Source organism: Onychostruthus taczanowskii, unplaced genomic scaffold (genome assembly GCF_017590055.1).
Source record: "Onychostruthus taczanowskii isolate IOZ18803 unplaced genomic scaffold, ASM1759005v1 scaffold81, whole genome shotgun sequence".
In the NCBI taxonomy this organism is placed as follows: domain Eukaryota; kingdom Metazoa; phylum Chordata; class Aves; order Passeriformes; family Passeridae; genus Onychostruthus; species Onychostruthus taczanowskii.
Window position 1 is genome coordinate 608,489 of NW_024506002.1, and position 66,462 is coordinate 674,950.

At 55.5% G+C, this 66,462-nt stretch overlaps 5 protein-coding genes across 18 annotated transcripts in view; 2 read left to right on the forward strand and 3 right to left on the reverse strand.

The window, feature by feature from the left end:
* Positions 1 to 650: 650 nt before the first annotated feature.
* On the forward strand, positions 651 to 27,773 carry LOC121346426 (H(+)/Cl(-) exchange transporter 5). 10 transcript variants are annotated; one of them, XM_041424230.1, is made up of 14 exons: positions 651 to 900; positions 1,499 to 1,551; positions 10,097 to 10,249; positions 15,781 to 15,935; positions 16,956 to 17,055; positions 18,396 to 18,580; positions 19,039 to 19,161; positions 19,585 to 19,791; positions 20,078 to 20,158; positions 21,381 to 21,923; positions 22,520 to 22,706; positions 23,829 to 24,227; positions 25,682 to 25,898; positions 26,249 to 27,773. In XM_041424230.1, the coding sequence occupies exons 3-14, from the start codon at positions 10,117 to 10,119 to the stop codon at positions 26,337 to 26,339; spliced, it is 2,421 nt and encodes an 806-aa protein (XP_041280164.1). In that variant the 5' UTR covers positions 651 to 900; positions 1,499 to 1,551; positions 10,097 to 10,116; the 3' UTR covers positions 26,340 to 27,773. The 10 variants fall into 10 exon arrangements, with proteins under 10 accessions (XP_041280164.1, XP_041280162.1, XP_041280163.1 ...); XM_041424228.1 differs by having other exon boundaries at positions 10,100 to 10,249; XM_041424229.1 differs by having other exon boundaries at positions 1,502 to 1,551; positions 10,100 to 10,249.
* Positions 27,774 to 32,170: 4,397 nt separating this feature from the next.
* On the reverse strand, positions 32,171 to 37,065 carry LOC121346439 (tumor necrosis factor ligand superfamily member 10-like). Its single transcript, XM_041424257.1, has 5 exons — positions 36,740 to 37,065; positions 34,864 to 35,010; positions 34,561 to 34,597; positions 33,864 to 33,971; positions 32,171 to 33,635 (listed from the first exon to the last, which is right to left on the reverse strand). The coding sequence occupies exons 1-5, from the start codon at positions 37,013 to 37,015 to the stop codon at positions 33,202 to 33,204; spliced, it is 1,002 nt and encodes a 333-aa protein (XP_041280191.1). The 5' UTR covers positions 37,016 to 37,065; the 3' UTR covers positions 32,171 to 33,201.
* A 2,929-nt stretch (positions 37,066 to 39,994) lies between these two features.
* On the forward strand, positions 39,995 to 45,444 carry LOC121346467 (hemicentin-1-like). Its single transcript, XM_041424315.1, has 7 exons — positions 39,995 to 40,005; positions 40,716 to 40,768; positions 42,115 to 42,444; positions 42,534 to 42,803; positions 42,974 to 43,033; positions 43,396 to 43,444; positions 44,122 to 45,444. Exons 1-7 carry the CDS (start codon positions 39,995 to 39,997, stop codon positions 44,123 to 44,125), a joined length of 777 nt encoding a protein of 258 aa, XP_041280249.1. The 3' UTR covers positions 44,126 to 45,444.
* Positions 45,445 to 46,443: 999 nt separating this feature from the next.
* LOC121346443 lies at positions 46,444 to 49,220 on the reverse strand. Of its 2 annotated transcripts, XM_041424269.1 has the most exons (8): positions 49,185 to 49,220; positions 48,937 to 49,053; positions 48,641 to 48,742; positions 48,094 to 48,216; positions 47,817 to 47,909; positions 47,469 to 47,561; positions 47,113 to 47,185; positions 46,444 to 46,581 (listed from the first exon to the last, which is right to left on the reverse strand). In XM_041424269.1, the coding sequence occupies exons 2-8, from the start codon at positions 49,019 to 49,021 to the stop codon at positions 46,533 to 46,535; spliced, it is 618 nt and encodes a 205-aa protein (XP_041280203.1). In that variant the 5' UTR covers positions 49,022 to 49,053; positions 49,185 to 49,220; the 3' UTR covers positions 46,444 to 46,532. The 2 variants fall into 2 exon arrangements, with proteins under 2 accessions (XP_041280203.1, XP_041280202.1); XM_041424268.1 differs by lacking the exon at positions 49,185 to 49,220 and having other exon boundaries at positions 48,641 to 49,000.
* Positions 49,221 to 55,237: 6,017 nt separating this feature from the next.
* TMLHE (trimethyllysine hydroxylase, epsilon) overlaps positions 55,238 to 66,462 on the reverse strand; it is an 11,706-nt gene continuing 481 nt past the window's right edge. The window contains exons 1-9 of one of the 4 annotated variants that reach the window (XM_041424246.1): positions 66,404 to 66,462; positions 66,022 to 66,224; positions 62,321 to 62,493; positions 61,515 to 61,716; positions 60,574 to 60,853; positions 59,416 to 59,535; positions 58,838 to 59,074; positions 58,041 to 58,179; positions 55,238 to 56,991 (exon numbers count right to left, since the gene is read on the reverse strand). The exon at positions 66,404 to 66,462 is cut by the window's right edge and continues 481 nt beyond it. In XM_041424246.1, the coding sequence (XP_041280180.1) occupies positions 56,860 to 56,991; positions 58,041 to 58,179; positions 58,838 to 59,074; positions 59,416 to 59,535; positions 60,574 to 60,853; positions 61,515 to 61,716; positions 62,321 to 62,493; positions 66,022 to 66,224; positions 66,404 to 66,462 (1,545 nt within the window). In that variant the 3' untranslated portion in view covers positions 55,238 to 56,859. Of the gene's footprint in view, positions 56,992 to 58,040; positions 58,180 to 58,837; positions 59,075 to 59,415; positions 59,536 to 60,573; positions 60,854 to 61,514; positions 61,717 to 62,316; positions 62,494 to 66,021; positions 66,228 to 66,403 lie in introns of those variants that run through there. The other 3 variants (XM_041424245.1, XM_041424247.1, XM_041424248.1) reach the window with 3 other exon arrangements.

Genomic DNA, 66,462 nt, shown 5'->3' on the forward strand with positions numbered 1-66,462 from the left:
CCCAGGGCACTGTGGAGTGCCCATCCCCGAAAGGGTTAAACAGCCCTTCGGATGTGGCACGAGGGGACGTGGACTAGTGGTGGCCTCGGCAGTGCTGGCATCTTGGAGAGCTTTTCCAGCCCCCAGAATTCTATGGATCTGTGATCACTCCGGGGCTTCGTGCTCCTCCTCTGGGTGATCTCCCAGCAGGAACCGGCCGCGTTTCCGGACCCTTTTGAGGCAGCCGCGGGATAACGGGGCTCCGGGACGGGCGGCGCTGCCTCCGCTCCTGCCCGGGCCTGTGCCGCCCTCTAGTGACCCCGGCAAGGGACGGGACACGGCGGTGGCGCTGGGGACACGGCGGGCACAGCGCGGGCTCCGGGGGGGGACGGGGAGGGGACATCGCTGGTGGGGGTCTGTGCTGGGGAGGCCAGGGACGGGTCATAATGGGGGTCAGTGGTGGGTCAGTGATGGTGGTCGGTGGTGTTGGTCAGTGATGGTGGTCGGTGGTGTTGGTCAGTGATGGGGGGTCAGCAGCAATGTGTGGGTCAGTGATAGGAAGTCTCTCCTGGGGGACCGAGGCTGGGGCTGAACAGTGACGGGGATCCGAGGCTGGGGCTGAACGGTGACGGGGATCCGAGGCTGGTTGCGAGCGATGGGAAGGAGGGAGGGAGCGGGCGGGGCGGGGCCCTGTGCCGCTGTCCCTGCCGTGCAGAATGAGACGCTGCCGCTTTAAGAGCGCGGTGCCCTCACCCAAGATGGCGCCGGCGCGTTCCGCCCGTGCTTCGAATGCGCCTGCGGAGGGCGTGGCCTCGGCCCGCGGTTCGCCCCCGCCCCTTCCGCCCGCCCCGCCGGAGGAGCCGCCGGAGGGGCCGCGGGCGCCGGGCCCGGGACGGGCCAGGCCGGAGAGAGCCGGCCGAGGTACGGGAACGGGCCGGGGCAGAGCCAGGGGGAGCTCTGACGGCGGCAGCGCGTCCTCTTCCCCTCCCGGTGCGCGCGTCTGTGCCCTGGCGGGGAGGAAGGCGGCCGCCGCACCGGGAGCTCTGCAGAAGGCGGTGGTGGCAGCTCGGGGCAGTGACGGAATCCGGGGCTTGCGGATCCCCGCGTCCGGCAGGGACGTGCTCGTGACTGGCAGGAGTCAGTGACTTCCGACTGCCCGAGGGCAGGACTGGATGGGATATTGGGCAGGAATTGTTCCCTGGCAGGGTGGGCAGGCCCTGGCACAGGGTGCCCAGAGCAGCTGTGGCTGCCCCTGGATCCTGGCAGTGCCCAAGGCCAGGCTGGACACTGGGGCTGGAGCAGCCTGGGACAGGGGAGGTGTCCCTGCCCTGGCAGGGGTGGGAGATGAGCTCTGAGATCCCTCCCATCCCAAGCCCGTCTGTGACCCCGCGAGTCCCCTGTGTGAAGTGCAGCAGCCCCCCTGCACCAGGTGCAGGCTGGCTCTGCCCCCCGGTTCAGCCTGGGGAGGGCCCCGGGTCTTGGCTGGGCTTCCTTGCCTGAAACCCTCTTTTTCATCCAGCAGCTCCAGGAGGTGCCAGAGTGGCGGCAGGAGCAGCTGATCCTTGGCAGAAGGTACTGACACAACTTGTTGGATGGATAAATGGCCCTCTGAAATGGTTGCTGACCTCTCCGTGGGGGAATGCCAGTGCTGGGGGCAGAGAATGGGATGGGGCAGCCACAGGGATGGGATTCCCTCCTGACTGTCTCTGCTGCACTGCATGGAGTGCAGCTGGTGTCCCTCTGGGTCTGTTTGGGTGCTCAAGGAAAACTTCCTTCTGAAGAAACCTCCAGGAATAGAGAGGGTGAGAAACAGAGCAGCTGGAATTTGGGAATCTTGTGATACTGTGTTGCCAGCCTCTGGGTGCTCTGAGGTTTGGCTTGTCCAGGCTTTAAAGGCTTCCTTAATCTTGGATCTTGTTCCTCAGGTTTTTGCACCAGAATGAAATTAATTATTCAACTTTTTACATCTGTTCAGAGCAGGCATTTGTGGAATGCACACTTTGGAATTTGCCAGGTGTTGGTGATTCTGTTCCAGGCTCAGGGGTCCATGGGACAGGACTGGGAGCACCTGGGAGGCTGTGGGGACGTGGCTGGCACTACTGCTCTTCTGACTTCCTATATTCCCACAAGGACTCAAAAACAGGATTGCTTTTGTTTCCATGTGCTGCATGGGTGGAGCTTGTGTAGAATAGAGAATTGTTTTTAATTCTTTGGGATGCAGCAGCCAAATCATCTTCTGGCTGTGCTGAGCTGCCCCCTTGGGAACAGCCCCCACCCTGTGCACGGGGCAGGGAATGGTCTGGGGGGTGTGACCTCGCACTTGGCTGCACCAAAATGTCTTTTGAGATTTGGATTTGTGCTCCTGTACCTTGCATCTACCTTCACCCCCCCCTTCCCCAGATCCCAGATGATATCTTTCCCTCTGTCACAGTCCCTCATTTTCTTCTTCCCTTCTTGTTGTGCAAGGTGCCACCAGCTGTGTCTCAGCTGGATGTGGCTGCTAGTAAAGGAAGCCAAGTTGGCCCCCAAATTTCTCACCTGGAGCACGTTCCCACAGAGGTCACCCACGCAGTATCCCGCGTCCCTTGGGTGCTGTGGGGTTGGCCGGAGGTGTGCGGCCCCAGGCTGCCCAGGCAGGTGAGGGCTGCCACGGACTGACCTTGCCATGCTCTGTCACGGGCTCATCCAGCAGGTTTGTCCAGCAGCTTGGATTGGGGTGTGAGTGCAGAGGTGACAGCTTGGGTGGGAGTGGTTCTGTGCATCAGGCCTGTAATTGTTCCCTCTGGGATAACAACCCCCTCCTGCTGCTGCCGCACGGCCTCACAGCAGGTGTTTGTGAGGGACTGCGAGCCCTGGTTTTATAGGTCCTGGATGCTTTGGGTTGGAAGGGACCTTAAAGTCCATCCAGTCCCACCCCCTGCCAGGGACAGGGACTCCAGGATGCTCCAGTGTCTGGCTTTGGAACTTGCAGGGATCCAGGGGCAGCCCAGCTGCTCTGGGCACCTTGTGCCAGGGCCTGCCCACCCTCACAGGGAAGAATTCTCCCCAGTATCCCACATAGCCCTACCCTCTGGCAGTTTAAGCCACCATTCCTTGCTCTCCGTGGATGAGTACATGTTTTAGTTGGAGCAAGGATGCTTTGGTTGTCCCTGGAGTTTGGGGAGAGGAGCAAGCCTAGCTGAGCACTTTGGTCTGACGGAGCAACTGGTGGCATTTTGGGGTGGAATATTTCCATCATATCCCTGATTTTCTTCTTAGTAGTCCCTTTTCCTCTTCATGGCTTTTCCTCCAGAATACTTGGACCCAAAATGTCCCAGGTTGTGCTGTTGCCAGGTGGAAGGTGAGGTTGGAATGTGTGTCCTGCTTTGGGAGGAGGTTGGAACCATCCCTTGAAATTCAATGAGCCTGGAGAGTGGCTCCAGTGCTGCGCTGGCCCTGTGCTATTGTGCCAGCCTGTTCTGCCTCAGAGCAGTGGGGTTCAGAGCTGCTGGGCTGTGATCCAGCACTTCCAAAGAGCTGCCTGCCTTTATTCCTTCCTTCTTCAGGAGCTTCTGTTCGTTTCTTAACCCTCGGCAAGGAAGGAGAGTTTATAGTTCAGGTCAAGGAGGTGCCTGTGAGTGGAATGAGATCCTGTGGTTTGATAAAAATGTACAAAATCATCTCCATGTTGTGTGCTGAGCAGCTGGGATGGATTTTGTGGAGAGGGAAGGCTTGGAAAGGTCCCTGGTGTGCTCAGCTCTCGCTGTGTAATTCCCACTGCAGTTGCCAGCAGCTCCAGATGATCCATGTGGCTCCCCAGGTGCTCAGCAGCAGCCCCAGCCTGGGCTCTGGCTCTCTTCCCCTTACCCTTTCCCTCGCCTCAGGGAGGCTTTTCCAGCCTGTTCTCTCCTAGGATTTTGTGCAAGTTGGGTGTTTTGTGTTCTCTGTGTGCCTGAAAATCCTGTTAAACCTGTTGTAGCCCATATTTCGGTATTGTGGGGGTTTTCTGCCTTGCTGAGCAAGAGGCAGAGCTCTCATCAGAATGAGTCTGGACCTGGTTCCATGTGGTGCTGTTTGGATTTTGGGGTGTGCTGAGAAGTGTCTCCTAAAAAGAACACCGAAAGGGGAAGGTGTTCTGCTGGAAGAGATCCAGCTGGGTGTTTACAAAGCATGGAATGACAGGTTTCTGTCTGGGACTTGATGCAAGCGTGACTCTAAACTGGCCTATAAAATATAATTGAGAATATCTGTTGAAGTCTTGCTTTTGTAGCCATGGTAGTCCTTAAAACAATTAAAGAAGAAAGAAAAATGGGAAAAAAGAGGTGGTGATTGAGGCAAGATGGTATTTTATCAGTGATTATTTAGCTTTTTTTCTGTCTGGCACAGTTTTGGGCATCGCTTTCTCTGTTAGATCTGTAACAGCAGATCCTTTTTCCTTTTGAATTCCAGGAGAATAACTGAACATAGCAGATATGGCATGAATGGGATAAGTGCAAGGCCTGTGATCCAAAGGTGTGCATCCTCTGTGGTGGTGAATGGACAGCGTGTGACTCCAGCAGAGACATTTTTAATCTGGAAAGTGGAAATGAGCTTACAAAATACTACAGGACAAATTCACAAACCAGTAACTTACTTATTTGGGAAGTAGAGAATTCTCTTGTTTGTTGCACAGAGAAGCTGTGGCTGCCCCATCCCTGGAAGTGTCCAAGGCCAGGTTGGAGAGAGCTTGGAGCAACCGGGGATAATGGAAGGTGTCCCTGCCCATGGCAGGGAGATGAACTTTCAGGTCACTTCCCACCCCAATCATTCTGGAATTCCATGGTTCTAGGTATTAACATCTCACTTGCACCCAGGCCATTTTCCAGTTGCTTTTGTGGCAGACGTGCTGGGGCTGTTTCCACACTCTGCTGTGAGCTGGGATGGATCTGTGGGGCTGCACCCTTGGGACCCCGTCCCAGACGCTCCCTGGTGCAAACCAGCCCCGTCAGTTCGGGCTGTTCCCCTCTGGTCGCGCTGCTGCCCGGGGCTGGGCGTGCTGAGCCAGCCTGCCCACGCAGCCTGCTCCTCATCGCTTAGCAGCCACACGGCTGTGCTGGGCAAACAGGGTGACCCTCCCACACGGAGCTGGGACACCGTCCTGGATTCCCAAAGAGGCTAGGAACGGCAAAGAGGCTGTTAATGTGAGTATGGAAACTGCGGTAAACAACTGGATTTAGTCTGGAAAATACAGTTTAGAGTCCAGTAGCAGCCTCCCCTCAACTGGTCACAAACTACCTGTAAATTTGGTCTTGGACATTTTTATGTTGAGCTGCTTTTAGTCAAAACATTAAGCAAAAAGGAAAGGAAGCTAGCAGTAGTTGTGAGGGAACTCCTGGGTAGAGGTGGCTGAGCTGAGATTGTGGCTTTTTAAGTGAGAGCTAAAATGGTAATGATGGGAAATTTAGGAGGGAAAAAAAAGAGGTTTTGTGATGAAACTAATGGATGGGGCAGATAACTGTGAATGAGTAGTCAAGATGTGTCCCTGATTCTGAGTTGTGATGTACCAGTGCTCCCAGCTCAGCTGGATTTGTGTTAAACAGTGTTTATTTTGGCTTTTGGGGGATTGGTACTGGTTCTGAACAGGGCTGGCAGTGCCTTTAGGCACATCTGTGCACTCACTTCAGTCTGTACCTGCTGCTGAAGCAGTTGCTGGGGTGGTTTTGGGATGGGTGTGTTGCTGTTTGCCTCTGTTTGAGTATTCCAGTGTCCTGGGCTGAGGGGCAGAAGCTCTGTGGAATGGTGGATTGTTCCAGAAGAGGTGGTCCTGGTGTGGATGGAAGGATGAGGGCTGTGTGTGTCTGTGCATCCTGGGATGGCAGTGAACCCCGCAACACCCTGTGAGCCCGGGTGCCTGGGAAGCCCAAAGTGCCCCAGGATTCATGTGCTGCTCTCTGCTGTGACTGGTGGCGTTTGACAGCCCCTGTTACCCTGCTGGAGGGATGTCAGAGCAGAGCCTGCACTGTTGCCTCCCGGGCCCGTGTGGGTATACGTCAGAGAACAGCAAAAGAGCCCCAAACAAGCCCTAAAACAATGCAAGTCTTTGTGTTCAGCGTGTGTTGGTAGAATTCCCAGTTTCTCTCAAACACATTGTTCGGGCTGGTGTGGCCGGACTGCCCTGGCCCAACACAGGCAGCATTCCCAGGATGTGTTTGCCTGTGCTGGAGCAGCTGCCGAGGGCGAGAGGCTGCCTGGAGAGGTCAGCCTTGTGCCAGAGCCAGCTCTGTGCCCCTGGCCCGGGAGGGACAGCTTCTCCAGGATCCTGCTCCTGCACTGGGGCTGGGGCAGCACCGACGTCCTCTGTGGCCACCCTGGGAATGGAGCTGTCAGAATCCTGGAATGGGTTGGGCTGGAAGAAACCTTGAAGACCATCTATTGCCGTGGGCAGGGACACCTTCCACTATCCCAGGTTGCTACAAGCCCTGTTCAACCTGGCCTTGAATATTCCAGGGATGGAGCAGCCACAGCTTCTCTGGGCAGCCTGTGCCAGGGCCTCCCCAGTGCCAGGGAGGAATTCCTTCCCAATATCTAACCCCGTCTCTGCAGGGGTGAAACCATTCCCCCTTGTCCTGTCACTCCAGGCCCTTGGAAATTTGATGTCGTTTTCTCTCTACGAAATCTGGGGCTGTTTGTGGTCACTTCAGATAGAACAGGGAATTGGAGGAGAGTATGGCTTGGAAAAATGACATTGTCTTGGGAACTGCCTGTGGCAAATCATTGGCTCTTTTGTCACAGCATGGGGACACAGGGCTGGCCCCTCCCTGGGGTATTGATTTGGCAGCACAACTGTGCACGAGGCTTCTCAGCTCAACTCCTCCTGCATAGGATTCCATATCTCAAGGGTTGGAATACAACAAAAATCAGCTCTCTCTGTTCACACACAGGTGGAGTTTCACCCTCATGGAGTCCTTTCCTCTGTTTAGGATGGATAATGTCAGGATTTTTTAGTGTTGGTGGGAGTCTGTAGAGTGATGATGCTGCCCAGAGAGGTTGTGGACTCCCTGTCCCTGGAAGTGTCCAAGGCCAGGCTGGATGAATCTTGGAGCAACCAGGAATAGTGGAAGGTGTCCCTGCCCATGTCAGAGGTGGGATGAGCTTTAAGGTCCCTTCCAACCCAAGCCATTCCAGGACTTTGAAAGCCTGGCTCTGCTGGCTCCCAGCCAGGGACGAGGAGTGTTGACCCAACAGCCAAATGCTACATTATTTTCTCCTTTCTTTTTGTATTCAGCTAAAATTGACTTATTCTGCAGTTTTTTCCTAGTTTATACACCAGTAGTCTGATACTTGTGGGAAGGGATGTGCCTGAGAACCACATGGGGCTGGAGAGGAAGGAGAGCTCTGAGTTGTCAATCTAAGTTGATCAGCTTAGATTTGCTGATCTTTAAAGAAGCCCCAGTCTTGTGATCCAGGTTTTGGTTTCCCAGTGGAAGCAGCCACTAGGTGGTAAGCTGGCTCCTTCCCACAGCAGGAGTGGCTCCCCAGGTGGCTGGCTGGGATTGCTGCCTGCTCCTGGCAGAATGCTCCTGGTGTGATTTTTCATGTGGTGCTGCTGGAGCTGGGGTCGAGCCCCTCCTCTGACAGGGAGGAAAAAGTGCTGTGGGAGCTTCTTCCATGCTGTGACTGGGAAACCCTCGAGCCTGTGTGCTGGAAGGGCTGCTGTAAGCTCTGTGCTGGAGCTCTGGAGTGCCTGTCCCATCCCCTGCTGCCACGGTGGCACTGGCATGGGTGCTACAGCAAGACTGAGGGAGCCCATCTGCGTGACACCCAGCCTGGAGCTCGGAGAAAACCTTGGAATGCTTGGGTTTTGGATTGGAAATGGCAGGAGGCTCTGGCTTCCTGCTGCCAGCGCTGTCACTGAGTCACTGCCAGGCGGTGGCCTGGGGACCCTGCCAGGTTCTGCTTTGCTGCTTCCCTTTCTCTGACTGCCATGGGGAGCACCAGGACGGAGTAGAAGGGCAGAGGAGGTGGATGGGAGCAGCTGGAGGAGGATGGTGTCACACGGGCGCTGGGGACACCGGCAGTCCTGGGGTATGTACGAGTGCTCTGGGGGTCTGGCAGTGCCAGGGCCTGTGCAAAGAGGCAGCTGTTGCCCGATGGAGAACTGGGGAAATGAACAACCAGATAAGCATGAAAATTGTCTCTTTTTTATTTAATTTTATTCCTCGTGCCTGGGAAAGCATCTGTAGAAGGAGTGTTTTGGTAAGAAAAAGTGTCTTCAACCTCTTGTCTCGATCTGACAGGAGAAGTGAGCATGGAATTATCCTCCTGTGTGTCCTTCTTGTGCTGCCAAGCATTCCCTGGGCTCTGCTGTGGCTGGAAGGTGCTGTGCTTGCTGCCGTGCTTTTGGTTTTTAAAGCTGTCAATGAGAAGCAGCTCAGGGAGGGACTGAGGGGAGCAGGAGGTCTTGTTGCTCTGCCTGTGCTGCAGGAACTGCTGCTTTCTGTGCAAAGCAGAGAGCTTTAGATGGAATATTGGGGAGAAATTGTTCGCTGTGGGGGTGGGGAGACCCTGGCACAGGCTGCCCAGAGAAGCTGTGGCTACCTTTGGATCCCTGGAAGTGTCCAAGGCCAGGCTGGATGGGGCCTGGAGCAGCCTGGGACAGTGGAAGGTGTCCCTGTCCCTGGCAGAGGGTAGAACGGGATGGACTTCAAGATCCCTCCCACCCCAACTATTCTGGGATTCTACAAATACAGAGATATTTTAGCCCCATTTTGCACATATTTATACCCACTGAGTCGTATTGGAAAATACCTGTAAAACCATGTTAAGCTGCAAACGAGCACTGAGACACACCAGCACAGTTTCCTTAATTCTCTGCCAGGCTGACTGGGCCATCCCTGCCTCCCAGGCTGGGAGCTGGATCTTCTGTGCTCCCTGGAAGCAGTTTACTGGAAGAGCATCACAGCACTTCAATGCCATCGAATTGTTTTCATTGTTAGATGGCAAATAACTTTGAATTCCTGGGTTTCTCCTGCCCTTGGCTCTCTGGGCCACACTGTCTGTGTGCTCTCAGGGTGTGCAGCTGCTCGTGTGCCTTCCCAAGCACCCAGCTCCCCTTGTCTCCCTCCTTTCCAGGATCTTCTGTGGCAGTTTAGTGAGAAAACACGGTGTAAAAGTTAAGGAAAGTGGTGTTCCACAGTGTAGGGCTCAGCAGAGAGCACCCTGTGCAGTGCCAAGGCTTTTTGTGTGTGCTGTGATGGCTTCTTCTGTGTAATAGGAAGTGTTTTCTGCAGAGTGTGTAATTCAGAGTGTTGGGAAGGGCTGGCTAGCGTTTTCCCTTCCTGGAACAGGTCTGAGCTATGTAGTTGGTTTCTCTCTTAAATCTCTGGAAGCAAATCAGTATTTGCAAGAGCAAAGTGCACATGGCTGGCAGTGAGTCCAGGTAGGCAGCCTGGCCTGGATCAAGAACAGGGTGGCCAGTAGGACCAGGGCAGCCTCAAGCTGTGCCAGGAGAGGTTCAGATTGGACACCAGGAGGAATTTCTTCACAGGAAAGCTTACTAACATTAGAAGGGGCTGCCCAAGGAGGTTTGGGGTCCCCATCCCTGGAGGTGTCTAAAGAAGGCTTGGAGGTGGCACTCAGTACTCTGGGATGGGGACAAGGTGGGGATTTGGTGCAGTTTGGACTCGATGGTCTTGGAGGTCCTTTCCAACTGAAATCATTCTGTGGTTCTGTCTTCTCATGGAGATGCAAAGATTCCCATTTCCATGTGGCAAGAGCTGTTTCCAAAGCTCATATCTGACTTTCCCCCCCCATTCTGTTTATTATTATGTTTTCAGAGCTTGTGCTTTTGTAGTTCCTCTGCTCTCCTGGAAAGGAGGAGGAGAGACAATGGTCTCTTGTCATGGTGTGGCAAGATTGGTGGGGTCCAAAAAAAAAAAACCATTGCAAACCTTTTGAGAGCACGTGTGGAGATTATTTAATAAATACATTGGAGTGGCTCTTGCTCTGGCTAACACTGGAATTCCAGCCTGAACTTCAGGTGAAATCATGCCCATGGGAAGAGCAGTGCAGCCTCTGGGTCTCCAGGGTCAGGTGTCAGTCCAGTTGGGTGTGAAAATGAGTTTTCCTGCTTGTGCTGTAAAAAGCTTCCCTTTGCTGGCAGGTTTGGAAGCTCTGGCCATGGATCAGAAGGGCTGTCGTCGGGGGAGCTTCCAGAGTGGCACCAGTGATGAGGATATGCTGGAAATAGCTGGAGCATCCATGGATTTCTCCATGGCAGACGATGACCCGCCACTCGACAGGGAGATGGGAGGTAACACCCACGAGCTCTCCCCTTTCTGTTTTTCCTGATGGCTGTGGATAGGATTTAATGGGAATATTTGCTGTGTGGGTCCCGCTGGCCTCTGCCCAGGATGGGTCTCATGTTTCCTGGCACCAGAGTGAAGAGTTTGCAGGATTCTGTGCTGGATTGTGCCCCTATCTGTGTGGCTCCTGGGCTGTGACATGGAGCATATCCTCTGGCTTCAGGAGAGTCCTTCCTGGAGTTTTCCAAAGTAGCTGCTGTGGAGAAGAGCTGGCAGTGGTAGGGGGAAGGGATGTGGGTGCCATGAAATTGCAGCACTGAGCCATTCCTGAGGGTTGTGATATGAGCACAAACTGTCCCCTCCCTTCCTTTCTTGCTTATCTGTAATTTTGGAGGTTTTCTGTCATGGAGAGAATCTCTCTGTGTGGCAGCACAGAGGATTTGGTGCTTCTCTTGCCACCCCTTGTCTGGCCAGAGGATCTGCTCCTCCTTCTGGAGTCTGAGCAGTGAAATTCATGGAGAAGAGATGAGTCAACATGGATGTGCTGAACTCTGAGGAGTGCTTCCCCTGGATGAGGCTCTCTCTGTTGACAGGGTCTCAGGTCCTCAGGGGAGGTGACACTGAGTAAAAGAGGAAATTTTAAAGGGGGAAGAGCTTCTTGCCCAAATGCCAGTTTCAGTTCTCCTGTGAACTTCCCCTGCTGACTTCAGATGTTTGCTGGCAGATGTTGGGGTGCCAGTGTGAAACTTGAAGCTGTGGGGGCCCAGCTGGGAGGTGGTGGCTCTCTCATCCATTCAGAGGAAGACTCAAAAGTGTTTCAGTGGTGGAAGGTCTCCTTTTGTCTGTGGCATTTTAAAAGGTTTTTTCTCCCTGAGTTTTAAAGGCAAGAATTGAGGCAGGTAGTGACAGGGGTTGGTTTGAACTGAGAGAGGGAAGATTGAGGTTAGATTTAAGAAGAAATTGTTCCATGTGAGGGTGGGCAGGCCTTGCCACAGAGAAGCTGTGGCTACCCCCAGATCCCTGGAAATGTCCAAGGCCAGGTTGGACAGGGCTTGGAGCAGCCTGGGACAGTGGAAGGTGTCTCTGCCCTTGGCAGGGGTAGAATGAGATGAGCTTTAAGTCCCTTCCAATCAAAGCCATCCGTGACACCATAATCAGAGGTGTGAGTCCCAGTTTACCCTGAATGATTCCCTGGTGCTTATAAGCACAAACAGGATTTAGCAGCAAGTTATTCTCCATCTTAAATTTAAAAATAAATTAAAATTTAAGTGGGAGCCTTGAGCTGGCTCATCTCCCCTGCTTTCTTCACCCGCCTTCCTCCTTGACCTCACACAGAACCCGGGAGCTTTTATCAGGGAGACCAAAGTCAATGTGGGGAGTGTGCAGAGTTTCAGCCTCCTGGACAATGCTTGAATGACAAGTTATCACCAGCTAATTGGAGCCCGAGGAACTTAATCACCAGCCCCTTTGAGCTCTGTGTGCACTGAATAAAGGCAAGATAAAGGCTGCTCGCCTTTGAAGTCTGACTGTGCCCAGAGGACAAAAGGAAAATCCAGTGCCTGCCTGCTGGAAAGACAGTGAGCAAAGAGCGTTCCTGGGAGTTACTAAGTAAGGAAAATGTCAGCTGAGTGGGAAAAGGAAGGGATTTGTCTGTCTGTCGGTACATCAGTGACTGACCCACCACTGTCAGGAGACTGTTGATAAGTGTTCTTTCCTGTGCTGCATGGTGACTTGGGGCAGAGCTTTGGGAATGGGCTGCAGAGCAGGGAGTGTCCCAGGCTGGGGTGCCAGGAGCATCCCATGTGGGAGGTGGTGAGCAGAGTGCTCGTGTCTGGGTGTCCTTCCATGGTTAAGGGTCGGCTTTGGTGGATCCTCAGAGCTGGGCTGTCGGGTGAAGCAGAACTGGCACCTGGGGTAATCGCAGGAACAAATCCAGCCTGGGGGAGAATGGATGGAGAGCAGCTCTGAGGAGAAGGGCTTGGGGCTCTTGGTGGATCAGAAGCTCAGCTTGCCCTGGCCGTGATGCTGGAACCCCCCTGTGCCCTGGGCTGATAGCACAGCGTGGGCAGCCGGGGAGGGGGGGATTCTGCCCTGCTCAGGTGAGACCCCACCTGCAGAGCTGCCCCAGCCCTGGGGCCCAGCACAGGGAGGAGCTGGAGCTGCGGGAGTGGGTCTAGAGGTGTCCCCTGGCAGGTGCAGGGCGGGCCCGGGTGACAGTGTCCCTCTGGGGGGTGCAGGGGCTGGCCAGGGTGACAGTGTCTCTGGGGGGTGCAGGGGCTGAGACAGTGTCGGGTGCAGGTGCAGGGGCTGGCTCTGGTGGCAGTGTCCCCGGCGGGTGCAGGGGCTGGCTCTGGTGGCAGTGTCCCCCGGCGGGTGCAGGGGCTGTCCCTGGTGGCAGTGTCCCCCGGCGAGTGCAGGGGCTGTCCCTGGTGGCAGTGTCCCCCGGCGAGTGCAGGGGCTGGCTCTAGTGGCAGTGTCCCCCGCGGGTGCAGGGGCTGTCCCTGGTGGCAGTGTCCCCCGCGGGTGCAGGGGCTGGCTCTGGTGACGGTGCCGGTGACGCCAGGGGCGGGGAGGGCCCAGCAGCGCTGCGGGATCGGCCCGGCAGAGCCCGGAGGAGGAGGCGGAGGAGGATGCACGAAGTGCCGCTGTGAGCCCCGGGAATGTCCCCCTGAGCCCGGCCACGGCACCGACAGAGCCCCGGAGCTGCCCCTTAGGGATGGGGAGTGGCTGAGCCGGGGTGAGGAGACCCTTCCCGGGAGGAAAAGGAGATGTGAGCCAAGGGGAATGTGTCCCTGTGTCTGTGCACGCTGTGGGGCAGCAGAGCCAGCATGAGGGTGGTGGGGCAGGCTGGGTGGGCTGTGGGATTTCTGCTGTGTAACGGTTGTTTGTTCACCGTCCCTGTGAACCTCCTGCTTTTCTGGGATTTGCTGGAGCAGGGAAGCAGCCACAGAGCTCTCCAGGTGCCGTGGTTGTCCCCTCTGCACTGGCAGGACAGTCATCAAACTGTGGCTTTGTGGGGTGGCACATGGCACACCTGGAACTTGACCATGTCCAGCCTGGTTTTCCTAAACCCGGCAAGGTCTGAAGTGGAGCATTAATTAACCCCTTCTGGGGAGTGATCAGAACACTGAGAAATCTATTTGAAATGAGCAGTAACAGGGTCACTTTTCACTCACTGTCTCTGATTTGGAGATCTGGATGTTACAAACAGGGAGATCTGTGCAATCGTCTTGGATGTGTTTTGGCAGGGCATCACGGAGCTCATTTTCCTCCTTTGTTCCTATCTGGGAATCCTAGGATACTTGATTTGCAGCAAGCTGAGGCAGGAAATACGATCTTTATAAATATTAATGGCTGTCAGCCATTTCATAGTTCTGGATTACCCCTGAAAAAAAAAATAAAGATGTTTTCTCATTATCATCTGTCAAATGAACAATTGCCTGTGGCTGGAGACCTCGGGAGTCTCCTTTGGGAATAGAAATCCTGGTGCTGTAGGGGAGGGCAGGCTGGGCTGAGAGGGGATCCTGGAGAACAGGATCAGGCTCCAGCCTGCACCTGCCTGGTATGGAGTGGAATCAGCCCATCCCATGTGCCCACTGGGCTATGGATGGGATGGGATCACAGGGGCTGTGCCTGAGGGATCCTGCAGGTGCCTTCAGGGTCTTGCTGGGGGTACCAGGACTTGCAGCCCCTCTGTCACTGCAGCTCTGTGCTTGCTTTGTGCCTCGGGGTCTGGTTCCTGGTGCTCCAGGGCAAGCTTTGAGCTGGGAGAATGTTCCCAGGACAGCTCAAAGTCGCTGGTCTGGGCAGTAATTCCAGGAGAGTGAGCATGGAATGTGACTGATCTCATCTTCTTGCAGAAAATGCTTCTCAGGGTGTTCTATTAGCTTGGTTAACTCTCCTTCATAAATACTTTTCTTTAGGACAGCTGTATCTTTTATCTTTAGGAAAGATTTGGTTGATAGGCAAAAAAAAAAACCAAAAAAAAAGAGAGACAGCAGAGAGCCTGCTGTCTGCAGCAGAGTCAGGAAGGATTGAGGTGCTTCTGGGAGAGGGCTCATTCCTGTGGGAACAAACCCAGCTGCTGCTCTGGGCTGCAGGTGGGACTTGTTCAGGTGGCCAGGATGAGGCCTCTGTTCCCTGGATACCTGTGCCAGGTAGCTCTCATGTCCTTGGAGCAGCCCCAGCCAGGTGGCAGGAGGAGTTCCAGGCATTTCAGTGTTCCTTGTTCCCCCCTTGCTCATGTTGTTGTCAGGATGGTTTATACCAGGAGGTTCTGATCCATCAGATTTAGAGAGCAGCATCTAGGATTTCCTGCGGGGATATTTCAGTGGGGAAATCTCTGGAAGCCTTGATACTAATTTTGCATTTCCAAGCTTCTGGTCTCAAAAATGCTGTTAAAACCAGGGATTCCTCACGGAAAATGTGCCTTATTTTCCTCCCTGTGCAGTTGGGTCTCACAGCCTGTGCACTCAGCATTTGGAAGAGCTCTGCAGAACTCCATTTTTTTTTTTTTTTCCTTTGTCCCAGGTGAAGCAAGGAGCTGTTTTAAGTGGGTTATTTTGTGGTGGTTGTCAGTTCTGTACATGACTCATCTTGTTTTCCTGCAGCTGTAGCAATCTGGGAGATGGCTTGGGAAGACTTCACAGCTCTTTTCCCTTCCTGCTTCAGATGATGGGGCAGAGGGCAGCTCTTTGAATTCCTTATTTTTCCCATCTGGAGGCACCTTTGCCCCCGTGATATCTGCAAGCTAAATATGCTCAAGTATCAACCATTATCCTTCTTTCTTTCTGGGAGTTTTAACCCTCCTCTTCTCCCCACATACCAGTTTTGACTGGATTTTGGTTTTTGCTCTTCTTTTTTTCCCTTTGAATGACTGCAAACACTCAGTGTCTTCCAGAACCAGAATTTGGGGAATGTACACCCAAGCTAAGCATGGTTTTCCACGGGCTGGAGCAGGTTAAACAGGAGGTCCAGTGGTTTGGCTGAGTTCTCTCCTGAGGGAGGCTGCAAGTCCCGGTTTGGTGTTCCCCAAGCCCCCACTTGGTACCACTTTCTGCTTTCCAGGCCCTATTGGATGCTTTGCTTTCCCTGTTTCCCTGCTCCCATCCATGCCTTCCTGCCCATCCTGCTCTCATCCTTGCCAGATCCACCTGGGATACCCTTCAGATCTGTTGGAAGTCCTAAATATTCCTTTTCTCCTCTTCCTCTCCCATTTACTTGCCTCAAATGGCAAAATATCCTTGTGGCAAGTCCTGCATGTGGGGAAAAGGCACCATCTAGATGCTGGTGGTGATTTACTTTGCTCTGAACAGTCATTTCCAGGAGCAACCCCATCTTCAGGTGATCTGCTGAAGCTGGGGAGGGTGTACCTGGTACAGATCACCTGGGAACATGTGCCTGTGGTATTCAGCTCAGGAAACACCTCAGTAGCTCTTTATTTCCATTGATATCTGTGGTTTTCCTCCTAAATGAGTTTTGTTTTTTTATAAAAAGAGGAAGAACTAAGAAATGCTCAAATTTCCCCCTTCCTCCCCAGCAGGCTTCTCCTCATATAATGGAGGAGGGATGAACGGCACGAGCGCCATGATGGATTTCCTGGAGGAGCCTCTTCCTGGTGTGGGCACCTACGAGGATTTTAACACCATAGACTGGGTGCGAGAGAAGTCCAGGGATCGGGACAGGCACAGGGAGGTAAAAATTCCTCCTCCTCCTTGCTGGCTCTGAGTGCAGGGTAATTAATGTGTGACTCTTGCTGGGGTAGGGAAGCTCTTCTTGGAGACCTTGGGATGGAGGGATTGGGGCTGAGAGTTCAGTTTGAGGAAAAGAGCACTAAATCTGACATGCTGCAGTTTTTTGGCTGCTGCTTCTCTTCTGAAGGCTTTGATTTATTCCAAATGGGGGTTTAGAGAACAGAACCAGCCTGGTTTTCTGCTCTCACATTTGCACTGGTGAATGGTGCTCTTTCTGTTGGATTTTTTTTGTTTGAGAAGACTGAGTTCAGTTCTTCCAGAATTCCTTCCCAGGAGTTCTGCAATTAAAGGAATCTGCTCAGAATGCAAGGGGGGCTTTAGCTGAAACACCCATATCCCCAGCCTTGCTTTGTCACAGGGAACAGCAGTGGTGAGCTGGAATGTTTCCCTTGGGAGAGGCAGCCAGGCACACAATGGCTGTTCTGTCACCCTTTGTCTGCCTGTCAGGAGCAGTGAGACTGACAGGCCTCAGCCATCCTGGGCATCTGGGACAGAGCTGAGTCCCACTTCTCAGTGCCACCAGTGCCCACTTCCCAGCTGGACCATTCCTCTCTGCTGGCATTAAATCTGCAACCCCAATCTCTGTCCGTATCATTCGGACTCTAGCACAGGTACCCACAGAAGCTGTGGCTGCCCATCCTTACAAGTGTTCCAGGCCAGGCTGGATGGAGCTTGGAGCAATCTGGGATGGCAAAAGGTGTTCCTGCCCATGACAGGGGGTGGTACTGGGTGTTCTTTAAGGTCCCTTCCCACCCAATCCCGTTTTGGGATGCCATGATCCTTGATCCATTCTCCTGCCCACACCCAGAGCTGCAGCAGCTGTAGGAGCAGCTACTGTCAGGTGCTTTTTCTCTCACTCCTCAAAGCAGAGTCACAGTGTCACCAAGTAGTTTTAGAGCATTTACCACAGTGGATCAGAGTCCTCATGGGGTTTTGTTTCTTTCTGCAAACCCCTTCCCAGATCACCAACAGAAGCAAAGAGTCCACCTGGGCCCTGCTGCACAGCGTGAGCGACGCCTTCTCTGGCTGGCTGTTGATGCTCCTTATTGGTTTGTTGGCAGGTGAGAGCAAACCTCCAGGTAAAACATATTCCTGCACTGCAGCATCAGGATCCATTCCTCCCCAAGGCCTGGCAGATCCTTGGAGCAACAGGATTTTGGAGTGAGGACTTGTGCTGACACCAAGGGCTCTGCTGCTGCCTTATAAATTCACAGGGAATTATTTTTAAGTGCTTTGAGCCTGTGTTTGTGCAAAACCAAAATACAAAACTGTGGCTGAGCGATGTCCTGGACTCTGCTCTGGGTCTGCTGCTGGCATGGAGCTCTGAAATGAATAAAAAACGTTCATTAAAGCAGAGCTGATTGAAACACTGAGAATGTCTGTGCTGAATTCTCTTCATGGGTACTGAAGGGATTAATGCCAGGGGCTGCCAGCAAGAGCTCCTTATTTTTTGGGGTTTTTCCATCTATACTTAGATACAAAAAGGGAGAGATGTTGCTTGGAAATCAGGTGTCTTTCAGAATTCAGCTGCCTGAGACCTCTTACATTACTTAGAACCAAACTTTGGCCCCAGGGCAGCAGGAATAAATCACTTGGATACAAATCTTCCCGATAGGAAGCAGCAAGCATCTGTCACGAGGGATGGAGTGAAATCTTGTGTTAATGTTTACCCAGGAAGGCTGCTGGCCAGTTGGTCATTAACTGGGGGATTTGCTGCATGTTTATTGCAGCCTCTGGAGCTTGTGCTGCCACTTGCTTCTATGGATCAGAGGTCCCTGGCCTCTGCCTTGGTCTGGGGGTTTTGGGATTGGAGGAGTTATCAACAAAAGTGACTTGAAGATTCCTCCTGAAACCTGATTTCCCTTCTGTACTGGCTCTGCTTGCCTTGTTTTACTTGGCACAGTTGTAACTTTCCCCTCCTTTATTTTTCTTTTTTTAAATTAGGGTTGGAAATGTTTTCTCCAAATTCAGAGTTATTCCTGTCACAGTGTTGCTGTTGTTAGTACAACTCCTGGATCCTGGTGACACATTTTGTCTGAGTCCCCCAGGAATGTGGGACATCCCTCTCTGCCTTCCTGCTGCTGCTGTGCTGTATTTAACAAACAGTTATTGAGAAGAATTAATTGCTGGTGATGCAGGGGGGTGTTTGGACACAGTCAGCCTTTGAAACATCATCAGCCACGCTCTGTTTCCTGACTTGCTCCTTTCAATATATTGAAATTATTCAAAACTAGGCAAATCCTCTCATTTAGCTCTCCATAGAATAAAAGTGAGTTGTAGGCAGAAATACCACACTGCTCTATGTGTTGGGAGCGAGTCCAAAATTGGTGGGGCAGACTGTGACCTTCAGGTGTTTGAGTCTGCTCATTAAATTATTTTGGTTTTTTCCCGTTTAAACCAGGTTCCTTGGCAGGTCTGATCGACATCTCTGCCCACTGGATGACAGATCTGAAGGAAGGAGTGTGTTTGGCAGGGTTCTGGTTCAACCATGAGCACTGCTGCTGGAAATCCAACACCACCTTCACTGACAGGGACAAGTGTCCTGAGTGGAAGAGCTGGTCCCAGCTGATCCTTGGCCATGGAGAGGTGATGGACACCTGGAACTGCTTTTGGTGCTGAATTCCCTGTTTGCCCTGCCTGTAGCAGGGTGATGTGGATGCCAGGAGTCCAAGCTCTGGGTGGTTCAGTGGTTCATTGTTGGGGCCCTCAAGGGGTGTCAATAAACAGGTTATGTGGGTGTTGTCCTTGAAGGGGATGTGGGGAGGCAAAACACTGCCACATTTACAAGTGCAGTGGGCCACTGGTGTGTCCAGGATGTGCTGTTGGAGGGTATTTTGCCCATGAACATTCTGGGAGAACGCCATGATTGCTAACCCAGCAAATGGAATCTGGCTTTGAAACCCCAGACTTAGGGCAGGTCTTTCCATTTTTAGCTGGTAAGTCTGTGTGGTGTCCTGCTGAGTCTCTGTGCTCACTTCAGTGCCCAGGTCTGATGTGGTTTCAGTTGAAACCATCTGATTTTGGTAATTTGCTCTGTGTTTCAGGGGGCCTTTGCGTATATCCTCAACTATTTAATGTATGTTATCTGGGCCTTGATGTTCTCCCTCCTTGCTGTGCTCCTGGTGAAGGGCTTTGCTCCCTATGCCTGTGGCTCAGGGATCCCAGAGGTGAGTGAGAACAAGAGTGGGTTGTTTTTTGGGTGGGGTAGGAATCCACCACCCAAAATTTACACATGCATGTTATGGCAAAATATATTCCACTTTAGATGATGGCTTCATATGTAGGTGTTTTTCCCAGCTGTTTGAAATAAGTCTAACACTAAAGTCTCCATGCAATCCCTTTTTTTGGCATTGCTGCAGGAGGCGCTTCTTAGGTGTTCCTCCAGCAGGGATAGTTGCCCTCAGGGAAGGGCTCAGATGGCTGCTCCTGCCTTTGCATGGAAAGATATTTTTATGGACTCTCACTTTTGATAGCTCAGGGGAACTCTTGAAAGCTGTAGAAAAGGGCAGGATTGGGAATGTCCAGTAAATCAGGAGCTCTGACCAGGGCTTGAATGAAAGCCTGTAGAGCTTTGTGTGCTTGACTTCCAGATCAAAACTATCTTAAGTGGTTTCATCATTAGAGGCTACCTGGGCAAGTGGACTCTGGTCATCAAAACCATCACCCTGGTGCTGGCCGTGTCCTCGGGGCTGAGCCTGGGCAAGGAGGGGCCCCTGGTCCACGTGGCCTGCTGCTGTGGGAACATCCTGTGCCACCTCTTCACCAAGTACCGCAAGAACGAGGCCAAGCGCAGGGAGGTGTGTGGGGACACCAGCCTGGGGAGGTCAGGTGGGCTTGGGGCTCTGGGGCTGAGCATAAATGTTTCTGTTTTGGGGTAAACGATCCTGTTATGCTAACTGATTTTTTTTGGAGCTCCTTCTCAGGGAATTGGCTCACTCCACCTTTTCCCTGCTGTCTTAAAGCAGGTCAGACCTAGCTGATTGTGCTGTAGATAAACATTGTAAAAATTTAAGTGAAGACAAACCAAAAGAGGGGGCTGGTTGGGAGGGCTGAAGAGTCTGAGTGCCTCTGTCTGTCCCTCAGGTGCTGTCAGCAGCTGCTGCCGCCGGTGTGTCTGTGGCTTTTGGAGCTCCCATTGGAGGAGTGCTCTTCAGCCTGGAGGAGGTAACCTTGGAATGCTGTGGGTTAGAAATGCAGCCCGTGGAGAAATTCCTCCTGATGTCCAACCTGACCCTCCCCTGTCACAGCCTGAGGCCATTTTCCCTTGTCCACTCTCTTGACAGCTGTGTCCCAGGGTACCTGGGTGTTGCAGCAGACCTCTCGTTAGGGGTAGAAATGAGCCAAGACACACACTCCCATTTAACAATGTGAAAAGGGTCCCAGTTTATTATTCTTTACAGCTTAGCCATCCTGACTCTGACTACAGCAAACTTCTGCTGTTGGCTTCTCTGACAGGCTGACTGCTGGCTATTTCCTTGCAATATGACTGCAAGTATTTCCTTGCTGCCTCTGACCACAGGCTTTTCCCTAGCTCCACTATGACTGCAGGCTCCAACAGCAGGCTCCGAGTCTATCAGACCCAGACTGATCTCAGAGCAGATCTTTTGCAGCAGCTCTCTTCCTTGTTTTTTTCTTCTTCGTGTCTCTTTGGATTGTTCCTTCTTCCTCAGGGCTCCTCTACCTCCTCAACATCTTCTTCTTCAAGGTCCTCTTCTTCCAGGTTCTCCCTAACCAGCCAACCCACCCCTTTTATCACACTTATCTTTATTAGTCACAGCTGGGACCCATTAAGGGCAAGGCTGTTCTTCTTCTTTGCTAATTAGTACAACTGTGACTTATCAGGGGTGAGGTCATTTGTAGTCCCTTCTTCTACACCTACACATGGGAACAAACTTCTCTGGTTTATCAATCCTTTTTTCTTCCCAAGGACTACCTTGGGATTCTTAATCTGTTGATCTGGATGTGAAAGGACCGCTGCTGTTTAGCTCAGGAGCGTACCAGGATGGATTTCAGAGGAAGGCAGGGATGGATTTGCTCAGCTGAGCAATAGTTGGTGGCAGTGATGGCAGGCACTGCTGTTTAGTACTTTGGACCTTGCAGAGCCACAGAATTCTCTCAATTCAGCTCATGGCTGATGTGTAACAGGTTTTATTACCCAAGTGAGTCGCTCCAGGGATCACAGAAGACACATGCACGTGCTGCAGGCCAGGGCCCATCCCACTCACTGAAGTCCTCATTGAACTGGAGCTCCAGAGCAAGCCTGGGGTGCTTGGCTGGAGAGCAGGGAATGAACCAGTGCTCATGGATCTCTGTGCTGGCTTTACTCCCTGCAGTGGGGTCATGCTAAGTGTTCAGGTGACCCAATGTGCTTCGTTCTCCTCTTCAGGTGAGTTACTACTTCCCTCTGAAGACCCTCTGGCGTTCCTTCTTCGCCGCGCTGGTCGCTGCCTTCACCCTGCGCTCCATCAACCCCTTCGGCAACAGCCGCCTCGTGCTCTTCTACGTGGAGTTCCACATGCCATGGCATCTGCTGGAGCTGGTGCCCTTCATCCTGCTGGGAATATTTGGTGGGCTCTGGGGAGCTTTCTTCATCCGCAGCAACATTGCCTGGTGCAGGCGGCGCAAGACGACGCGTCTGGGCAAGTACCCAGTTCTGGAGGTGATCGTGGTGACGGCCATCACGGCCATCCTGGCCTTCCCCAACGAGTACACCAGGATGAGCACCAGCGAGCTGATCTCGGAGCTCTTCAACGACTGTGGGATTTTGGACTCGTCCAAGCTCTGTGAGTACGTGAACGATTTCAACAGCACCAAGGGGGACGATCTGCCTGACCGCGCCGCTGGCCCCGGCGTGTACACGGCCATGTGGCAGCTGGCACTGGCCCTCATCATGAAGGTCTTCATCACCATCTTCACCTTTGGCATGAAGGTGAGGGTTTCCTGTAAAGGAGCTCGTGTTCTTCCCATGCTCTTCAGGACCCTTAAAGTTTTATTTCCTCTCTAACCAGACATGTGTTCCCCCAAGCTCTGTGAGAAGGGGACAGACTGCAGTTGTTTGTCCTGCTGCTTGGACCTGAGGGCAGTAGAAACCTTCCAGCCTGACTGTGGGCACCAAATGTAGTCACTAAACTGGTGCCTCAGGGCTCCACATCCCATTTTCCAGACACAGAATGCTCCTAAATTGTCCTGCCTCAAGCTTTTTTGATAAATGTGTGATTTAGATGAAAGAGCTAATTGCAAAGCAATCAGTGTCTTAATTTGTTAATGCATAATTGGAGCTGTTCCTTGCTCAGAGGGTTTGGAAGTTGTTTGGTACAGCCTCTGGAGCTGCAGTGTAGTTCCCAGGTGTGAGCTCATGGACAGTTTTTATGTCCCTGCTCATTGCAGGGGGGTTGAACTAGATGACTTTTCAAATGTCCCTTCCAGCTCAGCTCTGGCAAAGCCTCTGCCTCACTCTGGTTTGAGGTCCCACCGCTCCTCTGTGCAGTCCCTGGGCTCTGCTGCTCACTGCCCGTGTTCCCACAGGTGCCCTCGGGGCTCTTCATCCCCAGCATGGCCGTGGGGGCCATCGCGGGCCGGCTGCTGGGGGTGGCTGTGGAGCAGCTGGCCTTCTACCACCATGACTGGGCCATCTTCAGCGGCTGGTGCAGCCAGGGGGCCGACTGCATCACCCCTGGCCTCTACGCCATGGTGGGCGCTGCTGCCTGCCTGGGTAAGCTGGGGCTGCCTGGGGCCGTGCTGGGCCTTGGTGGGTCTTGTGAAGAGGTGGTGTGGTGGGTGAATGGTTGGACTCCCTGATCTTAGAGGTTATCCCTGCCTTTATCACTGAACCACAGAATGGTTTGGGCTGGGAGGGACCTTAAAGACAATCTCATTCCACCCTGTAGTGATTCTGTGGCTGAAGAGCTGTGGTTGTGACTGACCATCAGAGCTGGTGTCACCTCAGCAACCCCAGGAAACTGTAATAGAGTGTGCCAGGTGTTCCTCACCCTGGTGTGTTCTTTTGCCATCTCCAGCCCGGTGCTGGGCACAGCAGCTGCACTGGGGAGCTCCTGAGTGGGAGCCAGAACAGTTGAGGCTGCCCAAGGACTTGAATTTTCCTGTGGGGTTTTAATTCATTTTACTTCCTGTTCTGGCCTTAAATCTCGTGATGCAATTCTGCTTTTAAGTGCTCTGTTTTCTGGTAACACTTCTTCCTCTTGGCTGCGTTGGAGAGACTGGGTGCATGTGACTGAACTTCTCTTTCACAATTCCCAGTCCCCTCATCTGTGGAATAAGTACAGGAGTCCTAATGGACTACTTTATCAGGAGAAACTCTCCTCTAAAAACATGCCACCAAACCCCATCTTTGGCCTTTTTAGAGGGGATACACCTTGTTTGAGCAACCCAATCTAATGCGAGATGTCCTTGCCCGTGACAGGGGTTGGAATGAGATAGCCTTCAAATACAGACCTTTGTGGGATTGTTTGCATGCAATTGATGGAAGATAAATACACTTTGACTTCATTAATGGTTCTGTTTACTGCTAGGCAGCACTGAAGGGTCTGTGCCCTTTGGGGAATGGATATTGGAATTAAGCTCCTGTAAAATGTTTGCGAGTAGTTTTGGGACTTAAATCTCAAAAGTAATTAAAACACGCCGAGACAAAACCCCACAGAGACCCTGATCTCCGTGCCAGGCCCGGTGCTATGGCCGGGACAGAGGTTTTGGTGCTGTTCTGATTGTGTTTGGTGCTGCTGAACGGGGCAGTCCAGCTGTGCTGGCACCACCCTTTTCTAGAGGTGGGGACTGGTGTGACAATGGCAGAGTGACCCGAGCCGTGCTGCGTTGGCAGGGGGGGTGACCCGGATGACCGTGTCGCTGGTGGTCATCATGTTCGAGCTCACCGGGGGGCTGGAGTACATCGTGCCCCTGATGGCAGCAGCCATGACCAGCAAGTGGGTGGCCGACGCCATCGGCCGCGAGGGGATCTACGACGCGCACATCCGCCTGAACGGGTACCCCTTCCTGGAGGCCAAGGAGGAGTTCTCGCACAAGACACGGGCCATGGATGTGATGCGGCCGCGCAAGAACGACCCTCCCCTGACGGTCATCACGCAGGACACCATGACCGTGGAGGATGTGGAGACCATCGTCACCAGCACCACCTACAGCGGCTACCCCGTGGTGGTGTCCCGGGCATCCCAGCGCCTGGTGGGGTTTGTCCTCAGGAGAGACCTCATCATTTCCATCGGTAAGGGGTGACACTGCCTGGGTGAAGGTGCTGGCATTAATGCCAGCTGTCACTGACCGGGGAGGCCACACACTCCTGGTGCTGGTGGCTGGGCTCTGCTTGCCTTGGATGTGAAGGACAGGGTGGCTTGTCATAGGATCATTGACTCCAGCTTGTGTCCGATCCCCACCTTGTCACCAGCCCAGAGCACTGAGTGCCACATCCAGGCCTTCCCTGGACACCTCCAGGGATAGGGACTCAAGCTCCGTGGACAGCCCCTTCCAATGTTAGCAAGCTTTCTTGTGAAGAAATTCCTGCTGATGTCCAACCTGAACCTCCCCTGGCACAGCCTGAGGGTGTGTCCTCTTGCCCTGTCAGTGGTTGCCTGTGGAACCTGTTCCTGTATTTTATTCCAGTATGGAATAAAATACAGGAACAAGTGCATCAGGATGTTATGTGTGTTGCCTGCCTTCTGTGGTACCACCATGAGTTTCTGCACTTGGGTTCCTTGGAATCTCCAGGGATTCATTAAGAGTGGTCCTGTCCCCAAGCTGTGTACAGTGAAGCACAGAATGGAATTTGAGTTTTCATGATAAAATATCCCAAATATTCTGAAGTATTCTGAATATCTATCCTGGTGTTTGGGCTGTCATACCTGGCCTTTCCCAGGAAGCCTTGTAACGCTGATGTCAGATTGCAGTATGGCAGGTACCCACAGTAGCTGTGTGTGCACTGCTGTGAAGGTCTGAGGGATGGCCAGTATTTGACTTGTTTTCCGTTCCTGACCCTCATGACATCATGGAACCTGTGCCAGTCGTTGGGTGCTTAAAAATAGTCCTTTAACTGCTCTGCATGGGACCCAAATCAGTGACTCATAAAAGTACAAAGCATTTTTTTTTACCTCCTCTAAAAACTGTGAAGTTAAAAGGTCTCCAGAACTTGTATTTACCTGGCCAGAGTACAGTGAGATGCAACAGCCTTGACTTTGGGCAAAGGCTCATCCCACCCTTGCAGTGGAACTTTGGAGATCTTGGATGTTCTCCCAGGTAATGAGTGACAGGACAAGACCTGAAGTTGTGCCCAGATGAGGTTTATGTTGGATATTGGGGAAAATTTTTTGATGGAAAGGGTTGTCCAGCCCTGGCAGAGGCTGCCCTGGAGTCACCATCCCTGGAAGTGTTCAAAGAAATGTGTGGATGTGGCACTTGAGGACATGGGTTCAGGGTGACCATGGTGGTGGTGGTGGTTGACAGTTGGACTTGATGGTCTTTAGGATCTTATCCAGCCTTAATGATTCCATGGTTCCCTTAGTAGAAAGGCTGGAAACCCATCACACCCTCCTTGGCTGGGAACAGCTCTGGCAAAGGGAAGGAAAGGACTTGTAAGGCCATTAAATGTGAGCTGAGGAATGGGAACGCTCCTCTGTTTGGAAAAGGAAAAGAGTGCTGATATTGATTCAATATTTCTCTTTGCAGAAAACGCCCGGAAGAAGCAGGATGGGATTGTGAGCACCTCAATTATTTGTTTCACTGACTACTGTCCCTCCCTGCCTCCGAGCTCCCCATCTGTGCTGAAGCTCAGGAGCATCCTGGACCTCAGTCCCTTCACGGTGACAGACGAGACGCCCATGGAGATCGTGGTGGACATTTTCCGCAAGCTGGGATTGCGCCAGTGCCTGGTCACTCACAACGGGTAGGAGCCCTGGGGCCTGGGGTCAGAACCTCCTCTGCTCCCAGGACAAAGGGGACTGGGATCCAGCTGGGGCTGGATCCTGGAGCAGTTCTTGCCTGGCAAAGGCACTTGTGACAGCCCAGCTCCAAGCCCTGTCCAACCTGGCCTGGGACACTTCCAGGGATGGGGCAGTCACAGCTGCTCTGAGAGCCTGTGTCAGTGTTTTACCACCCTCAGAGGGTGCAATACTTTCTGTGGGGCGTTACTTTGAATCCCAAAAGACTCTTCAGCACCTGCAAGGGGCTCAGGTGGCCCTGCCAGGGTCCCTTCTGGTGGTGCCGGTGCATTAAAAGCATTTTTTCATTTTCCAGGAAGCTGCTGGGGATCATTACCAAAAAGGATGTACTAAAGCACATTGCACAGATGGCCAACCAGGACCCCGATTCCATCCTCTTCAACTAGAGGGAGACTGTAGGGATTGTGTGTCCCACATACCTGGAACTTTCTAGCCCATCCTGGGTAGACTTTCCTATTTTTATTGAGACCATGGAACTGTTTCCAGCGTTTTCCTCCATGGAGCTGAAGAAGATATTTTTTTTTTCTACCAGATAATGAATTGCACTACGGAATCTGTGGAACATGATCTTCTTTTTAGAAGAAAAAAAAGAGACTTTATTTACGTTGCTTTTGTGAAGTTGCGTTGGAAAGATTCCATGAAGGAGTAAAAGCAAAATGTTAGAGAATTGTATTTCCTCCTCTTCTTTTGTTGGAACTGCTGTTACGAACATGGGGAGGAAAAGGCAAGGTGTTTGTGCACTTCAGAGGTGTGGAAGGAGCAGGATGGCTTTGCACACAGTATTCAGGTGGTGGCAGAGGGACAGGGCTGGGCTCAGGGTGGTGTATTTCCAATTGTCCACTTGGGAAAAACCACACCTTGGGAAGCCAAAATAGGGGAGAGAAAAATAAAATTTGGCTGACTGAAGCTGCTCAGCTGAAAGAAAGAAAAAAAAAACCCAGCAAACGAACCCCCCCCCCCCCCCAAAAAAAAAAATCAGATCTCCTTAAAATTTGGCCCAGTTTCTGATTGGGAAGATGCTGGTTTAGATTAATTAGTGAATATATTAATTACTCTGCCACTGCCTTGTCAAGAGAACCCCAAGGAGGAGGTAGGAAGAGTTCACAGGTGTCTTCCCATCCTGCTGCCTTTCTCTGATCTATTCCCAAGGATTCCTTCTCCTTGATTTCCCCTGAGCACATCACTGAAATCCCGGAGGCTGAGTCCTGAATTCCTGCCCTTGCCCAAGCCCCGGTGGTGCTGGACATGGCACAGGTGGCCATGGCCTCCTCCTCCTCACCCTGTCCCACTGGAGGGCCCAGTGCCTGGGACACACGTGCTGTTCCCTGCTCCCTCCTGTCCCTGGATCCCAGCTGGAGGATTCCCAGCAGTGAATTCCCAGGTCTCCTTGGCCAACAGCTATGCAAGAAACACTTCCCACCACGGCCCCTGTGCTCCTCAGTCCCTGTCCCAGCGCTGACCAAATGATTTTCCTGTTAATAAAACTGTGCCCATTTACTGGAATTTGGGAGGCTTCTGGATGCCTTGGGAGACTGATGCTCTTCATCCTGGCCTCAGTTGTTTCATGTTTGTGGGGAGTGGGGACTTCTGGCTTGACTTGGCTGGGTCCCTCTCAAAATCTCTCTGATACAAACAAATTCCTTGTTTTATCAAGGAGCAAAAGCCAGATTATTGATCTTCCAAAGCCATCCAGCAGCCAGTCCCTACTCTGCTGCTTCCACCTGATGTCTCAATCCTTGTACAGCTCAAAGCTGCTTCAATCTGAGATGTCACTGATGGATCCAGTTCCTTTTGCTTGGAAAATAAATGCCTGGACTGGTCTGTGGTGGTTTTGTGCAGCAGGAGATGGTTGGAATTCTTCATGTTTTGCTTCAGCCCGTGCCCGCAGCAGCTTTGCCTTTAAATGCCCCTTTTTGTTCTGTTTGGAGGGCAGGTGGATGCTCCTGGGAGCTGGGGCTGAGTTCAGGGAAGAAGCTGCCTTCTCCCAGTCCCCTGGGAGTTCCTTTTTGGGAATGCCTGTCCTATGTGCTTCTGTTCCTGTGGCACACCTGGGACACCAGAAACACAAAGCTTTTCTATTTTCTCCTCACCATACCATCCTCAGGAGGGTCCCAGCTTGGGAAATGTGGTCCTGCTTCAATAAGATCCATGATCCATGAGTGGATTTCTCTCCTTGTGGGAAGGCTGCAGCAGCCCAGTGCAAAGGTAAGGTGCCAAAAGGGAAACCCATGTGCAGGGTTATCCCAGATGGACCATCCCAGCTGGCTGGTGCCTCATTCCAGCTGCTCCTGGGGAAGGAGGGCAGGGAGCAGCTGTCAGAGGGAATTGCAGCTGCTCTGCCGAATGGGGATGGGAGCCCGGGGCAGGAAACACCTGCCCAGCAGCTCCTGGCTCTCCTCAGCTGCTGCTGTGTTTGTCCCATGGATTGTTTTTCAGTGGGAGAGGTGTCCTGGGGATGCTTTCCTGATAAAGTCTAGTCCGGGAGGGTGGGAGCGGGAAGGGCAGGAAAAGCCCAGTAGAGCTGGGCTTTAGGGAGGCTCACTTTGGGTGCCGGCAGGATCTGGAGTCCTCATGATGCCAAACTTCCAGCTCCTGAGAAGGGCTTTGCCCAGTCCAGTTCTTGCTCTTGCATTGTTCACTCCAGGAGGAGCTCTGTGGTTCCCTTGGGCAGACAGAGGGATGCAGGACAGAGCCGGGGAGGTCCATCCACTGGATAGCCAGAAGGACCGGGGGGGTGTTGCAATATCCCGTTTATGGCCCATGACTTTGGGGACCTCTCTGGGGTGAGGGCTGGATGCACTTGGCTGTCCGATGCTGGAAGGGCAGGATGAGACTGGGGAGAGCCGACTTTGAGCCTCCCACTGATCTGATCTTTAAGGTCCCAACCCAAACCAGTCTGATTTCTTGGTTCTGTGGAATACTGGAAGGGGGTTTGAACAGGACACAAAATTAGGAACTTTCTTTAAAAGTGGAATTATTCCTTCCCGATGTCTCCAGCTTGTCTCATGGGGGAATAAAAGGAGAAAGCCGTGGTGAGTGGTGCGGGAGGCCCGTGCTGGAGCTGGCTCAGCCCGGCTCTGGGCCGGGCGTGCCGAGACCCAGAGGGAAGCGGGGAACGGCCCCGCTGCTGCCGGGAGCCACGGGCTGCACGGGGAACGACAGCTGGTCCGGGACAGGAGAGAAATCCCCTTCTTTCCTCTGTGGTCTCAGTGGAGCCGCGGGAAAGGGGCTGGGAGCAGCACAGCTGGGATGGGATTGCACTAAATGGCCCTTAAAGGTCCTTCCGATCCAACAGCGCCTGGATTCCTCAAGGGACGAGCTGAGCCTCCTGCCCGCAGCAGCACCGGGCCTCCCCTGCCGGCTCACAGCGCCCCAGGATCAGTGCTTTCCTGGGGGTTTAAAGAGGATCCAGCGGCTCCACGAATCCTTCGTGATGTAGGAAAGAGGCTTGTGTTTTGTTTCCCTCTTTTTTCCGCCTGAATTCCTGCCTGGTGGCTGGTGAGGTGCCCTGGGGCAGAGCGAGGGGCGCTGCTGGGCTCACACCACACCCCGCTGCCTCTCTTTGTGCTCTTTATTTACGGTGTCCCAAGGAATGATTTCCTGCCGGGGTGACGTGGATTTCAGCGTGGATTTCCTCTCCCTTCTGTGAACTCGAGCCAGGCTGGGGACTTGAAAGTAAAACGAGATCGTGTCTGGGCAGGGATGGAGACTTGGAAGTAGCAATGGGCTGGTTCATAATAACAAAGAAGGAAAAAAAGAGTCTTTGGCCCAGGACTTATTTAGAGACGAAGGCTTGGGGCTGTGAACGCCCTGGGCTGAGGTAAAAGCAGCTCCTAGGGCAGTGGAGATAAGAGGGTCCTTTGGCAGCAGCTGCAGGAAGCACTTTGTGTCTGGATTGAATCCACAGGGCGAGGCCATGGGAAATTAGGTCAGTGTGCAGATTTTATTAGTGCTGCAGTCACCCCCCCACCTCCTAGGCTGGGTTAGAGCAGGAGGGAATCACAGAATTCTGTAATGGTTTGGGTTGGAAGGGTCATGAAGCTCATCCGGCTCCATCCCCTGCCATGGGCAGGGACACCTTCCCCTGTCCCAGGCTGTTCCCAGCCCCAGTGTCCAGCCTGGCCTTGGGCACTGCCAGAGATCCAGGGGCAGCCACAGCTGCTCTGGGCACCCTGTGCCAGGGCCTCACCTCTCTCACAGGGAATTTCTCCCCACTATCCCTTCTGATCCGGTCCTCCTTCAGCTTGAGGTGTTAAGGAAGGGCTGGGAGGCTCAGGAGGCTCTGTCACTCTAGGGACACTGTAGGGACATGCTGCCTGGAGAGCTGGAGCTCTCGGTTTTGGGGGACAGGGTCAGAAGGGATAATGGGTAGTTGTTTATTCTTGTGGCTCTCCCCAGCCTGAGGGAGGTGCTGGCAGAGGAGGCTGTGTGAGGGGCTGCAGACTTAGTTTAGGAACCATTGAATTTGCTTTCTAGCAGGAGTTACAGTGAACTTGTCAGCAATGCACACATTAAAATAGTGAGCTGTAATTTCTAATAAACAATTTTAACAATAACAGAAAAGTTGTATGAGAAATCTTGAGTACTTTGCTCCATTTGTGCAGCAGATTTTGTTTCCCTAGTCAGAGAAAAGTGGCGTGTCCTCATCCAGGTCTTTCCACACTTTGTTCTTTCTTTCCTGGAGCACGTCCTGGGACAAGCACTGTTGGCACAGGTGCCTCAGGCCGTTTTTGTGGAGGCCGGGTTTTCACGCTGCTGGGTTCTCCTGCTGGTGGCCCATCCACTTGTCCAGGTGGGAGCCCAGCCCTGACCAGGCTGGGGGTGTCCAGGCCTTCTGCTGGAAGCACCAGGGCAGGGAGGACAATGGAGGAGGCAGAGGGGCTGCAGGGGCCGAGGCTCTCGGGATAACCTGTGCCAGTTCCTCACAGTGAGGAATTCCAGCTGGGCTCTCCCCAGACAGGGCGAGGCTGCTCTTTGCCCTGATGCTGCTGGAGTTCTCCTTCTCCCATCCATCCACCCACCAGCCCTCTCCTTTCCAGGAAAACGGGGTGGGCCTTTGCCTGCTGGCACTGAGCCCAGCTCTCCCCACTCACTGCTTTCCCTGCTTCCTCCATGGCAAACAGCCTCTGCCGGCTCCCTTGGCCGTGTTAAACTCCCTTTCAAAGGAAATCTTGGAACCACCTGCTGCATTTCCTGCAGCCCCAGCTCCCTGCTTCAGCCCTGCTCTCCCATGGCTGCTGCCAGAGGTGGGATAAGCTCGGTGCTCCCAGGGGTGTTTGAGACCTGAGGATGTCAAGAGCCCTGCTGTGGGTCACCGAGGTGGCTGGGACAGCAGGAGGGGGGATGAGAGGTGGAGGAAAAGGGATGGTTTTAGAATGGAGGGATTTGGAATATTTTTTTTGGCAAGAGCCCAGCGTGCTCCAGGGCCAAGTGCTGCAGAGCCAAGGCTCGGCTCAGCTCCCTCCGTCCATCCCTCCAAGGGGCCTGGGAAAATGGGGCCCCACAGCCCTGTCATGGGGGGATCAGCCCTATCACCCTTTTGGAGGCTGCTCTTGGTGCTCTCTGGCTCTGGATGAGCTTTTGGACATTCTGGATGAGCTGGGGAATCTTCCCTTGCACTGGGGCCGGTCCAGGTGCTTGTGTGCAGGTGCCAGGGTGGCACTGTGCTGTGGGGGCTGTAGCAACCCCTCTGGGTTGGGATCCTGCAGGAGATGGGGCCTGGAGAGTGGGAATGCCCAGCAGCTGGGGGTGGGGGATGTGGGAACTGCCTGGCTCAGCCCCCAGCCCTGGCTGGATGTGCAGGGCCAGGAGTCAGGCCTGGGAAGCTGCAGGAGGGATGGCAGGAGCTGCCCAGGAACAGCCCATCGGTGACCCCGGGGCCTGGCTTCGTCCTGGGCTGGGCTCAGCAATCCCAAAGAGGGGGAGCACTGGGACCCCCGGGAGCTGATGGGTGCAGGGGAGGAGCTGGGATGGGCTCAGATTTCATGGGGTTTCTGCAGGAGCTGAGCCCAGCAGGAACACATCCCCTTGGGATTGCCTCGGGTGTCCGTGGGGGCTGGCAGGTGAGAGCCCCTGGACGTGCTGTGGGTGCAGGATGAGCAGGACTTTGCTGGGCTCTGTCTGGAGCTCTGGCAGCACCCCAGCCCTGCTCCACCTGGCTCTGGGCCCACCCTGTCTGGGGCTGTGTCCTGGGTGCAAAGGGGCCAGACCTGTGCTGGAGTACAAGGCTTTATTCCATCCTCCCTGGGAGCCCCATGCCTCTGGCAGCCCACACTGCCACTGTGTAAATCCCCCCAGTCTCAGTAGGATACAGAAAGTACAAGTTTGAAAGTTTGAAAAGGGGCTGTGCCCTCCCAGTGTCCATGGGCTGAGCCAGCTGGGCCCTGCTCTGCCCTGCCTGAACCCACCTTTGTTCTCTGGGATGGCCTCCCTCACCCCAGAGCTGGTTTGGTCCCTCCAAGGTCTTGCTGTGACCACCGGGCTCACCCAAAGTTGGAATCCTGCAGGGATTGCCAGGGCTGGAGATGTGAGGAAGTGGGGACTGCGCTGTCCATGAGGGCTGGGGGGGACAAAATCCACATGGGAAGAGGTGCTGGGTCAGCAGCGGTGCTGAGCTCCTGGTCCTGTGCAGCCTGGCTCAGTCACCACGTGCCCCAGTGCCATGTGCCGGGTGTGGTGCCAGGACTGGTGACTGCTGCGGTGTCACGGTCCTGCCCTTTGCCCTCCCTGCAAGCATCGCTGCCGTTGCCCCAGGTTTTCATCTCCCAAACTGAAACTCCTTCATTCCCCTCCAGAGGCTGACGCTGGACCTGCCCCATCCCCACAACGTGTGCCCCAGGGGTGCCAGCCCTGTGCCCCGGGGTGCTTCCAGGCCCAGGTCCTGGCACCCACAGCCCTGCCCAAGGTAGCATCAGACTCATGGGTGTCACCCTGCCACGGGGACACTTCGTCTTGCAGATGTGGCCCTGGTGCCTTTCCTGCTGCAGGGAGCCGTTGGGAGGTGCTGTGCCACCAGGGCTAGGATGTCCCTCCTTGTACATGTCCCCTGTAGGCCCTCGGAGACCCTTCCTGGTTCACGGCTCCTCCCACGTGGAGGGTGGCACCGAGCACAGCAGGGCCCTGCGGGCAGCCACCCCTGTGCCCTTCTTGGCTCACCCCTCACCAGAAGGGCCAACGCAGCCGTCAGAGCCCTGCGGCACCCCGGGCCATTGGCCGCTGTCCAGGGGCCAGGTGGGAGCGGAGGGCGCGTCACAGGTCGAGCCGGAAGGCCCCGAAGTAACTGGCTGCTGCGTCACTGGAGTCGATGGCCAAGGAGGAGACGGAGACGAAGAGCTCGTCACCGGCCTTGAGCTCGAAGAGTCCCCCCTGGTAGAGCGCGTGGAGCCCGTAGTCAGCCTCGGGCGCCCAGCACTTGGTGCCCACGCCCTTGAGCAGCAGCACGGGCGGGCTGTGCGCCGGCTGCCACTGGATGCACTGCACGAGCTGCGGGCCCGAGTCGCGGCCGGCGCCGCGGTAGCGGAAGTAGATCTGCGAGTACACGTAGTACTTGCCCGGCTGCTCGACGCGCAGCCGCCCGGCCCGGTACGACATGTTCTGCACGTGGGACAGCAGGCTGCTGTGCCCCCAGTGCGTGATGGCGTGGCGGCACGACTGGGAGAGATTCCCGGAGCGCTGGGAGCGTCCTGCGGGAAGGGACAGTCACTGAGGGGAGCGACCTGACCCGGCATATGGAGGGGAGGGGGTGGCTCTGACTCCTTCCCAGTCATCCAGCTTGGAGGGGTGGAGCTTGGTGGTCTCGGAGTGAACGGGAGACACTTCTCCCCATCATCCCATCCTGGCCCCCTGCCCTTTGATCTCTCCTGTTCCCATCCTGGAGACCCAGCGGTGCCCAGAGGGGTTCCCCAACTCACCATCCTGAGCCAGGCTCTGTGGGCGGAGGGTGAGATGTGCTGAGGGTTTCCCAGCTATTTTGGGAGGAAGTTGCCCCTCTGAGGTGTTGAAGTAGCTCTGCCAGGCCTCTGCAGGAAAGGGACAGATGCTGTAAGAACAGTGTGGGGACACCTGGTCCCATGCCAGCAGAGCAGGGAATGCCCCACTGACCCACCAGAGCAAAGGATTATTGAGGGATGGAAATGTCTCGTCAATCATCAACCAACACATCTGTGTGTGCCATGGCCCTGCTTCCCCAGCCTCCAGACAAACAGATGTGGCTGTCCCCCAGACTGTTCCTGGACTGTGTGCCTGTCATGGCAAGTGACAATCCTGGCTCCCCCCTCTCCTGCCCCAGCTTACAGCACTGGAGTTGTCACACCCCCTCCCCTCCCCCCACCCCCGCTGGACCCCTGGGATCACAGCTCCCACAGGTCATGGCTCCCATGGGTCACAGCTCCCACGGGTCACAGCTCCCTGGATCACAGCTCCCATGGGTCACAGCTCCCACAGGTCATGGCTCCCACGGGTCACAGCTCCCTGGATCACAGCTCCCTGGATCACAGCTCCCTGGATCACAGCTCCCTGGATCACAGCTCCCTGGATCACAGCTCCCTGGATCACAGCTCCCTGGATCACAGCTCCCACGGGTCAGGCTCTGGCCCAGGAGGGACTCACCCTTCACTGCACTCCTGCGGATGATGTTCTCGGTCACCTGCGCCACAGAGAAGAGAAAGTTCTCTGGTAAAAGGTGACACAGGGTTTCCCCGTGCCTGAGCTCCTACTCCAAGGCTCCATCACCTTCCCTGTCACGCTGGCTCTGGGCCCCACCACCTCCTCACTGTGAAGGGTTTGAGTCGTACTGCCACCTTGAACCATCCTGGCTATTCCCCCCTCCCACTGCTCTGGTGAGGCAGATGCAGAAACTGAGGCACGGGGACAACCAGGAGCTCTCCCATCCACCCCTTTTCCCAGGCTCACCGTGGCCACATAGGCTTTGATGGTGCTGGCCAGCTTGAGGCAGCCCTGGCTGCTGCTCAGCTTCTCCAGGCTGGAGCCATCGGGCTGCTGATTGAGCACCTGCAGACACCGCAGCTCCTCTGCGCTGCCCGGAGCCTGGGATTTCAGCTGGGATGGAAACAGAGCATGATGGCAAACTGGGACAGAGCGAGGGAGCAGCTGGGATCCTGCTGGGGTGTAAGCGTCCTGCCTGGGTGCTCAGAGAACAACCAGGACACTGGGATCAGTTCAGCCTCTGGACCCACAGCACAGCGCTGTGAGGTCAGATTGAAAAGATCTGGGTTCATCTCTGCCCTCCTGGTCCCCCGGCCGGCCCTGCCCCGGCCATTCCCCGCGGGAGGGCTGCGGGAGGGCTCGCAGGCTCTTCCTGCACACACCTGCCCGCCCAGGAGGCAGCGCCGGGTGCTGCCAAGGCAGCGAATCCCCCCGGGATGGGGCTGTTCCCTTGGAATGCCCGCGGCGGGTGCGTGTCCGGGCTGACTGCGGCGTGTGCCCGCCCGCGGAACCGGGGCCAGCCCGGCACGGAAAGATGCTGGAGCGGCTCCAGAGAAAGCCACGGAGATGTTCCGAGGGCGGGAGCCGCTCTGCCCTGGAGCCAGGCTGGGAGAGCTGGGGGTGTTCACCTGGAGAAGGCTCCAGGGAGAGCTCAGAGCCCTTTCCAGAGCCTAAAGGGGCTCCAGGAGACTGACTCCCTGCTTCCAGCACAGATCCAGTGACCGGCCGCTGAAATTAGCCCAAATTGTTCCACACCAGTGGTTTTCTCCTCCCTCCGCCTCTTCCCTGGGGCTGTGTCTCCCCATTCCCCTCCTCTCCCCGCCTTTCATGTAAATCCCTCACAGCGGGACCTCATGTGACCTAGGGACGGAGACAAAGCCCGAAGGAGGGCTGGAGCCCGCTCTGAAGGATGCTCCGCTGGATCCAGACAGGCTGTTTATTCCCCCTGCATCCGTGGCAGGGCTTTTCCTTCTTCCCCGTCTCTGGTGTGTTTTGTGGAATGTCTGGCACGGCAGGACCCTTTTTTTTTTTTTTTTCGCCTCACCCTCAGGGATGAGGGTGGCTTCCATGGAGCTGCTGCCAGTCCCGAAGTTCCCTCTGCCCATGGATCTCCTGACTAGCGTTTCCCTCCCGCTGCTGAGGGGTTGTTGTGGGTCGGAATCAGCAGCTGAGGGGAGGGGCTGGCGAGGCTGTTGAAACGACCAGACCCGCCACGGCCAAGTTTGGGAGTGGTTTTGCCCGACTGACCCCGTGGGAGGTGGGAATGGGGGGATCCCAGCACAGCTGGTGGGGTTGCACTGGAGCAAGCGAAGAGCTGCTGGAATGGGGGTCCCAGCATCTCACAAAGGGGGTGAGGGGGATTTGGGGGTCCTGGAGTGTGGGGGAGATGGGAATGGGAGGAGGGAGAGATGAAGCCAGAACCAGGGGTCAGTGGGGCCTGGAGCCCAGGGAAGTCCCCCCCCCCGCCCCTCTCTGGGGGTGGAGACTCCGATGGGATTCCAGGGCACAGCCCCCCTCTCCCAGTGCAAACCTCAGCTCCAGGCGGGGCTCAGGACAAAGGCGCAGTCTCTCCACATCTGGATCAGAGCTGGGGCAGTGTCCACCCCCACCCCACATCTGGACCCGCGGCTCCCGGGGGAGCTGGGGCAGTGTCCACCCCCCAATCCACATCTGGACCCGCGGCTCCCGGGGGAGCTGGGGCAGTGTCCACCCCGCAGCCCGCACCTGGACCCGCGGCGAGGCGGCGCCGGTCGCTGCCGTGCCCGGCGGGCAGAGGCGAGGGGCGGCAGCCGCGGGACTCCCGGGGCCGCAGCCCCGCTGGCGGTCCCAGGACAAAGCTCACCTTGGAGATGGCCATGGTGAAGTAGACGAAGAGGCCGGTGGTGGAGGCGATCTGCAGCGCCAGGATAGCCATGACGGCCACGCTGCCCCACAGCGGCCCGCACCGCCGCCGCCGCTGCCCCCGCGCCGCACCGGGGCCGCCGTCCGGAGCGGCACCGGGACCGAGACAGTCACCGGGAGCGGGCCCGGCAGCGGGACCCTCGGCCAGCATAGGCGTGTCGGAGCCGGCGCTGTCGGAGCGAAGGTACTGCCCGGCGCTGGGCGGGTGCGGGGCCATGGCCCGGTCCCGTCCCGGTGCCGCTGCCCCGGGCCCGAGCGCGGCGGGACGGGCGGGGCGGGGGGCCTCGTGGCCACCGAGGGGACGCCGGGGGCGATGGTGGCCCCGGGGCTGCGGTCGGGAGGCAGCGGGGCCGCGGGGACGGTGCGTGTCCCCGGAGAGCCCCAGAGTGTCACTGCACGGGTACACAGCGACAGAACACAGAGAACGGCTTCACTCTGGCAGGGGGCAGGGTTTGATGGGGTACTGGGAACATACAGGGTGGGCAGCCCTGGCACAGGGTGCCCAGAGCAGCTGTGGCTGCCCCTGGTTCTTGGCAGTGCCCAAGGCCAGGCTGGACACTGGGGCTTGGGGCAGCTTGGGACAGTGGAAGGTGTCCCTGTGCAGGGCAGGTGGTGGCACTGGGTGAGCTTGAGGCCCCTTCCTACCCAAGCCATTCCCTGATTTATGAATATGCTTCATGCCACCATCACAGGATGGTGTGGGAGCTGCTGGGGTGACTCCAGGCGAGAAGACCTCAGTGTTCCTGGGCTGAGAACAGAGGGTCTCAGGGCTGGAGGGACACGATCTGAGCCAGGTTTAGGTGATGGGCCTCACATCAGCTCTGGCCACCAGCAAAGGCTCAGAGAGGTGCAGAGGACGGGGCAAGATCTGGAGGCCTTGCTGTGGGGGCCATGCCCACCCTGCCCTCCTGGGCTGGGCACAGGGCTGTCCATCCCTGCTGAGCCCCAGGCTCTGTCCTGCTGCTGGCTCACATTCCCATTGTTCCACAATAGAAATGTGGAGCAGGTTGGAAAGCAGAAAGGTGGGACAAGCTGCTGTTCCCTGGTGCTGCCGTGGCAGCTCTGTGCTCAGGCAAGTCTGTGGCTCCAGGTGCTGTTACCTGTGAAATGAAGTGAGACCTGAGAAAGCACAGGAGCACTGGTATCCCTGCAGAACCACTCCCTCCTGTCCCCTGGGCCCTGGGAAGAGTGGGCAGCCTCCGTCCAGGCTCCAGCCAGCTCAGCAGCCCCCAGACCATCATGGAGGTGGCTGCCCCCCCGGGCCATCCCCTCCCCTGGATGTCCGACCCTGCAGTGTCCCCAGAAGTAGTACTATGAAGGCAGGGCTCTTCTGAGCCCCTGGGGCTCAGAGCAGGGGATCTCCTACCCCAAAGCATCTGCCAGGCCCAGGATTGATTTCCCTCCTTGGTGTCTCCCTGCTCAGACTGATTCTGCCAGCTCAGTGTCTACCCAGTGCCAGTGCCCCATCCCTGCTCTGGCTCAGAGATGTTTCCCCAGGCGAGATGTCTTCCTTGGAGTTTGGGAAGGGCGCTGATCTGGGAGGGAGGTGACTAATTATGTCTAAAAAAATCCCATGACAACTCAACCCTCCTGGTTGTTCTCAGGAAAAGGACTCAGGACCTGCTGAGCTGGTGAGGGGAGAAGAGCTGCAAAGGGCACATCTGGGGAACAGCTGCCAGCCTGCTCTAGTGGAAGGTGTCCCTGCCCATGGCAGGGGGTGGAATGGGATGGATTTCAGATCCTTTGCAAAGCAAACCATTCCACGATTCTTTGATTTGCCATTTGGGGCATATATGTTTGTGCTGAAGGAACCTGGGATCACTGCTCTCTGTGCTGTTCTGTGGGATGGGACAGGGGCATGGCTAAGCTCTGCTGAGGAGCACAGGGAAACCAGGAGCAATCAGAACCCCGAAGCCTGGGGCTGCCCTCTTGGAGAGAGAAGGTTTGTCTGTGAGTCAGGGCAGGACCAGAACTGGAGCTGTGCAGAGAAAATTGGGTGGGAGCCAGGGGGAAAAGCATGCCTCAATCCTGGCTGAGGAGTTGTTTTTCACTTCTAATGTTTCCTGGTCTGTGCACTGGGAGAGCTGGGTCAGGCAGAGTCTGGAAATCTGTTTCCTCAGTGCTGCGTGGTGCAGAGCAAGTGCAGGGGAGCAGGAGAGGGGCTTGTTGGATTTCCTGGTGCTCTCAGTGAGGCTGAGATGGGGGAAACTCAGCAGGAGATGCCAACACGGACATGGAACTCTGTCTGGCATTTCCCAGCCTGTCCCTTGGATTCGCTTCAGTTTCCTTCAGGCAGGACGGTGGAACGTGCAAGTTTTGTTGTTTTCCACGTTTCCTGGGATGGCCAAGGCAGACCCGCTGAGCTGGGTCAGTGCAGGATGCTCCTCCCGGGGAGGTCCCAGGGCCGGCTCTCAGCTCCCCACACTGCTCCTTTCAGCCAAGCCCAGCCTGGCACTGGCTGTGGCCGCTGATGACTCCAAACAGGGATGATCACACGGCCCTCCCTCGGGAAACAGCAGCCCCTGCGACGTGAAGTCATCGCGTGTGGCTCAGGAGCTGCTGTAACCTCCCTGGAATGTGCCCTCAGATGTTTGTCTTTCGATTGGAACCCATCAGTTCCTGTACTGAGATGTTTTTTGGGAAAAACCTCTTCTTCATCACACTGTACTTCCAGTGGGAGGGTCAGGCGCCCAACCTCCTCCCTCCAACCCTGGGAGCACCCCAGCCTTCCCTGGCTGTCTCCTTCCTGTGGGCTGGGGCCAGTGTTTTTTTGTCCCTGTTTGTCTGTTATCACAGAGCAGGTGGAGACATTCCCTGCCCGGTGGCATGGGAGCTGCTCCAGAGCTGCTCCAGCCTCACAAGTGCCAGCTGGAGGGATGGAGGGATGGGTGGTCACCCAGGTGGGACAGAACATTGGCTGGGAAGGGCACAAGCTGGTCCTCACAGCCCTTCCTGGCCTCTGGCTGGTAGAGGTTGGGAGCCAAGGTGTAGGGAGAGAGGGAAAAAAGGTGCAGAAATGCTCTGTGGGGACCCAGGGGTGCTCCCTGTGCTGCTGGCAGGAGTTTGGCAGGGAAGGGATGGATGGAGGAGCCCCACAAAACCCTGGACCCGCGAGCTTTCCCAGGAGGGATGAGGAACATCCCAAGGCGGGACAGCAGCTCCCGAGACATCCATGCCCCGGCCAGGAGCTCCGGCGATGGATGACAGGCAATGACAGGACAGACAATGACAGACACAATGACAGACACAATGACAAGCTCTGCTGCAGCTCCTTCCCTGGGCTGGGCTCCCCGGTGCCAGCGCCTCCGCGGCTCCTGGCACAGCTGATCTCCTCGCTCCCTCTAGTGGGATTGGGATGGCTGCGTGGGCTCCTGCCTGGCCACACCTGTGTCCCCGTTCCTCCTCTTGATGTTCCCCTGGAGATCCTCCACATGGTTGTGTTGCCACAAAGCCCCCAGCAATTCCCAAGCTGCCCAACCTCCTGGGGAAGGAGAAAAACATTGTCCCGATCCCACCTGGAACCTTGCGAGGTGAATCTCGTGCAGGAGCAGCGCCCCAGCCATGTCCCGTCCTTCCCACAGCCCTGCCGGGAGCTGGAAGGGCTGCTCCAGGAACTGGTTAAACCCACAGTTGTTGTGGCTGAGGTGGGATCCTGAGGAGAGGGGACAGGGTGAGGCCATTCCCCCGGTGCCCCGAGCTGGGATTTGGGGGTTTTGCACCGTGACAGGCAGAGGAGAAAGGACGGGAGGAGGCAGCGCCTGGGGGGGGTTCTGTGTGTTGGGTTTGGAAGTCCTGGAAAGGGGAGAGGGACGGAGGGGAAGGAGGAACAGAGGAGGAAGGGAGCAAGGGAGAGGAGAGGCGGGAGAGGGAAAGGAGTGGAGGGGAAGGGAAGGGACGAAGAGGGGAACGGAGAGGAGGAGAAGGCGGGAGGAAAATAGAAAAAGAGGAGGAGTAGAAGAGAGAAGAGAAGGTGAGGAGGGGAAGGGAAGAAAGGGAGGGGAAGGAGGGAAGGGGAGGCGAGGAGAGGAGAAGAGGAGCAGGAGGAGAGGGCGGAGGGCAGGCCCCGCGCGGTCCCGCCCAGAGGAGCAGCCCGAGGCTCGTGGCGGAGCTGTCGCCCGGCGGCCCCGCAGATGTTCCCCGTCCCCCTCCTCCTCCCCCTCCTCCTCGCCCCCGGCAGCGCCGCGGCCGCCCCGGGGGTCACAGGCGAGTGTCAGCCCCGGGGCCGGGGGTGGCCGGGACGGGTCGGTCCCGCTCCGGGTGCCCGGGGTCTGCCCTGGCCGTTCTGGGCAGGTTTGGCCGAGCTGGGCCGCTGGGGGAGGCGGGCGGGACCCCTGTTAGCCTCCCCCGCCCCGTCATGGAGCCACTCCCGGCTTTGGGAAGCTTTTCCTGGCGCCTGATTTAAGACACGAAGGCGACTCCATGCTCGGGCACGCCTTAATCCCGGAGAAAAGCTTTTAGGGGAAGGTCGGGAAGGGACTTGCGGCTTTTCTCGGCTCTCAACGCGGGTTCCCGGCAGGGGCCCGCGGGGGGGGCTGTGCCCGGGGGGTCCCACAGCTCCGTGTGTGCCCCTCAAAGCAGGAGGGAGCATTTCCATGGCCCTGCTGAAGAATTTGGAGGTGTGGGTGGGTGAGAAGCTCAGCAGGGCCCGGCCAACACGGCTTCAGCCCCAGAGTGCGAGCAGGGGGGATTCAGCCCCTCTGCCCTCAGTGAGACCCCAGCTGCAGAGCAGCCTGGGCCCAGCACGGGAGGGACCTGGAGCTGCTGGAGAGAGCCCAGAGGAGGCCACGGAGCTGCTCTGAGGCCCGGAGCCCCTCTGAGGGCCAGGCTAGGAGAGCTGGGGGTGTTCCGAGAGGAGGAGGATCCAGGAGAGCCCGTTCCAGGCTCCTCAGAGCCCCTTCCAGGGCCTAAGGGGGCTCCAGGAGAGCTTGGGACAAGGGATGGAGGGGCAGGACAAGGGGAAATGCCTTCCCACTACCAGAGGGCAGGGTTAGATGGGATATTGGGGGAAATTCTTCCCTGTGTAGGTGGTGAGACCCTGGCAGAGGTTTCCCAGAGGAGCTGCTGCTGCCCCATACCTGGCAGTGTTCCAGGCCAGGTTGGACACTGGGGCTTGGAGCAGCCTGGGATAGTGAAAGGTGTCCCTGCCCATGGAACTGAGTGATCTTTAAGGTCTCTTCCAACCCAAACTCTTCCATGATTCATGATTCTATAAATAATTCCCTCCGCAGCTGAGGCAGGAAGGGCTCCTGCAGCACCTCCCAGGTGGATGGAGTGGGATCCCCGCGGCTGTGGGGTGACTCCTGCTTTCTCTTGCAGCCCGCACGCTCGCTCCCTGCTACTCGGCCGACCTGCGCCCGGCCGCGGGCAGCCTGGTGTCGGCCGTGGGCTGCACCGTGCTGCTGACGGCCCCTGAGCTGCGGGGCAGCAGGGCCGTGTCCTGGGAGTACCGAGCGGGCTCGGAGGAGGGGGTCATCCTCAGCTACGGCTTCCGTCACCCCCCCAACGTGTCCCGGCTCTACGAGAACCGCTCCACGTTCAACGAGTCCAACCTGTCGCTGCAGGTGGTGCTGCAGCAAGGGGACAGCCGCCTCTACCGCCTCAGGGCCCAGGAGGAGGCCACGACCTGGTTCCATCTGCACGTTGTGGGTGAGTGGTGCCATGGCCAGCCCTCCTCCGTGCCTGGGAGCCGGGATTGCCATGGGTTTGAGCGCTGATGCTGCCTCTGCCTCTCCCAGAGCCGCTGTCCGAGCCAAAAATTGTGGGCGACTCCTTGGTGAAGGCAGGAGGCAACACCAAACTGGTTTGCAACGTGGTGCAAGGGAAGGCAGATGCCTACTGGTGGAAGAAAAACGGGGAGCTGCTCGTGGGAAGTGAGCGCATCCAGTTTGTGGAGAACGCCACGCTCTGCATCGTGCGGGCGTCCATCAGCGACAGCGGCTACTACACCTGCGTGGTGAGCAACGCCGTGAGCCAGAACGAGACCTCCTTCCTGCTCAAGGTCCACCGTGAGTGCATGCCTTCCCCTGCCCAGGAAAGAAACAGGGGGACAGTCCCAGAAAAGGGATTCTCTCTTCCTGCCTATGCTGAGCAGGCAGGTTTGCTGGGAGGCTGTGGGTGGGTTAAATTCAGGTTACATTTGCTCTGGTGCAGAGGCTCTGTGCTCTCCCCTTTGCAGACTCTGCCAACGTGGTGCTGCCTGTGGTCCTGACCTGTGTCATCATCGGCTTGCTCGCAGGTGGGTGCTGGGGTGACTCTTTGCCCTGTGTCTGGCTGGTGGGTGCTGTGGCAAATGCTGTGGCCACCAGAGGTGGGTGAAAGGGTCCCCTGTGGCACATCCCTGCCAAGACCTGGCTCTCCCACCCTGGCATCCCGTGGGCAGGGGCTGGGTTTTGTCACAGCTGCTGTTTCCAGCAGGGTGTCCCCAGTCCAAGGAGATCATGCTGGCCTGCATTGATGATGATGGTGGTGGGGCTCTGAGCAGCCTGGGCTAATGGAAGGTGTTCCTGCCCATGGCAGGGGTTGGAACTGGGTGGGCTTTGAAGGTCCCTCCAACCCAAACGGTTCTGGGATTTTGTGATGCTGCTGCTTTGTCCCCAGGTGTCATTGTCTGGTGCCAGAGAAGGGAGAACTCATGTGGCAACTTTTGGTAAGATGCCTCTAGCCCTCTCTTGGGGTGGCCCCCTTGCTCCTGCCAAAATTTTCTCTCTACAAGCCCAAATTTATCCTTGGCTGGATTCAAATGAGCTGGAGAAGCAGGAGAGCTCAGGGTGCTATTCCAGCCTCTCTAGTAAGAGGCTGCTCTCCCACCCTGGAGGCTCAAAGGGTTTGCTGTCCCCTCTTCCTCTCTATTTAATCCCCACTCTGGAAATATTCCTGATTCCTCCACCCAGAGCCTGACACTCCTGGTTACCTTAGCTCTAAATAATGGGTGGGCTTTTGAATACTCCAGAGATTTCTGGGAAGTGAGTGATTCTTGAGATTTTCTCAGAAATCGCTCCCTCTCTGTGGCCACAAACACACTCAGGCTGTTCACTGGAGCTTCCTGGAGGGTGAAGGTAAGGATGGAGAAGATAAGGATGGAAAACCCATCCCATGAGGTGGCAGGTTACAAACAAGGAGCTCTCAGGTGTCTTGTGCAGTCAGAACCCAGGGAACTCCAGGCAGATAAATTGGCCAAGGTAGCTTCTGGAATCTGGAGTAGGGCAGAAGTCCAGACCTCCTGGTGCTGCCACTGCCAGCATGGGACACTGAGCTGGCTGAGGCTCTGGGGAGGTCCAAGTGCCCAGGACATGGCTCATGTGGGGCCCTCTCTTCTCCTTGCAGGTAGAGCTGGGTCAGCCCTGCTGTTGTCCTTCCCTGGTGACCCTGGTGATGGATACTGCTGGGAGTGCCAGGTATCCCATCCCATCCCAGCCTCTCCTGGGCTCACCTGTGAAATGTTCAAACTCCCAGAACCGGCAAATATTTTTTTGGAAAACACTGGTTTGGACTATTTCTGTGTTGTCCTGCTCTTCCTGTTGTGCATCCCTGGGAAGATGGATATACCTGCTCCCTCCCACCATCTTCCTGGCTTCTTCCAGAGGCCTCGATGGGCTCTTGGCTCTGGAAAGAGCCACTGTCCCCGCTGGGCAAATCCACAGTCCTGGGGCTGCTGGGAGGTGCCGCAGTGCCAGCCCTGCCTCCCCGGGGCCTCCCTGTGTCCTGCTGTGCCAGGGGTTTGCCAGGGGGCTCAGGGGCTGAGGTTCTGGGCATCCTGCTCCATGTGACCCTTGGAGGGAGGAGAAAGGGCAGGATTGTGCTGGGTGTGCAGTTGGAGGGGGAATGGGGGAGCAGCAAAGGAGTTCAGTTTCCCAAGAAAAAATCCCAAAGATCCCAAAGCAGATCCCAAGGAAATCCCTGCAGCTGGCTGAGGTGGGGATGCTCCCGAGCCCATCTCCAGCCCTGGGCTCTGCAGGATCTGGGGATGTCCCTGGGGACATTCCCTCCTCTTCCCAGCACCAGTGCTGGTGCCAGCTTGTCCTTCCCATTTGCTGCTTCTGCAGGTGACATTGGCCTTGGCCTGGCTGGATACAGGGAGCCCTGCTCCTGTCCCCTCCTGTCCTCTCCCTCCCCGTGCTGCTTTGCTGTGGAGGGGATGTTACTCCTTCAGCTGAGCCTGGAGGCAGAGCAGGCATCCCCAGCCTGGAGAGACCTGGATGCTATCCCAGGTGCTGGACCCCACTGTTGGTCACCCCAAGACATTTGCACCCCCTTTTGATCTGAGGGGGAAATCCCAGGTCCAGGGCCCTTCCTGAGCCAGTCCCCAGCACCTCTGGAGCAGGCTGGGGACCTCTCAAAGGCAAACTGGAAAATTGTGGGAGAGATCAGTGGGAGATTCAGGGGCTGTTAGCAAGGGGCCATCTTAACCTTGGGTTTTGTGTAACCATTAAAGGAAGCAGAGGAGTTTGGGTGGAATAAATGAGATTCCAACCCCGTTGGAAGCTGCAGGGCAGGTTGTCATGTTCTCTGTTGCACTTGAGGGTGTAAAATGTAGGCACATGTTTTACAAGAAAAACTTTTCTAAGTGTTTTGGGGAGTTGTCTGTGACTGGTTTTGGAGACTTTGTGTTTTGTTGATGTGTGTTGCTGCTAATAAAGAGAGTGTGTTATCCCAGAGGGTATTGCTGTGATGTTTAGGGGTTGGAAATGCCCCCTTGGGGTAGCTGGAGCCTGAGGTAGCAGTGGGGTAGGAATCCGTCCCTGGTGGGGCGTGGCTGGTGGCAGACCTGGGAATGCTGGATTTGTCCCAGTGTCTGGCTCTGGGAGATGATCCCTTCGTCTTGAGGACATCATTTGCTCCCCTTGTGGGGTTCCTGCATCCCCATCCCCTCCCTCACCTGCTCCTGTGGCAGTACAGCCTGAGGGACTCAGCTGGGGTTAAGAACAGCCCAACAACTCTGCTCCAAATCTGGGTGAGGGTATTTTTAACCTGGCCCTGTTCCTGGAGTCACGGGAACCTGGCATCTGCCCTGGCAGTGCCTGGGGAGGAGCTGCCTTCCAAGGAGCTGGCTCAGGGCTGCCCCAGGGGGGCTTTTCGGGGAGTCTGGGGTTCATCTGGGGGCCTTTGGATGCAGGGCTGTGCTCAGCAGCTGTTTGTGTTTGGGAAAGACTCCTTCAGGCTGCAAGAAACACCTCAGTCCGTTGTGACAGCCGGGACAAACAGCCCCTGGCACAGGCTGAGTACGATTTATGGAGTAAATAAATCCCAGAGTGTGTCAGATGCCCTGGGATGGACCTAAGGAAGAACTGTTGACAGCACCTACCTCCTCCCACCATGGTTTTTGTGCCTTCATGTCCTTCCTCCACCTTTACTACTGGTAAAGCGGGAATTTATTTTAAGTTACTACAGGGTTACTCCCAGAAAAGTATTTCATGCTACTGTCAGGTATATCTTACACAAATAGCTCTAAATTGTTGTAAACAAACATTAAATAAAGATAAATCAGTGGGAGACTCCTGCAGCTGCTGCTAAAGGGGCTTCTCTACTTAAGACTTTGGTTTTCTGCAGAAAGAAAGGGGGAAATATGCATTTGGCCTCCCCTGGGTCTGATTTATTATTTAAAAAGTCAGGATCAGGTTAATTTTGTGGACATTTATTATGAAGATCACAGAGGAACCAAAACTCAGACCTGAAGCCACTAAACCTGGGGGAAGGCTTGGGCTGGCTTAGCCAAGTGAGAGACACGCACGTGGATCTCAGCAGGGAATGGTGTCCTTGGTGCCTGGCTGAGACATTTCGAAGGACCTGGAAGGAAGAGGAGGAGGGGACATGCTGAGCATCAAAATTTTTCCCTGTGTGGGTGGGCAGACCTGGCACAGGGTGCCCAGAGCAGCTGTGGCTGCCCCTGGATCCTGGCAGCGCCCAGTGCCAGGCTGGACACTGGGGCTGGGAACAGCCTGGGACAGGGGAAAGTGTCCCTGCCCCAGAGCAGGCAGTGGAACTGGATAATCTTAGAATTCCCTTTCCACCTAAACCATTCTGTTAATCCATTAATCGAGGAGGAATTAAGGTTTAAAAACTTCAGGCTGAGGCCATAAGGGGGAGTTTTGAGTGGGCTCTCAAGTGCTTTGCTGGATGGGGACCCCACCAGAGCCTCCCCCTGAACCCCTCAAGAACCTAGGGGCTGGAGGGCAGTGCTGGGCTGGATCTTTCTTGGGGTCTGGGCTTTAAACTAAAACACAGGATAGTTTCTATATCCTGCTTCTTTTGCTTCAAGATGTACAATTTCATGTGGAAAATAAGAATTTATGTGGAAAATCGGAACAAAGGACCTACCCGGCTTTGTCCATCCAAGAGACATCACAGTCCTTGCTCCAGCCCTGAGTCGTGCGATGTGCAAAAGACAAATCTGTCCCCAGATCAGGAGAAAGTGTGAGAAGCACCAAGGATGGAGTGTTGTATCTGGGATAGAGTCCCGGGGGTGTTGTATTTGGGATACAGTCCCGGGGGTGTTGTATTTGGGATGCAGTCCCGGGGGCTTCCCAGGGGAGGGAAACAATCAGTGGGAACCATTAAACACGGGGGTTTCCACAAAAGCCAAACCACTTTTAAACAATTCCTGTGGCTGCTGGACGGTGCGGGGACACCGAGGCGCGGGGAGGGGCTGGAGGAGGAAGGAGGAGCAGACTCACAGCAGAGGCCGATGGCGAGGAGCGGGAGGGCCGAGACGGCCGCTGCGCTGCCCACCAGGACGGTCACGTTCAGGAACTCCGTGCATCCTTCTTCTATCGCCGGAGAAAACAGCAGGGGCAGGGAAAGCAGAAGGGCAGGTTGCCACCATGAAAGCACAAACACACAAAAAATAGAAAATAAAATAGGTGGAGGATGTTGAAGCCGAATTTTGCTCCTGCCAAGATTTCACTTTCCCGAATCTCCTGGTTTGTTTGGTTTGTTTTTGGAGGCCTAACAGCTGAATTGAAGGGATGCGGGGATTACATGAGCTGTGTTCTTGGGGCGGTCCCTGGAGGATCTCTGCTCACCGTGGCGGTGGTGGATGCTCTTGATGAGGAAGGTGCTGCTCAGCACCACGGCCACCACGGCCCCCGGCGCGGAGTAGCCCATGGTGCGCTGCGCTGCAGAGGTGCACAGAAAAGGAGATGTGGATGAGTGCCCAGAGCTGTGGGTGCAGGGCTGGCCTCACCCAGGTAAGGGATCCACCAGCACAGGAGTTCTCATTTTAAAATGTTAGGGATGACGTTTTGGGCAGAATAACCTCCGTGTGGACCAGTTTGGTCCATCCTTGGTGAGACCGCTCACCCTTTTTGCTCTTCAGATGGCTGAAATCTGCAGGCTGGAAAATCACAGTGGTGGCACCCAGGAAGGTCACCACAGTGAGGTAGCTCAGGGTGATCTCAGGCAGTATGACAGCCACAGAAGGGCCTGAAAGACAACGGGACAAGGCAGAGACCCCGATGTTCCATTGCCCACCCCCTTCAACCCCTGGGAACTCTGCATTACATCCCTTCCCCACCCTCCTCTGACTTCCAGCATTTCCTTGCAGCCTCTCCATTCTCTGATCATTTTACTGTCCTGCCAGGACTCATCCTGGGAAAGGGAACTGGGAAAAGGGGAAAAACTGTATTAATTGTCTCAGGGGGGTGTGTAATGCACGTGGTGGTCCAGGCTCCCCCAGACCTGGAGATCACACGTGGATCATGTATTGCTCTGGATGGGTCTGTCCCCCACATTCCATGGCATGACTCCCCTGTCCCTCACTGCCTTCCTCTCTGGGCCCCACTGGACACTGCATCTCCCATGGGGTCTGTCCCCCCTCCCTCCAAACCTCCCCACAGCCCCCTCTGACCTTCCTCCCACATCCAGAGGATGCCAGCGGTGCCATCCAGGATGCAGGCAATGCACACCAGCCCGCAGGTGTAGGAGCTGAGCCACCTCCAGAGCTCCCCCCCTAAAAGCCCAGAGCAGAGGGGGGTGACTGCTGTGACCCCCAGGAATCCCATGCCAGCCGTCACCCCTTCCTCAGGGTGGGGTGCAGCCTGTCCCCACCCAGATGCTGTAGGATATACCAGGATCTGGGGGTTCCCAGAGCATTGCTCTCCCCCACCAGACATGGGAAATGGGGTCCCGCTCCCCCCAGCTCACTTATCCTGAGCTTTTCGGACTGGCAGACAGGAATAATTAATCCCCACGCTGAGACAACAGCAAAGACCACAGCGATTACCGCCATCCTCAGGGTGTGCTTCAAGCGATGGGAGAGACCTGGAAAAGAGCAACCCCAAGGGGCAGGAGATGGGACATCAGCAGGAACAGCCCCCTGGCCCTGGTGGCTGCAGGGATCCTCCATCATCAGGACAGATTCCATTTATGCCAGCTGGTGGCCAAATACACACCATGCAATGTCCAGCCTGGGATGGGTGCTCCCCACAGGCTTCTGGGCCACCCTCCTGCCCATGTCCTGCTCAGCATCACCTTGGCCAAGGGCCATCGTTTTGGACTTGCCCCAAGAGGGAACGGCCAATCTCCTGCCAAGGACTGTGCCTTGGTGGGATCAGAGGCTGGGAATTGCTGCTGGTCATCCCAAGATGGGCAGCTCCTGGCAGCAGCATGTGGGCACCACCTCCTGGGGAGGGCAGCCAGACTGCAGGGAATGGAAGCTGAGGGATTGGATGGAACCACTGAGACATCCCCAGGGAGTAGTGGAGGGCAGGAGGAGCAGTGGGAGGTGAGACCTTCAATGGTGACCTCCAGGGAGGTTTCTTGCCAGCTGATCCGGTTGCTGGCATTGCAGGAATAGGAGCCGCAGTCTGACTTCTTGGCTGGCCTCAGGTACAGAGCACTGCGGCCGCTGGACAGCTGGGAAGCTCTGTCTGGGAGAAGGGGCTGCCCATCCTTCTTCCAGGTGATGGTGTCCACTCTGCCCTCTGCCACCTCACAGACAAGCTGGCCAGTGGCCCGAGCCAGGAGGCTGCTGCTCTGGAGCTGAGGGCGGGACACAGGCTCTGGGAAGGGAACAGAGACCCCAGCACTTCTCTCAGACATAGAATCACAAAAAAATGACCTTAAAGCTCATCCTATTCCACCCCTTACCACAGACAGGTTTCTCCACTATCCTAGGCTGCTCCAAGCCCTGTCCAACCTGGCCTTGGACACTTCCAGGCATCCAGGGGCAGCCACATCTTCCCTGGGAATCTGTGCCACTGAATGTGACCCAGAGCATCCCTGATGGGCCCTTGGGCTGCAATTGTCACCACAGCATCAGCCACAGCATGGTCACAGGTGCCTTTCCCTTAGGAAGCCCATCCTGCTGCTGTGCTTTCTAGGACTGGTTTTTTTTTTTTCCAGTTGAATCACTGCTTTAATGGATGTGGGTAAGTATAGAGCACTTTGAAATGCATCAGAAAATGAGAAAATAGCAGAGAAGGCAGCAGATGCCACTCGGATGGTGTGTGGCTGGAAGGAGAGGTGGGTGGTGAAGGGCTGCGGTGGCATTACGGCCATGGCGTGATTGGTGAGATAAGCCAGAGCAAATTAGGGGAATTGCTGGCAGCAGTGCTGAGGAGGGACTTGTGGCTCTTTCAAGTGCCTCTCTGTGGTGGCAGCTGGTGCCTGCAGAGGGCAAGCGGAACAGCCTGGCCTTGAGGGGTGGTGGCTTCTCCAGAAAGCTCAGCTCCATTGGCTCTGCCAGCTGTCCCCTGGCAAAGTGCTGGGGGGAGGGTCCCTGCAGGTGGCAGAGTCACAGCAACCCACCGGTCCCTCCATTATCCCTCTGCTTCCTCCACCACCCCCCCAGTTCCTCCACCCTCGCACTGGTCCCTGCATCAGCCCCATCACCCCACTAGTCCCTCCATCATCCTACCAGTCACTCCGCCATCCCTTTATCCTCCCACCTGTCCCTCCATCCCTGCACTGAAATGTGGGAAAAAAGGGATGGAATTGCCTTTCCAGGATGGAACTTTTTCCTTTGTCCCAGCCAGGCCCCTGGAAGGTCTCACTGGGCAGCACTTCCAGATTTGCTCTTCTAGGACAGGTTTGGAACCTCTTTCCAAGATCTCTCGGTGCTGTGTCCACACATGACAGGTGCAAACAAGCTCAGGACTGGCTCGTCAGCCTCTGCTCAAATCCCTTCTCCAACCCCTTTGCCCTGGCTCTTGGTCCATGTACAGACAGATTCTGTTTGGGTCCAGCACCCCGCTGCTCCCTCCCACACCCACCACTCACGGAGGACTTCCAGCCGGATTTCCAGGCTCTTCCTGTCTCCTGTGTTGACAGTCACTCTGTAGGTGCCACTGTCACTTTCCTGGACATCCTCCAGCAGCAGAGATCCATTGGATGGATGGAAAATGGCTCGTCCTGCATAGGGAGCATGGATGGCTGGGGCGTGGGCCCCCCCCTCGTGTTGCAGGATGGGGAGGGGGCCGCTGCCGTTGAGGAATTCCCAGCGCATGGAATCGCTGTGGGTGACGTTATCCAGCCCAGGGAGCAGCACCGAGGATCCCACAGCAGTGGCTCTGTGGACAGCTCCCGTTGCTCCCAGAGCTGGAGGAAACGACACCAGCAGCCCTGCAGGGAGGAGAGGGGGCTGGGAGCAACTGCTCTGGGGAAAGATGTCTCTGCCCATGGCAGAGGAGTGGAATGAGCTTCTCCTACCTGGCCTTTTTGTACTGACCTAATTTCCATGTCTCATTCCCAATTCAGAAAACCCTGGAAGTTTTTGTGTTGGAAGGGAGCTCAAAGCCCGTGTCATTCCAGCTCTGCCATCCTCAGGGACACCTTCCACTGGACATGGCTGCTCCAAGCCCTGTTCAGCCTGCCTTTGAAGACTTCCAGGAATGGGACAGCCACAAAATTGCTAGTCTTGTTTGGGGCTGAAGGTGTCCACGTGCCCCCCACTGTGCAGGATGCAGCCACCATCCCAAGATTTCTGGGCTTGTCACAACTTGGGCTCTGGCAGATGCTCAAGGACTTAAGGAGGAGCCACTGTGGGAAGGTCACAGCTGCCAGACCCCCATCCCCAGTGAAGAGGATTCCAGGAGAGAGGAGAGGGAGGGGAGGCTCCCCAGCCCCCGTGGCTCCGGAGCTGGGCAGAGGCCAGGGATCCTCACAGGCTGTGTTTGCTCTCGGCCCTGTCTCAGCTCCTCCCCAGATAAGCACCTGTTCACCTGCATTCCCACTGCACCTGCCAGGCAAACTGCCCTGGAAACTCCTGCTTCTCCCACTGGCGATGGTGCAGCACAGGTGGGAGGGAAAATAAGTGTGACAATCCAGGTGAAGTCAAGTTCATCAGGTGATTTTAATTTCTCACTCTTATAACCTTGAAAGGCAGCTGTTTTCATGCCCTCCTGGTCCCCAAACTGTAGATGTGGAGGAAGAAAATACAATTTAATGATTTAAAATTCTTACTCTCTGAAAAAAATTCTCTGAAAATTTTCCTTTTTCTGCTGAGAAAACACTATTTACAGAGAACAGAACAGTGAGCTGAAGGAAAGAGGAAAACACTTCATCTTTTGCAGCTGCAATGGCCAAAACTCATCCTACAGACTCTGAGAGCTCACTGACACCGTCCCAAAATCAAGCTGTAGGGTAACGGGCTTCCTTTCTGTTTTAGATGCTCATCCTGAAAATCTCTCTGCATTTGGATCTAGCCCAGAGCAGTTGTGGCTACCCCATTCCTGGAAGTGTTCAAGACCAGGTTGGACAGAGCTTGGAGCGAGCTGGGGATGGAATGGGAGGAATTCAAGGTCCTTTTCAACCCAAACCCTCCAGTTATTCCATGGTTTGTGTTTCAAGGCAGCCAGTGACTATTTAAAGGAGCACAGTGAAAAGGCTCACACGACTTTAACTGAACTAAAATTTGTGGTTTTAAAAACATTCAATATTTTTACATATCCATTTTTAACACAAACACAGATATTAACATATACACCGATATTTATGTGTGAGTACATCTATCAGCCCCACTATAAATCTGGCTGCAGCAGTGGCTCTTCCACCTCCTCTCTCCTTGGGCAAACACGCCTTTGCCTTCCAGGTTAAACCTTTTACCCACCTAAAACGTGCGGCCCGGAGCTGCCCACGCTCGGCTCCGGAGGGCTTTGGAAGCGGCGAGGAGCCCTGGGGCCGGCCCCGGCTCCCAGCCCAGCCCAGCCGGGCACTCCTTACCTGCGAGGAGCGCCCAGGCGGTGCCCAGCAGCTCCGCGGGACGGCACAGCAGCATCTGCCAAGAGAAAACAGTCCCAGACATCCCCGATTTCCAAAACGCCCTCACAATTCCGCGCTGTGCTGAGCGGCAGGTGAGGCGGTACCGCGGCTTTGCAGCCCTGGGGTGGATTCCCGGTGCCGCGGGTACTGCCAGCCTGTTTTCCTGCCGATGGCTCCTCTCCCTCCGCGCCGATTCCCCTCCCAGGCTCTTCCCGGGAGTGGCAGCAGCGGCAGCTCCCGCTCCTGTCCCCGCTGCCCCGGGGGAAAAGGAGCTGCCCGTGGCTCCGGCGCCGCTCTTGCATCCGCCGGGGGCTCTGCCGGCACAGGGCAGGGGGTCCCACAGAAATAGAAATTACCGGGGGCATCCCAGGTCATTTTCCTGCCCCGAGACCAGGAGATCCATCCCTATCCCTTTCCCACAGCTCAATCCTCTCCCAGAGCCTGCAGCAGAGCTGGAACTCACCCCCAGGCTGTTTCTAAGGGGTGCAGGGGTTCAGCGTGGCTCTAAAACATCTGTGAGCAGCTTTTTCCTCCACCCCTTGAGGTGCTTGAGGTGTACTGGGTTCATCTACATCCCACAGGCTTTCTGAAAAGGGAATTTCGTTTACGGGAGGGATACTCCTGGGATCAGGACCCAGGAACCTCATTTTGTTACATCTATCTCAAAATAATGGAATTCCAGACGGGTTTGGGTTGGGAGGGACCTTAAAATCCACCCCATTCTACCCTTCAGCCGTGATCCCTTCTACTGGACCAGGTTGCTCCAAGCCCCAAATGAGGAGGGAAGCTAAAAATGGAAACATTTTTCAGCTGGGCTGGAAGCAGCTTCCCCCGGTTTTATTCGAGTCCTGTGAGAGTCCAAAGACTCTTGATGGCACCAGAGGGGACCAAGGGGGATGCACTGAAAGCTGCACCTGCACAATCCTGAGAGCTGGGAGTGAGCAGAGGGCTCTGGAGTGCACTGCGGGAAAATGGGAAGCTCTGGGAGACACTGGAGGGAAAATGTGGCCACCAGGTGAATGGGGAGGGTTTGGTTTCACTGCAGGGCTGAGGACTCTGGGGAGACCCAAAAACTGGAGGAGGGGCTGAACTGCAGAGCCAAGAGGAAAGGGAGGGGTTCCAAGGGAGGAACTGGGATCCCTGTAGGACAAGCCAGCAAACAGGGATGGGGGGAGTGGAGCCAGCTGAAGGTCTGGACGTGTGGAGGGAACACTCGGGCTGCACGGGGTGAGGGACAGACGGCCCCCGCGGCAAAGGGGACCCACCCGGGCCCCTGGAATGTGCAGATGGGAACGGAGGATCCCGGGATACAGCAACACCCTGCAGCCTCTCTCCGGGATCCATCAGCTGCCCTGGCCTCACCGGCCTTCAGAGCAGGCCCAGGTCCTGCAGGCAACCGCACGTCCCCCAGACCGAGGTCTCCAGATCTCCCACATCATTCCCGCCCTCTGCTCCACACTTTGTGGGTGCCTCCACGGGCACCACAGCCCACAGCTCCTAAAAAACGTTTACAGCCTCAGAGGCTCTGAACAGCAATTCCTGGCCTTCTCCAGAGGGATGGAGAGAGAGCAGCGGCACGAACTGCACCGGCACCGCCGGGAGCCCCGAGCCCGCCCGGGATGGGACTCGGGGGTTTTGAAACACGAATTTCTGGCATCTTGTGCCATCGTGCGGCCAGAGCAAGGCCCGCGCAGCGGCACGGGGCGGGGGATGCGGGCCGGGTGTGCGGGATGCCGTGCGGGGGATGCGGGCCGGGTGTGCGGGATGCCGTGCGGGGGACGCGGGCCGGGTGTGCGGGGGGATTGCGGGACGGGTGTGCGGGATGCCCTGCAGGGGTGTGCGGGATGCGGGCCGGGTGTGCGGGATGCCGTGCAGGGGTGCGGGGGATGCGGGCCGGGTGTGCGGGATGCCGTGGGTGCGCCAGCCCAGCCCGAGGGTCCCGCTCGCTCAGGACGGGGACTGTCCCCGTCGCTGGAAGAGGGCGACTTCCAGCTGGGAATGCTCAGACACGGCAAGCAGAACCCTTTTTTCTTTCCTTGGCTGTGGAAGGGAGTGGCTTTGTCCCCTTCAAGAACTGGAGGTGGAAGAGGAGGGACCCTCTTTGTTTTGCTGGGTTCACTCCAGAGGGAGTCTCCCCACAGGTCCCAGCTGCCACCTGGCCACACCACTGCCACCTCTCTCATTTGTCCCAGGGGCCCGGTGACACTTTTTGATGGTAAATATTCTTTCTGTGGGCAAACCATTCTCATTTTGTACAATCTTTTATTAATATCATTGTGATTATTGTGATTTCTTCAGTAACTCGTGACTCCAACTCAGAACCTCTCCTCATGTTTTTCTTCCACTATGGAAAGGGTTTGGCTGGAGGGGGCTTAATTTTCCTGCTGAGTTTTAAAATTGGCTCCTACCAGGATCCAAGGCTGCCGTTGGAGCTTTACCTGACAGAGGGCAGCTCCCCTGGCACCACCTGCCCAGCCTGGGCTCAGAAATCCCTTTGAGCCCTGCTGACTCCCAGGGGCTTCACTGGGGATGGGAAGCACTGCAGAGGGAACACCAGGACTGGGAGCATCAGGGAGCTCAGCCCACAGCAAGAGCAGATTTCAGGACTGTCTTGGCACCATGATCTCTACATTCAGTGTTTGGATTAAACAAGAGCAGCAAATTCAGTGCCTGTGCACCTGCACTGCCCTGCCCCGAGGACACAGAGCACCTCACACGGCACAGCCAGGGGTGAAGGGGCCCAGCCCTGCTTTAAGGTCTGGTCAGAGCAGAGGGAACAGCCCAAAAGATATGGCAGAATGAAAAATGTCTAACAGCAGGATCTGCTTTTGTTCCTTACCCTGTGGCACTTCAGCATGCCAGATCCCAGGAGCTCAAAGGCACCTCTGAGTTACATTCAGAGGAGGAGAATTTTGGGAAAAAATACACCCAAAGAGTGAGTTTCATGCACCAAAGTATGATGATGACCTAACAACAATTCCTTAAGAAAGAATGGAAGAGGAGGCACGGTGGGAAGTTTGTCAGGAATCCTGGGGCTGCTGAGCGTTGCCACAAGTGCAGTGCAACAGGCAGAAGGAACAGCAGCATGGCAGTACTGGAAGTCAAGGAAAAGTGGGAATTCCATCCCTCATCTAACATCATCATCTCTGCTTCCCAACATGCAGATCTTGGTGCTTCCCTTTCCCATCTCTAACCGAAACCTTCTCTGAAATGCTCAAAGTACACCAGGATCTTTCCAGGCCCTCTCTCAGGCTGTTTGGCTGCGTGATCAGTGATAAGAGACAAGATCCCAGATATTTCCATTCTGCTCTGCTAAAAGTCCCCTGAAACTGGCAGCTGAAAAAAAGGCCAAACAGGGAATCCTGAAGGCACTTGCTTGGAGGACCACTTACTGTGGTGGGATTAACCACGACTGAGCCACCCTGGCTGGGAGGACCAGGCTGGGAGCATGGACAGCAAGAGCTGCCTGTGCTCTAAGGCGGAGTGTGGTCCAAAAAAATGGTACCACAACCTTTGGTTTCCACCTGCCCCCTCGCCTGAGCAGGCCCTGGGAGCTGCTCGGAGAGGGTGGAGGTGCCTGAGGTATTGCAGTGTCTTTGTCCTGGTGAGGCACTGGCACGGAGGGCCCGGAGCACCTGGGGAGGCACCAGCCCACCTGGCCTGGTGTGGAGTGGGGCTGGGGGCTCCTGCCTCTCCCAGGGGTGGCACCGAGGGGCTGCTTGCCTTTCCCAAAAGTGGGACTGGGGGCTGCCAGCCACTCCTGGAGGTGAGACTGGGGGCTGCCCACCTCTCCTGGCAGTGGGACTGGGAGGGTCCTGCCTCTCCCAGAGGAGGGGCTGGGGGCTCCCTGGCTCTCTGGAGGGTGGGCTAGGCCTGCAGCCCCAGCAGGCGGGCGGTGTTCAGCACGTCGTCCCTCGTCAGGTAACACCCACAGAGCTGCCGGTACCCGGTGAACGCCTCCCGGCCGTGCAGGACACGCCAGTTATCCACAAACAGGACCTGCAGGGAAGGGAAAAGGTCATCAGGAGGACAGCAACCACAGCAGGCAGGGCCAGGAGCCTCTGGCAGGGCAGGTCCTGGGGATCCCTGGACACTGGAAGAGCAGGTAAGGGTGTGCCACAGTGGGCACGAGCCTCCTGTTCCACACTGGCACAGGTGAGGCTACAGCCAGCTGTCCCACAGGATCCAGCACTTTCACCAGCTCTTATGGAGCCAGCCCAGAAACACATTTTGGGATTTCTTTGCCTTTCTACTGGAGAGGAAATAGTTCACCAGCAATAGACAGTGGCCAACTTGTCACTGAATCCCAGCATGCTTGAGCTGGAAGGAACCTTAAAACCCATCCTGTTCCACCCTTTGCCATGGGCATGGATACCTTCCACTATCCCAGGTTGCTCCAAGCCCCATGGAACCTGGATTTGAATGCTTTCAGGGATGAGGCAGCCCCAACCACCTACCTCTGTGGTGTCACTTACCCACGTAAGGGCTCAAACATAACCTCAGAACTGTAATTTCTTTAGGAAGAATTGAAAGCCTGAATATTAGGTGTTCTGGCCTCTCTGCTCCTGAGGGATTCTCATTTCAGCAGCTGGAAACTGGGACTAACTTTCCTTTGAGGCAGAGCTTGAACTAAACATCTCTGCCTCACCTGGGAGCTCATACTGCTTTAGGACAGTCTCAGAACTGTAAATTCTTTTGGAAGAAGTGAAAGCCTGAACATTAGGTATTCTCGCCTCTCTGCTCCTGAGGATTCTTATTTCAGCAGCTGGAAACTGGGACTAACTTTCCTCTGAGGCAGAACTTGAACTAAACATCTCTGCCTCACCTGGGAGCTCATACTGCTTTAGGACAGCAGAAAAAACACACACGCAGAAGCCACTACTGTTAACACTGGAGCACCCAGAACGAGGCGAACTGCTGAATATGGCAGAGCCCAGACACCGGCACACCCACAGAGCACCCTGCCCTTCTCCCTGTGCCAAACCCACGGGATTCAGCTCCCAGTTCCACCCTGGACCAGTCCTAGAGGATGTAGCTCCAGGTCCCACCTTGCCTGGCTTCAGCTTGACCCAGAGCTCGTTGTCGGGCCGGCGCAGCTCGGCGGTGAGGGCGCGGTGCGCGTGGTACCAGCGGCGCACCACGTCATGGGGCACCGTGTTGATCACGGCACGGTCGTAGTTGTTGTACCTGCAGGGAGAGAAGAGACAAGAGACTGCCCAACACAGCTCCAGGTGCTTCCAAGAGAACCTCAGGAGCCTGTGGGGTTAGTGGGTATTTAAGGGAGGCTGCAGAGGTGACCAGAGAGGTTGTGCTGCCAGCACAGGACTTGGGGAACACAGCACTGAGGGCAAGAGGAGTTTATTATCAAGTGTACGCCCTTCTTCCTGGCTTTCCACGGAAAGACATGGCAAGACTGAGGTTTGCTTAGAATAAAAGTGCAAAGCAATGCTGGACAACCTCCTAGAACTGAGGCGAACTGGAGTTTCAAAAATCAGCCCATGCTCCCTTTGTAAGGGATCACTCTGCACTCTCCCTGTTCCCTGTGTGCCAGGATAGTTTCTAGAGGCTTCTCCAGAGAAGGGCTTAATTTTTCTGCATCTCACATAGAATGAGATGAGAGCTTGGAGCTGAAGGGAGAATACCAGGAGTAAAAAATCAAAGTTCAGCACTGACACCCATCTTTGCATCAGTGGTGCTGAGGCCTCCTCTAAAGCAGGAGGAACACGGGGTGTTCCTGTGGTTTCATCCCTGCTCATCAAAGACACCCTGGTTTTCAGCCCATGGAATGTTCTAAAAAACCACCACCACAACACCTTCTCCTCCCCGGAGGCCTCCTGGCCATTACCTGATGAGGTAAAGCTCGTTGTTCCAGGGGTAGACGTTGAGCACCGGCCCCACTCCGATCATGTGGTTGTGGCAGCCGCCCACGTTCTCCACGTACTCGTGTTTGAGGGGCACCTTGGCCAGCAGCTCGAAGTGCTCCGGGGCCTGGCGCAGCACCTGCTGGGCCGCGTGGAACCCGTCCACCAGCAGCGTCCGCCCTCCCGTGCCCTCGTGCTTCAGGCAGTGGAACACCTGGATGCTGCACGGAGACAGAATCCCAGAGGAATGACCGTGGCTGTCTATCCCCTGGGCACAAGGTGCTGCCCAAGGACACAGCCAGGTGATGCACCACCCATCCCTGCTGCTTCTCCAGACCCAATCCCACATGTTTTGCTGGGTGAGGAGGTGGTAAATTGCCTGTGTTGCATCCCAAACCTCGTGAGTCTGGGGACTTCAGGAGCTGCAGGAGGAAGGCTGTGTCACCCAAAAACCAAACCCAAAGAAGCTGTGGCTGCCCCATTCCTGGAAGTGTCCAAGGACAGGCTGAATGGGGCTTTGAGCAACCTGGGCAGTGGAAGGTGTCCCTGCAGCAGCACGTACCCACAGGGCTCCTGGAAGTAGGTGGTGTCTGTGTGCCGGTCCAGGGCCAGCTTGGTGTAGGCTGTGTCTCCCCGGGAGAAGTCAGAGGTGAAGTACCACATCCTGCCATAAATGGTCTCCCTGGAAAAGAGATGGGCAGTTATCATAGGTCAGTGTCTGGGTAAGGCACATCCTCCCCTACACTTGAGTTATTCCTTCTGTCCCATGCACAGAGTCATTAAAGCAGAAAAACTTCACAAAATTCAGATGGTCAGGGATGGTGCTCCTAATCCCTCTTCTGGTGTTCAGCTCCTCTTTCCTCCCCAAAAGGCTGGTGGAGATGAGTCTTCCCCTCCACAACCACTGATGTTTCCACTCCAACCATCATCCCCAGTCACAGAAGTGACACAAGGAGCTGTCTACGTGCAGCCAGCCCTTACTTGTATCCACACAAGGATAGGGTTGCCCAATAATTCAATTTCTTCTTCCCAGAATCCTATTTTCACTACCCCTCCCCTACAACACGCACAGGAGGGAAGGGACACCAGGCCAAAAAGTACTCAGGGGCTACAGGGGGAGGGTGCCTGGAGACAAAAGCTGGCTGGATATTCCCTGGAGCCCCTTGTTTCCATTTGGAGTGACCGTTCATTAAGAGGAATCCCTCCTTTTCCAACAGCTCCAGGCAAATCAAATTGTTTGTACAGCTTGGATAAAGCCCCGAGCTCAGCCCCTGGCCTGCCATGCTGGTAGTGCTTTAGACAAACCCAGCACCAACACCTCTCACTGTTTTTCTCTAGCAAGAGCTCCAACTGGTCTTTGATCTCCCTGGCTCCCAGGGCCAAGCCGCCCTCATGACCCCTCAAGTCATAACAGGAAATGTCTCCTTGCAAAGCCCTGCTCTTCCCAGCCAGCCACTTCCTTCAGTCCCTCCTCTCTGCACAGTCCCACTGTCACAAAAGTCATGGGATGCTCCTGGGGCAGCTCAATGACTGAGTGATTCACAGCTCTTCCATAAAGGAGGTTGGACCCCACAGTGGGATCCTCCATCCCAGGTCCAGGGGAGAAGCCAGAGCATTTGTCTACAAACCAGGCCATGCCACACGTAACACAGAACAAGGAGGCAGCAGCTTTCCAAACAGAAAGAAAACAAGTTTATCCTTCCCAGGATAGCCCAGATACCTGATGATGCTGATCCTCTTTGCCAAGATTTCCGTGTCCTCTTTGGTGGGAATGACATTCTCCACAAAAGCAATCCCGTACAACAAGAAGCTCTGCAGGAATTCCTTCAGACCCTCGTCTGTCTCCAGGAAGCTCCGGCAGTCGATGGAGGGGACCTGGGCTTGCCGGTAGATCTCAGCATTCCAGAGGATCCGGGGGTGCATGACCTGCTGCTTCTGCCCCTCGTAGCTGTTCCTCGCCAGCCACTCCAGCCCGTACCGTGTCACGTGTCCATCCGGCCCTGGCACGGGAACAAGGGCACAGTCACCAAAACCCCACTGAACAGCCCAACATTGTGGCACCCGTCAGCCCTCACCCTTGTCACCTGTCTGGGGATGGGTCCTTTGCACCCTGCTGCCACCCAAAATATGACCTGAAAGGCCACGAGTCCTAAAGGTGTTGTCATTGCCGCCACAACTCCAAATTCAGGGAAGCTGCTGCAACCCTCTCCAAATTCCCAGCCAACAGTTGCATCTGCAGTGGTTTTGGCTTTTACTGACAGGCCTCCAAGGACAATCAAAGCTCTGAAGTCAAGCCTTCAAATAAAAGTAAGCCCCACCAAAAGGAAGAAAGCAGCTGGGAAAGTGAGGAGGACAGAGAACGGGTATGGTGAGCAGGGCTGACAGCTGCTCACACAGAACAGGGAAGGAAAAGAGAAGCAAATGTGTCAGGCTCCACCAGTTCACCACCTGCACTGCTGGGGGAGTTTGACCAACCTAGACACTGCACACACACAAGAAGGGCTGGGGCAGGAAAACCACTCCACTTTGATGCAGAGGTGTGTTTACAGTGAGAGCAGTGTTTAAAACCCGCTCACGGCTCAGTATCTTCCCAGACAGGCAGATCCGGGGGTAATGCTGTCCATCAGCAGGCACAGGAGGGCACAGGTGTTCAGGACTCACAGGTGAGGAAGAGCGTGGTCTCGTCCACCCGCACAGCCTGGGGCTGGATGGCCAGGTCCACGCTGGCCGTGTCCAGGCTGCGCTGGTTGGTCTTGGCGTTGTAGCAGGAGGCGGAGCGGCAGTGGTCCCGCAGCCACACGAAATCCAGGCGCATCACGGTGCTGCCGTACCTCAGCTCTGCCAGGGATGGGAGCAGAGGAGGCTTTGGGGCAACAGGGAGGACAAACAAAGCCAAGAATTGAAGCCCAGAGCCCGCACATTATCATCCCAGTTACAGGGGATGCAGCAGTACCCCTTGACATCAATTGTCACAAGAGGAAGACCTGGCAGAGTACCTTATCAAAGGCCTGGCTCCTTTGCTTTGGAGCCACTGTGTAAAATGCTGAGCAATTCCCTTGGCTTGCAAGTGACTCGGAGTACTGAGATCTCACTGGCCACAGCTGCCAACCCTGCACAAGGTGGGGCAGCAGAGGTAGGCACATACCAGAGCCAAGGGGGGCTGTGCCAAGGAGAGCCTGAGCATGGCACAGAAAATGGTGCCTGACAGGGCACGGCTCAGACAGTTTTTGTTCAGGAATCCCTGGATTTGATTACTTATTTAGCAGTGCCTCATTTATCATAGAAGACAAGGCTGCTCCATCCTGCCTTTGGGAATTCCAGCAGGGAACATGAAACAGCACCCAGTGTGCATCCCTCTAACGCAGGCTGTTTCAGAAGCAAAGCACACATCATTCCAGGGAACAAGGGTGGAATCCCTCCCCGCTGTCCCCACGCAGAGCAGGAGCACCCTCACCCAGCATACCTACCGAGATGGTCTCGGTGCAGCTGCCAGGCACAGCAGGGGGACGCCGGGGCCGTGGGGCGGCAGCGTGCTGGGACAGCCAGGACGGTCTCGGGGCCCCGGGGCAGCCACGGCCGGCGATGTCCGGTGCTCCCGTGTCGCCCCCGGAGCAGCCACGCCAGCCTCTGGCACCACATCCTGGCAGTCAGGAGAGAGGGGACAAGGTGACTTGGATGTGATACTCTGTCCTAAACCCCACCAGGACACAGCCCTGAGGAGACACAAAGGACATGCTGGGATTCTGTGAGGCTGGGCAGGCTCTGGCACAGGGTGCCCGGAGAAGCTGTGGCTGACCCTGAATCCCTGGAAGTGTCCAAGGCCAAGTTGATATCGGGGTTTGGAGCCACCTGGGCTCGTGGAAGGTGTCCCTGCCCACGGCAAGGGGTGGAATAGGATGAGCTTTAAGGTCCCTTCCAACCCAAGCCATTCCATGATTCTGTGATTTACCAGGCAAAACCAATCCAGGAGGGACAGCTGTGTTCAACACTCTTGCGCAAAACAGTGGCAAAGCCCCATCTCTGAAGGTCTTGTCCCCCCTCCAGCATTCCCAGTTTGAATTCACCATTCCTGGATGGAACTGCAGCAATCAGGGAAGCAAAGTGACCTTGGTTAGGGAAGCAATAACAGAGGAATCTGGTAATTAGGTCAGTTCTAGAAAAAGCAGGCAAAACAATGAGGAGGAGGAGGAAGATCTCTGCTGCTGGTGAAGAACACAGCTGGCACGGAGGAGAAACCACCGTGATTAATTTTAGGATAGAGATTAGAAGGAGATTTCTCCAAGGGAAATTTGTAACAACTTTTCAGTGCAAGGAGCAAGGGCAAAAACCTGACAAGTTTTAGGAGATGATGCCTCAGTCTAAATGCCTGCTATGTTTATGAATTTCTGGGGGCCAGGTCTAAGCAGGATTTTAACAGCACTTTGAAGTGCACTGAAATGTGGTCTCCCTGGATAAGACACAGGCTCAGAAAGCATTTCTTATCCTAGACTTCTGATTTTCCTTCACTTTCTTATCTGGAGAGTCCAGGCACTGGAGCTCTGGCTGTCCAAGCTGCTTCTGCTCTACAGAGACCTCAAAAGCTGCTGATAATAACCAAATCCACAGAGGTGCCACATTCCCAGCAGCAACTTGTTAAGCAGGGCTGAAAGAATGCAGACATCCCTAGGGAGAAAAAGTGGGAACGGTTTTGAAGAGAAGGCTTGAGATGAAGGCACACTGACACACTTCAGCCACAGAGCCCTTTCCATGAGAAATTTGCCCAACATCCAAACTAAACCTCCCCTGGCACAGCTTGAGGGTGTTTCCTCTTATCCTATCCCTCGTTACTGGGGAGAAGAGACCAAACCCCCTGGCTCCAGCCTCCTTTTCCAAGATATCCAGTTCCTGTTCCTGCTGCCCAGCTTTGAAAATCTGCTATAGGAAGAGGAATGAGCCCCATCTGACACACAAATCTCATAAACAAGAGGAGAAAACCTACAGCTACAAAACCCAGGAGCTGCCCCTGACTTTTATCAGCTTTAAAATCTTAAAGAAATTATTTAAATCCCTCAACCAACAACTCACAAAGTTTATCTGAGAGAGGGAAAGTCTGTCCAGTTTGGCTTTTGGATCCACTATCCCAAGGAGGGGTGGAAAACAGAAGGAATCTTGCTTGCACACACAGACAGGACCCAAAATACCAGGAAAAGACTCACTCAGAAATCCATCAGCACATGGCCTGTGCCTGGGGCAGCTCCAGCCTTAGTCTGATCTTTCCACACACATTTCTTTTATCTCCTCCCCTCCCAATATCAAAACTGAGAAGGAAATTAACACAGGTAATGAGAAGTGACCCAGATAATTAAACCTAATCAGGGAGATCTTCATGTTGCTCTTCCTGGAAGAAAACACCACAGGCAGCCCAGTGAGAGCCTTAAATTCAATCTTTCCAAGAGATACTAAAACTAAGAGGCATTAAACCCCCAAAAATCTGTATGACCAGGGAAGATTTATAATTTTTGTTGTTTCATCAGAGCTAACAGCTGGATGAGCTACATGAACAGCAAACCCTCTTCCTGCACCTCCTGCTACCTCACCTTTATGCTTTATGTGGTCCAGACACTTGGGCAGCATTGAAATGAGAGAATTCCAGACAAAAGTTTCTTCAGAATTGAAAGGGAAAGGGCAGGAGGGAGCAGACATTAAGTACTCAGTGCATAAACACACATGGTGAGTGACACAGGACCCACAGGGTGAAGGAGAGAACAGTGCTGGAGGGAAAAGCAGAAACCTCAAATCTATTGTGATTTGAGGAATCCCCATCAGTCTTTGGAGAGAAAGGACAGGAGATGATGTGGAAGGAGCAGAAAGGAAGGCTGGGTTTCAAAGAGGTTAATCTTAACCCTAACACTGCAGTTTGTTTCACAAGAAACATTTCAAGGAAACAAAACTGGGTTTAACCTCTCTGAAGAAAAGCCACAATCCCCATTCTGGGCAAAGGAAATGGTGAAAAAATGAGTGGCCAAATAGTTTCAGCAATGGGAACATCTGAGAAAGGAGAAACCCCACAAATCTGGAGGCTTTCACCAGCTTTTAGCCAAACCCTCCAGGGCATGGGATGACCCTGCTGCCCTCCCTGCCCTGCTCCAGCCCTCCAGCCTGTTTGTCCAGCTCCTCTGAAAAATAAATGGTGTTTTCTATTAAAAACACCTCAGACATTCAGCTTCTCACACTCACTCGGTTTTTCCTTCTGGAAGCACCTGGCTGGAACCAAGGTTTCTGTTCCATATGGAACAGGGAGCTGTGAGAAGCACAAGAGTCCAAAGGGAGGGAAAGGACTTTGGATTTTGATCCTCTGGGATCCTTTAACCTGACAGTTTTCTCTGCAGCGAAGGAACACCAGGAAAGAGAGGAATTCTGCAAAGGCTGAGCTGCCCTGAGGACTCTGCCAGAGCCAGAGGAGCCAAGAGCACAAGCCCAGGTGACAAACCAGATCCCCCAGGATGGCAGCAACTCTTTGACAGGACACAGGCAGAGTTTAACAGCCTGAGCTGACTCAGTTAATTACTATTAATTACCACAGAGACAAAAAGCAGACTGGCTGTTCCCTGCTGAGCTCCTGCCCTCAACCCTGCAGACAACTCCATCAGATCTCAGCTGTCAGGAACCAGATTCCCCTTCCAGTCCTTCCCCACGTGGGATTTCAATGAAATTAAGGAACTAATAAAGACATCCCAGGCACTGGCAGCTTCACAGCTACTTCATTTTCCTGGAAGCAAAGGGAATTATCTGCCCACCCCACGTTTCACACTGACCACCCGACACCAGGCCCCATTCCCAGAACCTTATTCCAGCCTCCTGTTTGCATTTCTCCCAAGCAAAGCCTTTCCAGGCCACACAGCTCAACAGAAACAATTTCTAATTCTGTTTTTTTTTTTTTTCCCCCAGCAAAACAGCCAGCCCTGATGGCAGAACCCCCCCAGAGGAGTTACTCCAATAAACTCCTATTGCTAAATCACTCCATGCTCTGGGTCCTGCCCGGGCAAAGAGGAGCCAGGCAGCTCTCCCGGGCGGGGAGGAGTTGTGTTTTTCCAGGGAACGAGGGAAAACAGCTCTGCCCACGAGCTGCAGCCTTTCGTTCCCTTTCGCTGGGACCGTAATTCCCGTGTGAGCCCGGGCCTGGCATTACCTGGGACCCTGGCACGCCGGGCGGAGCTGCGGGATGACGGAGCGAGGCTCGGGATGCGGGAAGGATCACGGAGGGGCTGTGCCGGAGGGAATTCCGCAGGGTCAGCGCTGCTGCTCCGGCCTCTCCGCCGCTCCTTCCCCCTCCTCCGGCTCCCTGCGCCCACCGGGCCGAAAACGCCGCTCGAAGCTTTCCCACATCGGCCGCTGCTGCCCGAGGGAACCGTATCGGTGACCCGGTAAAGAGGAAAGCGAACAAGGGAAAAAGCTACGTTGCAAACGGGTCCCTCTCCGAGGGGGCCCAAGCGCAGCCCCCGAGCCCCGCTCTGAGCTCGGGGACTGGGAGGCACCGCGACCACCGCGCCCCGCCTCGGCCCTCCACCCACCTCGGCGGCTCCCCGTGCGCCGGCGCGGCCCCGGTGCCTCGGAGCGGTGCTGCCGGGCC

Excerpts from the sequence above, each read along its gene's own strand:
- LOC121346443 (XM_041424268.1), bottom strand. The coding sequence starts at position 48,905 with ATGTCTGGTGGGGGAGAGCAATGCTCTGGGAACCCCCAGATCCTGGTA. Across the intron at positions 47,562-47,816 it reads GAGCATCCACCACCGCCACG|AAGAAGGATGCACGGAGTTC; the intron begins GTGAGCAGAGAT and ends CTCCGGCGATAG. Across the intron at positions 47,186-47,468 it reads CCTCGCCATCGGCCTCTGCT|ATTTGTCTTTTGCACATCGC; the intron begins GTGAGTCTGCTC and ends ATCTGGGGACAG.
- LOC121346467 (XM_041424315.1), top strand. Across the intron at positions 40,769-42,114 it reads AGTAGAAGAGAGAAGAGAAG|CCCGCACGCTCGCTCCCTGC; the intron begins GTGAGGAGGGGA and ends TTTCTCTTGCAG. Across the intron at positions 43,034-43,395 it reads CATCATCGGCTTGCTCGCAG|GTGTCATTGTCTGGTGCCAG; the intron begins GTGGGTGCTGGG and ends CTTTGTCCCCAG.
- LOC121346426 (XM_041424227.1), top strand. The coding sequence starts at position 1,646 with ATGGGGCAGCCACAGGGATGGGATTCCCTCCTGACTGTCTCTGCTGCA. Across the intron at positions 10,250-15,780 it reads ACTCGACAGGGAGATGGGAG|CAGGCTTCTCCTCATATAAT; the intron begins GTAACACCCACG and ends CTTCCTCCCCAG. Across the intron at positions 20,159-21,380 it reads TGCTCTTCAGCCTGGAGGAG|GTGAGTTACTACTTCCCTCT; the intron begins GTAACCTTGGAA and ends TCTCCTCTTCAG.
- LOC121346439 (XM_041424257.1), bottom strand. The coding sequence starts at position 37,015 with ATGGCCCCGCACCCGCCCAGCGCCGGGCAGTACCTTCGCTCCGACAGC. Across the intron at positions 35,011-36,739 it reads TCACCATGGCCATCTCCAAG|CTGAAATCCCAGGCTCCGGG; the intron begins GTGAGCTTTGTC and ends TTTCCATCCCAG. Across the intron at positions 34,598-34,863 it reads TCAAAGCCTATGTGGCCACG|GTGACCGAGAACATCATCCG; the intron begins GTGAGCCTGGGA and ends TCTGTGGCGCAG.